General features: G+C 26.5%; 6 protein-coding genes across 7 annotated transcripts; 4 read left to right on the top strand and 2 right to left on the bottom strand.

Moving 5' to 3' along the window:
* Positions 1-27011: 27011 nt before the first annotated feature.
* Positions 27012-47924, top strand: LOC113372476 (monocarboxylate transporter 12). Its single transcript, XM_026612809.1, has 5 exons — positions 27012-27206; positions 40060-40183; positions 43160-44320; positions 46993-47196; positions 47464-47924. Exons 2-5 carry the CDS (start codon positions 40060-40062, stop codon positions 47622-47624), a joined length of 1650 nt encoding a protein of 549 aa, XP_026468594.1. The 5' UTR covers positions 27012-27206; the 3' UTR covers positions 47625-47924.
* An 860-nt stretch (positions 47925-48784) lies between these two features.
* On the bottom strand, positions 48785-54745 carry LOC113373451 (ketimine reductase mu-crystallin). The gene is made up of 7 exons (XM_026613747.1): positions 54600-54745; positions 52679-52797; positions 52330-52571; positions 51487-51660; positions 51198-51393; positions 48944-49150; positions 48785-48885 (listed from the first exon to the last, which is right to left on the bottom strand). Exons 1-7 carry the CDS (start codon positions 54743-54745, stop codon positions 48785-48787), a joined length of 1185 nt encoding a protein of 394 aa, XP_026469532.1.
* Positions 54746-55331: 586 nt separating this feature from the next.
* On the top strand, positions 55332-57694 carry LOC113372654 (SH3 domain-binding protein 5 homolog). The gene is made up of 7 exons (XM_026613008.1): positions 55332-55557; positions 55619-55681; positions 55739-55962; positions 56047-56257; positions 56392-56466; positions 56538-56870; positions 57432-57694. Exons 1-7 carry the CDS (start codon positions 55495-55497, stop codon positions 57549-57551), a joined length of 1089 nt encoding a protein of 362 aa, XP_026468793.1. The 5' UTR covers positions 55332-55494; the 3' UTR covers positions 57552-57694.
* Positions 57695-58026: 332 nt separating this feature from the next.
* LOC113372508 (enhancer of mRNA-decapping protein 4-like) lies at positions 58027-63224 on the bottom strand. Of its 2 annotated transcripts, XM_026612846.1 has the most exons (16): positions 63108-63224; positions 62991-63032; positions 62639-62844; positions 62380-62560; positions 62137-62285; positions 61762-62071; positions 61301-61617; positions 60971-61231; positions 60466-60894; positions 60156-60383; positions 59922-60095; positions 59649-59859; positions 59177-59586; positions 58947-59115; positions 58504-58872; positions 58027-58431 (listed from the first exon to the last, which is right to left on the bottom strand). In XM_026612846.1, exons 2-16 carry the CDS (start codon positions 63008-63010, stop codon positions 58203-58205), a joined length of 3663 nt encoding a protein of 1220 aa, XP_026468631.1. In that variant the 5' UTR covers positions 63011-63032; positions 63108-63224; the 3' UTR covers positions 58027-58202. The 2 variants fall into 2 exon arrangements, with proteins under 2 accessions (XP_026468631.1, XP_026468630.1); XM_026612845.1 differs by having other exon boundaries at positions 62380-62844.
* A 633-nt stretch (positions 63225-63857) lies between these two features.
* On the top strand, positions 63858-64834 carry LOC113372507 (3-oxoacyl-[acyl-carrier-protein] reductase FabG-like). Its single transcript, XM_026612844.1, has 3 exons — positions 63858-64251; positions 64310-64470; positions 64545-64834. Exons 1-3 carry the CDS (start codon positions 63858-63860, stop codon positions 64752-64754), a joined length of 765 nt encoding a protein of 254 aa, XP_026468629.1. The 3' UTR covers positions 64755-64834.
* A 1152-nt stretch (positions 64835-65986) lies between these two features.
* On the top strand, positions 65987-68500 carry LOC113372635 (group XV phospholipase A2-like). The gene is made up of 7 exons (XM_026612993.1): positions 65987-66211; positions 66844-67071; positions 67141-67287; positions 67359-67586; positions 67659-67830; positions 67904-68026; positions 68085-68500. Exons 1-7 carry the CDS (start codon positions 66124-66126, stop codon positions 68317-68319), a joined length of 1221 nt encoding a protein of 406 aa, XP_026468778.1. The 5' UTR covers positions 65987-66123; the 3' UTR covers positions 68320-68500.
* The last annotated feature ends 3589 nt before the right edge of the window (positions 68501-72089 follow it).

Raw genomic sequence — 72089 nt, 5'->3', positions numbered from 1 at the left:
AAATATACTAAATATACAAAAATTTTAATTTAGTAAAAACTATAATTTTAAACATAAACTTTAAAAAGTTGCTATTATTAACAAGTTTCTATATAAAGATTTTAGCATATCGTAAGTTTTATACATTTTAAATTAATTAGATTATTACAAAGGTTCAAGCAAATAATAAAATGTAACTATCTATGTAGTGTAATTTTTCCCCGTAATCATATAATATTTATATTACAATTATCTGTGTACCAAAATTAAATAACTAATTAATTTATCCAAGCGTATTCTTTATTATGCAGGTACATTTATATTCATTTCTGACAGAATGTTTTATGAAGGACTGTGTTTGTATTATTATATGATATTTCTGCTGTTTTGTATCATGTGGAATATTCGCTTTGTGTTCATTAATAATACGAGCTGGCTAATTAATAATGTGAGATCAACATTGTCAACTATTATATACGAAATGTTATGTGGATATACATCACGAAAATTGCAAACAAGCTTTCATTGTTTTAGGAGGAAAAATATGACAATGATAAAAAAAAATATAACTTGTAAATATAAAAAATTTATAACTTATGTCAAAAATTTACAACTACATCTGAAAATTAGAGCTATGTCTAAAATTTAAGTCTATGTCTAGAATTTATTAGATTTCTGTCTAAAATGTAGAACTATGTCTAACTTTTACAGCTGTCTGTGATGTCTAAATTTTAGAGCTTTGTCTAAAATTTATAACTTTGTCCAAAATTTTGAGCAATGTCTAAAGTTGAGATCTTTGTCTACAATTTAGATCTAGGTCTAAAATTCAGTACTATGTCTAAAATTCAGATCTATGGCTAAAATTCACAAATGTGTCTAAAATTGAGATCTATTTCTAAAATTCACAACTATGTCTAAAATTTACAATTGTCTATAATTGAGATCTATGTCTAAAATTTAGAACTTCGTCCAAAATTCAGATTTGGGTCTAAAATTTAGAAAAATGTCTAAAAATTAGAACAAGTCTAAAATTTAGAGCTAAAGTTTAGAACTATGTCTAGAATTTAGAGCTATGTCTAAAATTTAGTTCTATGTTACAAATTTAGAAATATGTCTGAAATTTAGAGCTATATCTAAAATTTAGAGCTATGTCTAAAATTTAAAGCTTTGTCTAAAATCTAGTACCATGTCTAAAATTTAAGGCTATGTCTAAAATTTAGAACTCTATCTTAAGTTTAAAACAAAGAATTTATTCTTACAATAAGGAATAAAATCTATCATTTAGAATATCTTTAATTTATACTAAAAGCTCTACAATTTAAAAATCAAACTTATGTATAATATCTATACGAAGCTTTTAGTATATCGTGGTTTTTATTGATATTCATTTTTTTGTTGAATTATTGCAAAATAACAAAATATAAATGCAAAAAGAAATTATGGTAGCTGCACCTAATATAAATAAGGATTCCTATGTTATTTATTTAAATAACGGAATGAGATTATTACATCTGAAATAATAATTTTTTGAGGTATATGAAAATTAACTGCAATTTACAAAGAAACAGCTCGAACAATCTTGAAAAAAACAAAACATTTTTAAAAATGATTTTAATTACTGAATTAATAAATTTAAAACACAACCGATAACGTTTGATTTTTTTTTTAAATTAAATCTTATAAATGAAAATATAATTCTCTTGTTACAACTAACTAAACTATAAATTAATTAAGTTTATATTGTTTATTGTTAGATAAAACTCTTTTCTAGCAACTCTCTGTTCGTTTTTGTAATTCGCTATGTAAATTCTGTATTTTTTAGAAACATGCTAATAAAAAAATCTTGTTAAGTATCATTCTTACAATGTTATTTAATCAGTTATTAGTATTCTTTAATATATTTATCAAAATTTTAAAATTATCTTAAAGCGTTAATAGTCACCAAAAATGTTTTACATGGACCGTGGTAACTTATTAGATAATTTAGTTAAAAATGTATCAAGGAAAGTTGAAATCATATCAAAAATCAAAATGAATCAAATATGAATATCAAAGAAAAAAGTCTTTTGCCAAAATGTTTGGAATAACTCTATAATTTATGCCAGACATACATGGTCTTATATTAAAACTTTTTTCTCTTCCTACCAAAATGCGTTTGTCAGACTTACATATCGGATGTTACTCATGTAGAACTTCTTAGGCACATATGACTGACATGATAACAATTATCATGAGAAATTTGAGAACTATATCTAAAATTTATAGCTATATTTGAAATTTATAGTTATATATAAAATTTAGAACTATGTCTAAATTTTAAAGCTATGCCTAAACTTCATAGCTCTGTCTAAACTAGTCATTTCTGACTTACTAAATCGGACCCGGCCACTGGTATATTTAATTCTCTTGTTACAACTTGCTGAACTAATTTAATTAACTTCGTATCTTTTCATAGTGAGATAAAATCTTTCCTCGCTACGTCTCTGTTAATTTTCGCGTTATTTCTCGTCCTGTGTAAATTTCTCTGCAGCTTCGGCGCAGTCGCAAAACGCAACGCACGCGGAACCCCCGAATACGGACTTACGGAGTACACGATCTCTACCAACACATTTGTATATATATATATATATATATATACATACACGATACACCAATGGTGGAGTAGAAAACATTATTTATTGCAATTGTAATTGAAAAATGTTTTTGATGAAATTTTAAATTGATCTCGAGAAACCTACAAAAAAACTCAATATTCGTATGCAATACATATAAAATTAAATTTTTTGTGCTCTTTATATATCCTTTATGTATAAGTTTTTTTGACATGCCAAATTTTAGAAGATCTATACATTTGTTTTTTGTTACAATTTATTTTTGTTAATCAATACTTTAATAATATCTTAATTACAAAGTTATTAGGTACAAATAAATGATCCAAAAAATACAATAAATTGAATATAAATTGTAACAGAGTTATAAAAATAATGCAGTGCATAAAAAAATTCTTGTTATCCATAATCTAAAATAATTATTAACTGGGTATTTTGTCCTGAGGCATGTAACAAATTCTTCTCTATATATGTAAATATACTTGACTTAGATAATGAAAATTGAAACTTTTTACTCCTAAAATGATCAATATAATATTATTAAATTTAGTGAAATGCACTAGCAAAAATCACCTTATTGTTGTTTACTATTTTTTTAATATGAAAATATCAAGTATTTTGCAATTTTACAATCCTGATTAAATGCGCCAACTTTTGATGGAACGTGCCAACACAATCCAGTGCATTTTTTTAAAGAATGGTCTTCCAAAGTCGATCATTTTTCAAAATTTTTAATTCAGTTCAATTTAGAAAACTTGGAATAATTATCAGTAATTTTGACAGTGGTTCTAGAAATGTTATTTACGATTACGGATTCGAAGTTTGATTGAACAAAATTGATAAAAATTTGCACAATAACCAAAAAATGATCACTGTACTACTAACTCTCAAAGTACATGGAACAAATTGCTGCTATTAATATTATCACTCGGTTTTTACTTGACGTTGAGTTCTGGGATACCTTTTGTACATTTTTACCAAACATAATTACCAAATGAGATTTGGGAAGTTGAAATTACATGAGAAATATTGTATCTACATTTATTCACATATAAAATTTCTAAATATATAAATAAATATAATAGAACTCGATTTATGTTTCAGTCATAAAAATTAAGCATTATTTTAACAAATACTGAATATACAATACTGAAAAATTAAATATATCATTTTTCAACAAATTCTTATACCGTATAAAAAAGTATGTATGTATATTTTCTTTGCATAAAAAGCACAAAAATATACTGTTTTTTATATTAAATTAATAAACATGAATTATGCACGTCAATCAAACGCCTCTCACAAATATTTAGAAATATGATACAGCTAAACTACAGTGAAAAACCAATTGTGATCACAATTCAAACTATATTTATTTATTCACATATGTATTGCAATAATATAATAATTTATTTAGATGTTATCTAAGAAAAGTATTGATTGCTAATAAAATTACTCGTGACATCTGTTAAGGCTGAAGTGGTTCTGGTCAAAATATGTCTAAACTGAAGCTGGTCAAAATATATTAAATTTTTTTAAAAACAATGAAGAAACATAAAATATCGCTTTTTTCATTAGTTTTTCCAGCATCTGTTTTGTAAAACTTTATATTTTTTTCATAAGATATTAAAAAGATTTCAATAATAGAAAAGTCATTACTATGGAATATTTACAGAAGAGAAAGTCATCATTGGAACCAGTATAAAAGTAGTATTTCATTGAAAAAATACTTATAAGATAGTGGATCGTACAACCAAAGTAGTTTCAGCAAATCCGAGTTCCTTATAATTTGAAATATATTTGAATCAGTGTTGGTTTGTCAAAAAATCCTAAAAGAATCTTTAATGAACCTAAAAATATAATTTTTACCCAAAGATGTAACTATCTACAAAATTTCCTCATCCACTTTTCCCTTCATCTCGATCACCGTTCGCCGCGCCTGTTTCGCTTTTCCCAGCTTATTGAGACCCCTCGCTACCGACTCTACGGGGCTACGAGCGGTGCCAGTCACTCACCGACCGACCGACTCGCTTTCTCGTTCGCTCGCTCACTCTCCCTGCCTGTCGTTCGGCACACGTTGTTTTGCTTTCCATTTTCCATTTTCCATTTCAGCCCCAAATACACCCCTTGACGTTTACACACGATTGCGGGGAATATTATCAGTCTTCGCTCAACTCGACTCCGAACAACCGACCAACCACCTGATACTCGAAAATCGGAGAAAACATTACGACACGCGACTACTTTTGCTTTCGTTTCTTTATAAAAAAATTGTGATAGAATAAATATGATGTTGACGGTGTGTTTTTTAATGACGAGAAATTGTTGGTAAATTTTATTTTGTTCTAAATTATTGTATAGTTTGCTCCTGGGTTTAGTGAGTGCTTATGTCAAAATATTGTAAGGCAACTGATTTTTTGAAAATTTATTGTTGTCGACAATATGGCAACCTTAAAAACGGATTTCAAAAGATGCAGGCGGAAATTGTACTGCTGGTGTTTTGAGGTAGGCCTAAGAATTTTTTTCAATACAAATATAATCTTTGTATTTGCTTATATATATATGTATATATATATATATATATACATATACTAGAATGCCCGGACACGCTTTGCTGTGGCTTTCATTAAAATCCATCGGATTGAAATTTGAATTCGAATGTCATTCAAGAGTTCAATACTAGTGATAAAAATTTTCTTATAACTTTGTATTAATCAAATGTTAAATTAATGTTTTGAACAAAAAAGCACAAACAAAAATTTATTATATATATGTATATTATATTATTATTGTTATAAATGATCATGTGACCATTTTGCATATATTATATTATTTTTATTATAAATGACCACGTGGCCATTTTACTTATAAATGTCATACTTTTTTTGGCAATACTTATGTACAAATTCTTTAAGTGGGTTAACATGGTTTTGTGGAATTATTATTTTTTATAACATTTTAATATGTTTTATGATGAGGTATTTATGAAAGATTTTATTAGTCACATGGACATTTGTTATAGCATTTAGTATTCCCTTTGCAAATTGTTCGAAATATTTGATTGTAAATTTCACTGTATTTTGTTTTTTCAAATTTGTGAATTACAAATAAATTACTTTGGATCACAAATATAATTTTTATATTATTTATACAATCCTTGGGATCAGAATGAATAAGATTCTGTAGTATCTTAGTTCATCTATGTCAAATCTCTAATTTTTATATTTATTTGTAAATCGTTCTGAAGCATTGACTGATACTTATTTCAAATATTATATATATAAATATATATATATATATATATATATATATCTTGATTGTTTCTTGTAAATTTAAAACATATTTGAAATAATTGGCAGCCCATTCGTTGAATTAAAAAAGGTAAATAAAATAACAAATTCATTTAATTATACGTTTCGACCCTTAATTTGTGTCATCATTCAGCAAATCTAAGATACATTTTATTAACTAATAATTAATAATTAATTTCTCTCTATCTTGATTTAGCATTTATATATCTACTCTTTGAATTTCTTAATTAATGTTTGAATTTTCGTATTTATTATAATGATAAATTTTAAATTTGCTGAATGATGACACACATCAGGTGTCGAAACGTAATTTCAAGTAAAAACTTCTATGCTCTTTTCTTTTTTAATTCGACTAATCAATTTAGTTCTATCTTGGTTTAGCATTTATACACCTTAAGTTTCATTCAAAGTAATTTATGAATCTTTGTATTTATTATAATAATAAATTTTACTTTTGCTAAATTTCATATAAAAAGTTGCTATGCTTTTATCTTTTCCAATTCGACTAATTAATTTTATTCTGTCTTGGTTTGGCATTTATACATCTACTCATTAAATTTCTTAATTGATGTTTGAATATTTGTATTTATTACAATAATGAATTTTAGATTTGCATCTGGTGTCAAAACGAATAATTAAATAAAAAAATGCTATTTTTCGAAATTTTTAAATTCTACTAATGGAATTCAAATTATTTCAAATTTATACTCAATAATGATTAACCAGCTGTTTTAATATTGTTATAAATATATTAGTATTATAAAAAAAGTAGCTTCTACTGAATACACAATATTTTTAAGTAAAAATTTCCAACAGCCAGCCAATTATTATTTCTTATTCCATATCTAATTTTTATCCACATCGATATCTATTCCGGTATGCCTTCGTATAATAAATTTTGCAACCTACAGTCTATAACAACCGAATAAAATATTTATTCAATATTTCCCAATAGCTCAAAAATGTTCTCTATGCAAATTCTGCCATCAGCACGCTATTCCTCTTAAAATATTTCAAAGCACTTGCATTCATGTATCAATAATTTAAAATCAAATAGGTATTTGAAACCGAACAAACATCATTAATAATGGACGAATAGGCAAATAGCACGAACCAGGTAGTTATATAAATATTTGCATGGTGACAGCTATTTTAAAACATAATATAAGAAGCACTTAAATTATTACTGAATGTCTCTCGAACCGGCAACAATAGAGAGGAATGAGATTATTGCATAATATGGAAGGATTAGAATTTGCATTTGTGGGATGAAAAATTGCTGGGATATTGGATAAGTTGAGATTGGAACTTTGAGCTTTTACGGAACCAATATATTTATACCATAGTAAAAAATTTGTTAGCTTAATAGTAATTATGGTTATTGGTGCTCGGTTCAATAAATTGTTTGTACTTTTTTCAGTGTCATCTTTGCAATTTAATATAAATCTGATATTTATACTATATTATCAAAACCTCTGAGTTTCATGCTTTCATATTATGTACTTTGATTTCTAATTCTTTATTTTTAATTTTTTTATCAAGTTTTGGATAAAGTTGTGGGTCATGTTTTATTCCTTAATTATACCGTCCATGGTGAGCTTTAAAAATATGGATTTGATTAAATTTTCTTTTTATTTCCTAATGACAATATATGTATTTCATGTTTAAATATGCGTTGTACATATGTACATGTTTTTATCAAAAAATCCAACTTGTTGATTCAATTTTCTCTCGACTTTTCAAATAATTCTGAATCGTTTGAGAGCAAAATTGGAAAAATTATGTGCTAGTTTGTATGTGGCTTGATTTTTGTCCTCTCTAAAAACCTGCCAAAAGACAAAATACCATTTGATTTATTTTTGTGTAACAGGTTATATAATGATTAATTTTTATATCTCCTGTTGTTTTGAAATTTTAACATACTAAATATTCAACAGTATGCAAATGCTAAAAATTCTTGAGAAATAACAACATCATTGTTGTGTTTAAATTTTGAGCTTGATTATTTCATAATAATAATATTTTAAAAAAATAATGGGTTTACAAACAATTTATTTATCTAGTCAAATTTAAAAACATCAGTAAAAAATTAATATAAATAAAATAATTAAACTTAAAGTAAGCTTTTATTATGCCAAGATTTTTTTAATGATTTTTTAAAACTCTATCATTAAAATTTTTTGCTTGTCGACTAAATTTCAATATTGCATCTACGAGTAAATTAAAATATTTTGCAATCGCAAAGACTTTGTTCTATAAAAGTTTCTTTGAAAAAATTTGCAAAGTCATTAAAAGTTTTTTGCCTGTAATTATTACATAATTTAGTTGGCGTAGTGGACTCTTATAAATATATTATAATGGAAACATGATTGTTAAAAAACACTTATTTTTCTTCAGCAAATTTTAATAAAATTTCAAATTTTGAATATCCAATTATTTTTGAATGATTTTTTGGTGCCATAAATATAATTTTTTGTTTCAAATTATATAAATCAAAAATAAAAACTATATACTACTGTTATCAAATTTAAAAAAAATTATAAGTTTGAGTATGCGTGTAATTTAGAATTTTTGAAATATTCTAAATATAAATTTTTTGATCATTGAAATAATAAAATATAGTCTAAATCTCTTTAATTTTGTTTAAAGAACAGCTCATTAAATATAATAATTATTAATATTATATGACTAATTAATTCTACTACAATAATATTGATTTAGGGATATTAAACGATTTGATTGATTTATCATAAAATTTATATATTTAACGACTTGATTGAAAAATGTATATTACTATAATTTTTTATGAGCATGATCTATTTAATTATTAATAATAAAAATTTTATTTCAAAATTAAATGCCATAAAATAAATTTATGAATATTTTTTCAATAAATGATTGCTATTTTATGAACAATAAATTCTATTATATTCTAGCATAAATTTGAATAAAATAAAAAGTTTTTATTATCTTCATAACGTTTATATTGATACATATAAAAAAAATTACCTTTTCACAATTAATTATGAATAATAAATTATTTATATAAATTTTATATCAAAATTGAATTTCGTAAAATGATTCAATAAATAATATTAATTAAAGAGGTCTTTACTATGCTTATAATATGTGCTATTAAATAATATATATTTATACATATTATAAATAAATTTTCAATCTTTTCACAATTGGGATAAACTTTTAAACTAAGAAATATTCGTTATTAATTATTATTTTTACCAAGTACTTATGTTCTTGTAAATTTTTTTCGTAATTCCAGATATGGATTGTGTATATGTATATGTTTTTATCAAGAAATCCAACTTGTTAATTTAGTTTTTTTCTAGACATTTAATCATTCTGAATCGTTTGAGACCAAAATTGGAAAAAATATGTATTAATTTGTATGTGGCTTGATTTTTGTCCTCTCTATAAGGAACTGCTTAAAGACAAAATGCTATTTAATTTAGTCTTATGTAACAGATATTCAGGTTCTTTTAATAACAAAATTTAATAACAAAAACATTATTTTACGGGTAGTTCTTAAGCTTTATCACTATTGAGATAAACGCATATTTATAGAATTTTAACATTTCTAAGGTAAAAGTTTAGGATGTTTTCACCAAAAAATACGATTTTATAATTTTATGTTTTCTCGACGTTTCACATCATTCTGAATCGTTTAAGACCAAAATTTAAAAAATATCTTTACTTTGTGAGGTGATGTACAGCGTGATCTTAGTAAATATATTTTGCATTGGTTGAAAAATGTAACTATTATATTGTATCATTCCTGTAAAATCAATAATAAATTATTGGAACTATTTGGAGTCTGGCTGTACCTTTCTACCCTGTCTAAGAGGTAAAAAAGGTCATCTAACAAATTAAAGAACATAGTAAAAAAACATTTTCATGATTAGGTATTAGCTGGGAAGTTTGCTAAACATAGATGATTTTAGACCTTACTCAAAAATTTGCCTTGAGGTATGGTGCCACTTACGCCTAGTTTTTTAAGTTTCAAGGTTTTTCATGAATGCCTGCAAAAATAACAAAAGAATTATTATGGATTCATATATACACATATAATTTTTCACGTAGTTTCTATTCTAAGAGTTGAATGCACTTTCACTCACCGACTACCCCTTACCCACGTGGCTTGTGAAATATTCGATTTCGGCAAACATTTTCCTTCTTTTTCTCTGCTTTTATTTCCCAATGTCAGCCGTAAAGGAGCTTTTCCGATCTTCCGAGTCAGTGATTCCTCATCTAATTCATTCAGTCACCTTTGCCGAAATTTCACACGAACCTTTGGTCTACTCGTAAGGTTTTATTACTCTGAGGAAAGGTACGTAAAGAATTGCCAGAGGAGTTGGCCAGAGAAATGATGTAATAAATATTTGACATGAATGCCAAGAACGTGCTAGCTTGTTTTATTACCGGTGGCAAATTTTACTGAAGACGTGGTCCATTAGAATAAATGTTTTGTGGGTTTATTAGACGAGAGTTGTGCTCTTTGTAACAGATAATAAACTAGTACTTAATTAAAAAAAAATTTGATCTATTTATAAATCAGATATAATAAAATTGATAGTTTATTAATGCTTAGCTAATTATAATATCTATTCAGTGCTTAGAAGAAAAATAATTTTTACAAATTTAAATAGAATTTGTTATATTCAATCAGTTATAGTCATCAGTTTTTTATATTTTTTTGACGCGACTAAAAAGATATAGTCTAAAATTATAGAATTAGTTATATTAGTAAGTATATTGCAAAATTTAGGTGATAATTCATTGAATATTATATAGGCTTAAATGACACACTAAAAATTCAAAGAAATATTTATGGAAAATCGTGTTTATTTTAAACAAATTTCATTAGAAGTAATATGGCTTTGAATATAATTAAATCTTGAATTAAATATTTTTTGCTATATTTACATACACTTTCACATACAAACACACACACACACACACACATATATATATATATACTAGCTTACCCGGCCACGCGTTGCTGCGACTTTTTTTCAAATACCTCCTGCAAAAAATTGAATTCGTACACACACATACACACATATATATATATATATATATATACTGTTCAAGTTTTTCTGAATATTTTGATTGATCTGGATATTTGTGATTTAACTTTTTTTTAACTTAATTTAATTATTTTATTTTTCTTTAAATTATTAATTTGATATGTGATGACATTTTCTTCTGAAGCTTTTCTACTATATTTTTTATTTCAAAGGTTCACTAAAATTTAAATTTTAAACAATCAATAAATTTTTAATTGAAAATTCCTCGAGCTTTAGAAGTTTACTATGTATTATAAATGAGAAATATTAAAAATCCTATTAAAAATTAATTGATTCTATTATTAAACTCAATATTATTACAGCATATAATATACAACATATTTACTAATTTTTAGTAAAAATTATTTTAAATCAATTGCATATACACATATATAATAAAGTGGCTTTTTCAAAAATATGTTACTAATTTAGTATTTCATTTATCTACTAAAACAAATTATTTAAATTATAATTACATCCTCGAAATATTTCAAAAATTCACTATTATATTATTTGGAAAAGAAATTGATATTTTTAAATAGCAAATTATAATAAAAATTTGAATTATTACATTAATTAGCTAAGAAAATTTAATTGAATATACATATATAATTTTTTGGATTTTTTATTATGAAACATGTATTTCAAATTTATTATTTCGCTATGTATTAATGTTAATTTTTTACTAAGTACACTCGGTTTTAATTAATATATACACATACAATTTTTCCATTTTTCCAATAACACATATAGTTTGATATGTTTAATTTTTCTTTTTTCATTAACATTTATAGTTATTAGATTTTTCCATTTATTTTATTTTTCAATTATAATATATATATATATATATATATATATATACATAAAAATTATAATCATACTTAAAATTAATTAGTTCGAGGGATAATATAATAAAAATATATATTTATAATCTTCCTGGAGTATGTTGTTTTTCAATTATCTAAGCTTACTTTTCATCTTAAAATTAAGTGAAATAAGAACACACACACACACACACATATATATATATATATATACAGATTTTTTTACTGACACAGATTTCTATATAGTTACTTGAAAATGACTTAAATCTATCTTTAGCCAATCAACAAATTTTTTATATAAAGTGACTTCACAAACTTGGAATGAAAATAATTATTAGTATATTTGTGCAATTCATATATAAAATTTTATAATGTAAATAAATATAAAAAAGCTCTAGTCTATCAAAGTTATGACATGAATTATTCAATTTATCACTTTCATTATTTCAAGTCTGTATTATATTTACTAATTATTTAAAATGCATTCAAATAATAGTGTATTCGCATAGTTTGTTGAAAATTTTTAATAGAAATATAGTTAAAAAATTGTTGATAAAAAAAAATAAAACAAAGCAACACTTTTGCAATATATTTAAAGTTTTATATATAAATTATCACAAAGTTTTCGAATATCTGTATACGAATTTTCCCCTACGAAAACCGCGTTTCAGACGACGCTCGAAGTACATTCAACTCTTGCAATAAGTGCACGAGCTACACTTTTCCTTTACATGTAAGTTACAAATTAGCATATAGCACCATTGCCATAACTTTAGCTATAAAATTAATGCTGGTGAAGATAGAGAAAATTCTACCTACAATGTAATGTATAGAGATAGACACATGTGTATAAGTTTGAACAAACCGTATTGACTTACTTGGCGCAAGTTTTGTTGTAACATTGTTGAAAATTGAGTTATTATTTGCATTAATGGGAAACATGTTTATTTTGGAGTTGCGAAGTGAAATAGAATCAAGACTTTCTAATATTTCAATAATCTACTACAACATTTTCTATATTTCAACATATATCTATAATGCGTTTGAGCTTTTTGCAACGACTAAGTTTGCACATGTATGACCTTGATTTATTGCAAATAGAGCTTTTGACTAGATTACTAGCAGCAGAGTAAATATATTTACTATAGTAGTATGTATTATTCAAAATTTAATACAAATGCTATGTGTAGTATAAATTATTTGCATAACACATATTTGGGTTATAGTACGAGTAATGTACTCAAAGGTAAATGTATGTATTATTCAAAATTTATAATAGAGTTTAATCTAACTAGAAACTCATGAAGTTACGTCTATACTCTGTGTTTTATTAATGTTAATTAAATAGACACAAATTTATTATAAATTTTGAACCAAAGAAAGTATTTGCATCGGCATATACAAAAAATAGCAAAATATTTTGTACTCATAAGACATTAACATCTCTAAGCATTAAGAATTATATTTGTTCATATATTTTTGGAATAATTTATATCAAGAATTATTTTTATGAGAATAATATTAGTTGAATATCATTTCAAGTTAATAAGAAAACCACACAGAACGAGAAACTGTTAAAAAACAATTTGTGAGTCAAAAATTACCTAATTTTTATTACAATATTAATATTCAAATTTTTAACATGAATCGATATTATTCAATTTTGTTATAGACTCTAATTTTATTAATATGCCTGAAATAAATAAAGTAATGAATTAATTAGATTACTAGCAGCATGAGTAAATATTATTATATATTATTCAAAATTTATAATGACATACTATTCTATTTTATACTGACATTTACATTCATGTTACAAATATAAAGTATAATAGGGCAAATGCTTTATTGAGAGCAAATTATTCGAGAAAGAATAATGCACTTAATATTTCAAAAAATCGCAGTTTTTCAAAATGTGTATTAAGGCTTAATAAATTTAAAATTTAAAGAAGCAGGTTTGGTTATATAGAGTTTTACTACATCTGCTTTATTTAGGACAGTATTTTCTCAAACACTTTTTATATGGCGGTTGTCGGGTTTCTTCTGTTCCAGATATTAAGTTACAGGTTGCCTTCTTTATTAAATTTTCAATTGGCGATAAATGTCATCATGGTGGAAGAGACAGAAAATTTAATATAAAAATATATTTTTTCACACATAAATGAACTAGGTAATATCTATTCTTATATTTCTAATAGCACATGGTAGAATAATATTGAAAATTGTAGGCTTATTTACAGTCATTCATTAAAATAGATTTTATTTTTGAAAATAATTTTAATTTGCGAGATAATATTTCAGAAGAAAATATATAAATGTTTTTGTTAATTTTTCTAATTAATCACGCTAATAAAAGTGAATGAGCATTTTCTGGTGAAAACATAAACTTTCTCTTCAGGAACTTAAAAAAATTGCAATATTTTTATTTTCCCAGTTGAAATAAATTCGAATTTTGAAAATAATTTTAATATTTGAGATATAATATTAAAAAAAATTTAGAAATGTTTTTGTTAATTTTTCTAATTAATCACGCTAATAAAAATGAATAAGCATTTTCTGGTGAAAACATGAACTTTCTCTTCAGGAACTTAAAAAAATTGCAATATTTTTATTTTCCCAATTAAAATAAATTCGATTTTTGAAAATAATTTTAATTTTTGAGATATAATATTAGAAAAAATATGAAAATGTTTTTGTTAATTTTTCTAATTAATCACGCTAATAAAAGTGAATGAGCATTTTCTGGTGAAAACATAAACTTTTATTTCAGAAACTTAAAAAAATAGTAATATTTTTGTTATTTTCTGAATTAACTACATTGAAAAATTAAACACTCTGCAGTTTTGTTAATTTCAGTTGAGTTTATAATATCACTATATCGCATCTCTATTTTCTAGATCTAGTTAATATTTCGCTCGTCCATTATGCAAATATATTCGGTTTATTTCCATAGAAATCTACCCAGTTATTAATTATATATAATAATGTTCCCAAATTCTCCTTGCGGCTATACTGTAACATTATTATATCGAGTTTCTGCTAAGGATAATAGCTATTCGGAGTCCCGGAGATTATGATCCTTTAGGGAAAAGGAATTAACCTTGAAACCTTTTTTTGTTCATCGATCGGACTTGTCTCTTACAAAGCACTTCCCACTTATCAAAAGATTTACTTGGTTTCGTTTTTCTTCTACAAGTAGTAAAACCACAGAGAAAAGAAATGTTTCGAAGATTAGAGAAACCGAGAAAGTTTGGTAAACTGAATTTATACGTTTATTCATTATTAAAATAATAAATTATATATATTAATGTACATATATATATATATATATATATATATATATAATTCCAATCCCCCGAACCATTTCTACTGAGGTATATATATACACGGTTCTAAAAAGCATCTAATTATCATACATCAGACATTAATCAAAGCCCTAGGGGTTGTACGTGACATGTTGTACTTGATGTTTTCCAAAGATATATTCTGTAATTTACATGGAAAACCATATAATATACAGATTCATCTCGACTTTCTATGAGCAGATCGCATTTCAATGGCAACGCAAGTGAAATGAGTTCGGGGCGGTTGAAGTTCGCATTTGACATTGGTGGAAATACGAGAGAATTAGACCGAGAAATTACGACATATGTAAGTTAAATTTAATAAGACTTGATTTTTTGAAATTAATAATTTAAAGACAACGTAAGATAACGCTTCTAATTAAAAAGATTAACCATTCTACAAACAAGTCTAGATTTTACATGGATTGATTGTCAAGAGAATCCAACAATTTTTTGTGATTTTATACGCTCAATTCATAAATTTTTATTATATAATTGTCGTAATAAAGTAAGGTTGAATGACTTATCAACATATTCAACGACCTTTTTACAGAAAATTGGAACAATTTTATTACTTATGGAGTTTTATATAATAAAGTCATTCATATCAAAAGTAATTCGTTTTATATATTATATTTACTTACTTACTTATATTTTTATATAAGTAATAAGTTGTTCAGATAATTCACTATAGCAAATTTTTACGAAATTTGCAATGTTGTATTGTTGACTCGATTTGTTTTATACATTTAGTAAATCTTGTTGATTTATAATACTCTATGTATTATATATTCTAAATATTTAAAAAAAATTCAAACAAGGTTAAAATTACAACATATATGAGCAAGACTTGAAAACAATATTAATACTTATAGTTTTTAATGGATTTTTTTAATTATATTTACTTATAGAATTTTCTCTCAATTTTTTGCTATTGTTGCATATCTTTTACTTAAATTATACAAATGTATGTGATTTGAAAGTTACCTAAAATTAACATGATAAATAATTTACAACTTGTTAAAGTACAGTTTAAATGAAATACGAGTGAATTTTTAAACAGTATTTTACATTTATACAAATCAGGGTCGAAAATTAATATTAAAATTAAATTAATTTTAATTTTTAATTAAATTCTGTTCAAATTTCTACAATTATTACTTATATTCCATATAATAAAACGCTTGAGATTCATGACGTAATTATAGTTATATTTTATTTTTAATTATGAACTAATTAGTATACCACATTTTTACAAAAATTGCAATAATGTGAACTCAATTTGTTTTATGCGTTTAATAAATCTAGTTATATAAAAAATTGAAATATATTAATAACATGATTAATAAGGTTAAAATTGCAATATACGAGTATATGAGCAGAATTAAAAAAAAATATTGATACTTGAAATTTTTTAGATAAAATTTTTGAATACTTCTAGAAATTTAACTTATTTTTTTACTATTATTTTAGGCTTAAATAAAACATACGAATGTTTGAGATTTAGAAATAACTCTGTAGTCAACTCAAAATTATATGCATATAAGCATTTTATATGGATATATAACTAGACGGTCAAAAATATTATTGTTTTTATTTGCAAATATGGGGCCAAAAATTAAAACACTTCCTTGAGCAAAATTTTACTCATATTTCTACAAATATTACTTATCTTCTGTATAAAAAATAAAAATGTTTGAGATTCTTGATGTAACTGTGCTTAAATATAATTCTACTACTTCCCGTAGGGTAAGTTATAATAATCGCAAAAATATCAAAAATGAATAATTTATATATCTTTACGTTTCAAAGGTTTCTGAACATTTTGGCATACCTCAGAATAAATGGAAGTATGTATGTGTGTGTGCTAATTATATTATGAAACGGCATTATAAATTTCAGAGGTGTAAAACTTGTTGGTATATTAGGATCCTTAATATTTATTTTTTTCACATTTATTCAAACTCTGTCATGATCTCTCGGATCATTTACAATTTAATGTAAATTCTGGTCCATTTGGTGTGAATTCGAAATGGATATTTGTTCTTGTTATTTAGCCAATGTAACAGATGCTCCTAGCACTGTTTATGAACAATTGGTACACAGTTTGCTAACTGAAACATTATAAATTCTAGAAATGCATTTTGGTACCGAAGTTTAATTAACACGTCTGTCAAACTTGGAAAATATTTCGATGGAATATGAAATGAATATTGGGGGATATATGTGAAAATTACTATGCACTGCGCATAGTTCTCAGAATTTTGAAATAAATACATTAGTCTGGCAGTGGTGATATCGGAATTATTTTTTGGAATGAGTGCATAGGGTTTTAATAATAATTGCTTCAATCTATAAGATTGTTTTCGCCAATGGAATATTTTTCTGAGAAATGACACGAGCTGTGTCTATATAATTCAATAGACGGAAACATGAAATGCACGCAAACTTACAGGCGGACAAAAACTTTCATATAACTGACAGGCGCACGCAAACTGCGATTTTCATTGTCTCGTTTCTGTTTAAAACAGAATATGCTGACATTATTAAAGTCTAAATGAATTTAATGGAATTTACTATTTATGACTGGGGTAGTCGAAATATTATGCGGTTTATTATGTCCCTTTATTCTCACTCAAAGCAAAATTGAGAGATACAGTCCTTACTACAAAGTTCAAAAGAAATAATCATATTAAGATCTTTGAAAATATTTATATTTATATTTTTTATACCAGAGTATTTTTCCAAGTATTTATTTACAAAGTGATTTTAATGCAATGCTGTCAATCTATTAGTTTCTGTCTTAAAACAAATACTGCAACCCCCTTAATTTTTTTAACAATCCATTTTTATTAATTTTCATCTGATATTATAATTTATTTAACGAACTAGAAATTGTTAAATAATATGTAAAAATATACATAAAAAATAATGGTTTTGTACCTATTCGATTTTTTTTTGCTTCAAATTCGAAAATTTGTACCTTGAAAAGATTCTTTTGTAAAAGACCCACAAGTTGGGAATTACTGTTTTAATAAGTATCGTACATATTTTATATTACAAAAATTATTTTAAAAGTATAATTTTTTACCTAAACCGCTAGTAAATTGTTTTAAACGTATATTCATCAATCAAATAAAAAAGCGTATGTGAAGTTTTTTGTCCGTTCTTAAGGGGCACAACTAGTGTGAAATTTCGAAAAAATTAATTTTTGTTTTTTCATATTTCGGTAGATTACACCCTTAAAAAATAACATCAAATCGATATCTCAAATAGTTTTTGAGTTACATCCATTTAAAAGAGTATATATATTGTATATAGTACGATTATTTTATCTTCAAACGCGTTTTTCTTGAAACAGCATTTTTCGAATTTGCTGCAGCGAATACTCAAAAACAAATGATCCGATCACTATCATTTTTTTTACATGTTCTATATATAGTTTTTCGTAAAATGAACTATCGATTTTTTGATCGGATCAAAAATCGAATTTTGGCAGTCCAAAAACGACCAAAATTTTGGGTAAAATTCGACTTTTTTTTATAAAACGCCGCCATTTTGTCAATTTTTGATTTGTTTTTCATCGTAGTTTCTTTTACAGACAATATTATCTAGTTTAACTAGAATTTTTTTAAATTTTATTCACGTAGAAGGCCGGAATCACTGCAGCAGTTAAGGGCCTTTTTTTGTCGCGCCGTTGGAGATCGACGATAATTTAAAAAATATTCAATTTTTTTCTTCAAAAATTTTACTATGTATTTTCAAAACATGTATAATATAAATATATTCCTAAAATTTTGAAATGATTGATAAAGTAGTTTTTTTTAATATAAATTCCCAAAAGTCATCTTTATTTTGGCGTTGTTGTGCCCCTTAAATGTTTTAATAAAAAAGTAGGAAAAAAGGAAAACCCTTGTGCGTATATGTGCATATATTCGATTTCCTATTTAACCCGGAGATACAATATCTTGCAACATTATAAATGTCATCTAGGGAAGTAATAATAGCTATTATACCTCTGGGAATTGTTCATTTAATATTCCAACTGCAAAGTTCACATATGCATTTGTAATTTAGTTCTGCAAGTCTTTGCATATTGCACACGTTTTACCTGGAGCTAATAAAGTAAGTCTGGCAATTGCAATTTAAAACGATATAGAGCGAAAAAATAATGAAAATCGAGTTTTCCGAGGGTAGAAAAATTGTACATTTGCCTTGTAATAACCTTGTAAAGTCAAATTACTGGTTTTGCGCGCGTTCAGGCATATTAAAAATTATTTCATTAAAGTTTCATGATAAGTGAGTATGAATTATAAGGTAGAATCGTATTCTATAGAAATCAAGGCATGAATTTTCCATTTCACTCGGTTGGTGACCAGAATTAAATATATAGCTCCACTTTCTTCAGTATACAAAGTATACAAAGTTTGTATTACAAACGCATATAAATATAATATCTATATTTACTTGGGTCACTGTTATAAAGATATAGATAATGTTTCTGGGAATGAATCATGAAGCTGATAATTGCATAGTGACGCTTTCTTGAAACTTTGATCCATATTAGATTTCAATAAACAAATATCTCACAAACATTTTAGGCTCTCAGATGCACTGACTTTATTTTGAAATAAGATTTATATTGAAAAACCATTTGAGAAATTTAAAAGTTTTTTACATAAATTTCAAATTACACTCTGTTTATGTATAACTAAATTTTATTCCGTGACAAATTATACCTGAAATGAAATCTCGTCCCAATAAAAATATTTCTTCCAACATTTACGTTCTTTTATATAATTTCATCCAATCCTACAGGATTAGTTCTGTACCACATCTTCCGTATTTCGTATTTGGCGTTTAATCTGTAGCAATCTTGTGTAATACCATTTTGTATGCACAGGAGAATATCCTGGAAATACCTGGAAGGACTATTGATTCAGTGTCCCTTCGAATTTACATATAGATTATTAAAAGATTACATGGATTCGTACCAAATTCAAAGGAGATATAATTGAAAATTTAGTACTTGATAGGGAAAGAAAAATTTGCTAACTATTTGTTAATTAATAAAAAAATATAGAGCTCAAGTAAATACTGAAATCAACAGGATATGTTGTAAAAGACACATTTAGATACATTATAAAATACCTCAGCCTATCAACATTCATTTAGTAAGTTTTTTTAGGTACATACTTTAAAAGATTATGTTATTTTTTTAATTTTATAGTGAATGAGATATTTCATTTATTATGAAAAAATATTTACCTTGTATAAATATCATTAGAATAGAATAAATATAAAGAAACTAATAATCATATGTTTACAATATATTTTTTCAATGCAATTGTGAACTTCAACTCCAATAAAATTCACCAAAAAAAGATATGCTCATGTAAATATAATTTAAATCATTTCAATTAACAATTTATGTATTTACTTTATACATAAATCATCTGTAACTTATGCATTTGATTTACAACTTAGACTATAAGAGTTGTATTAAGTTGGATCTGGAATAACTTTTTGTAAAGAAAAAGTTTTAATCTTGTCAATTATTTCTTAATATAAATTTATTAATAAATACATTTTTTTGAAATTAATTATTCGAATTATGTGTTATATACACAATCAATTCGACACAATAAATCAATAAACATTATTCTCTAATAAACACTGTATAAATAATTTCTTTGAAATTTTTTGTATAAACATTTTTAAAATAGATTTCATGACTATTCTCAATTAATGCTTTATAGTTTTACGAGAGTAATAAACTTTTTCTGGACTCATCGAACTTATTTTTAATCTATAAATCTTCATTAACGCTTTGAAATAATTTATCTTGAAAATGTTCTATTTACAATACTTCAGTAATTTACTTTAACGTGCTTCTATCTTTTTAGACACTGTAGATTATAAATATATTTTTGATTATTCAATTTTTTTATTCATATTTTTCAATCTTATTTATATCAAGTTTATTAATATTATTTTTGTATGTAAACTTTAACATTTTTACAAATGTTAAAATAGTTTATAAAGTTTATCATTTATTATTGATATGCTTTTATCACAATTAGCGAGCAAGTGTGTATAAATTTTGTTGTAGAGTCACTAATTACTATAAATTAATTAAAACTCACTAATTAAATTAAATCAATGAAAATAAATTTTGTAGATAGAGCAAAGTCTAACTATGCAAATGAAAAGTGACTGCATCTTAATAATCAAATTTTTTTTTAATAATAATGTATACTAAAAAAATTGAAATAGAAGATATGTGGATATATATATGGAGATATATATATATATATATATATGTATATATATATATATCGATCATATATCAACCTTTTGTTGACATATTCAATCAATCATTGTCAAATGACTGCGCGCAAAAATATTTGCAAATCAGAGATAAACGACCTGGACAAGAATTTTCTAAAGTAACTTTTTTTTAATTTGCTGAACGAAAAAAGCTTCATGAAGTTATATATATATATATATATATATATATAATCAGGAAAATACTCAGAAAAAAATTTAGCATAAATCTAGTATCTCAAATCTTATATTAAAATGATTGCTATTTGATTCACAATTATTTAAAAAAAATTTTTATTAAAATTCTTAATATTCGGTTCACAATTATTCTTTTTTTTTCAATAATATGACCAATTGTATTGAATTGTTTACACTAAAATTATGTTCTAGAGATCTATCAGAAATCTCTATATATCGCAGGAAAGATATTTTTGAATATCTAATTCAAATCAAATAAAAATAAAAATAAATATTCATACTTTTTAAAATTTTATTTAACCATGATTTTGTGAATGCTCGATTTGAAAATTCGTACATCATGCAGTTTTATTCATGCCTTTTATATAAGACAAAAATATCTGAGGTTTTATTTTTATTTTTTTTATTACTTAAATTGTTGTGGATTTGGTGCAGAAGTATACTTGATTCATATCATAAAAATATTTTTGGAAAATTATTTTTTTCTAATTACCGATTCGATGCAAGATACAAGTGCAAGAAGTAAGCCTGAAGAAGGTTGAAAGGTTTATATTTATTCCAAAGAATATAGAATTCAAATGCAAAATAATTTTGCTTTTAAAATCTTGCAACGCAGTGCATTGAGAGTCTAATTTTATACTTTTGCAAATGACAGAAAATGCAATATACAAGTGAAGGACACTGGTTATAATCTGAAAATAACAAATGAATGTAAAGTATCTATATATATATATATATATATATAAATATATACTATAAAATATCCAACATTTTTAGTGGCTATAAATTAAGTTTAAGACTACGCCTAACCATGTTCATTCATATCAGGGAAAAATATTATTCTCGCAAAGTATTCATGTACATATGTACAATTACTTCTGCATTTTCGTTGACCTTTTAAGAAAACAATCGTCATTGGAAATCCTTTTATTTCTCAAAGTGTTATTGTTTTTTCTACTCTGTACAATGCCGAATCTATTTTAAATGTAGTCCGCTTGGCGTCTACATTGTCAAAGTCTATTTTTACACAAAAACATTGAACTTGAATTTATATATGCACATGGACCAACATACACACAGAATATATATAGATACACATTACTTAAAATTCACTAAATAAATAACAATTGAAGTTATAAAAATTGAAAGGCAACACATTTTTTTAGAAACAATAATACAAACCCCTGGTACTAAGCAAGAACATAAATACCCTAAATAAATAGAGTAAATCCTCGTATCATTTTTATTTAAATAATATTATACCTTCACAAAATTGGACGTGAAATAAATTTACTACATTGGCCAACTGTAATACCTATGGGACTTTTCTTCTTGAGCTCCAAATGCATTTTACATAAGTGCATTTGACTGCATACTTTTGTTTCACAGAGTTTTCTGCTGAATTATTCATATGGAAAGTGAAGTAGACATTATGCCAGTTCTGGTTCTGGCGTTCATAGTTTTAACTTTAAAAATTATACTGATAAATATTCTATTACTCATTCATAATAGAGAGAGGTAAAAGTTCGAGATAATTTTATCGAAATTGTGATAAATGACCCAGTTATTCCTTAAAGTGAGTTAGTAAAATCTCTCAGAAATTCGAAAGGCGAAATTATCTACAATTTTACATTTCAAGACATTTTGATCATTTCAGTGTACCTAAACAATATTGGGTATAAATTGATAATTTTAAAACATGTAATAAACATGCAGCAAATTTACAAAATGAGTTTTTTTATGATTTAAAAAGTAGTAGAAATCGTATTGCAGACGTTTATATATTTAAATGAAATCGTTAAATTCTTACATTGTTTATCTTAACAGTCTTTTTGTTGTATTTCAGGATTTTTCGAATACGCGATTAAATTTGTATATATATTTTTAGTTTATCGTGTCATATCCGCCCAAATAATTTTGTTTCTGAACAAAGACATACAAATTAGTACTATCAAGATATATATATATATATATATATATATATATATATGCGATGATAGCTTTTGACACAAGATTACTTGTGATATAAAATTAGTGTTCAAATTATAGATTTGATTGTAAGAATATTGAATCGTGCCAAAAATATCAAATGTGTATTAGTTGGCATTTCAATTATAATTTGTACTATAATTGTATAATTTGTACAAATTCTAAAATATTTAAACTTAATTTTAAATTCATTTAATAAAAATTTGTATCACTTTATTATAGATTTATGTAGATTTTTATTATGGATTTAATTTTGTTTTGTTCTGGAAAAATACTTGAAATGTAAATATAAATTGAGGTTGATGTTTTATTACTATTTTTTCTCAAACGAACCTTGAAATTTATTTTTGGAAATCGTTTGTTTAACTTTGTACCAGATGTATGATGTTCAAATGTGGTTGTATAAATTTATATAAGATATACAAATATAAAGCACCATTAGTTTGTACATAGACTCTACATGATTTTGTAGAAAAATTCCAAAACTATTCTAAATTATGGCAAAATCTGTTTTTATATAAGACTATAGATACCAGATGCCAGAAAATAAACAACTTATGGCAAACATAAAAATCTGAAATTACATTAAAATTTTTTGATAAGCATCCAAATCGCCTGAATCTGTTGACAAATAAATCTACTTAGATATTAAATATAATTGTTGCATAATCATAAGAGGAAAATATTACTGGCAACCGTGATTTGGGATGTTGACAAAATCCCAGAAATCAAAAAAAAATCTCTACGTTTTGTAGTGTTAAATTAGAAGAAAATGTTACTGGCAAAGGTTATCTGGGATGTTGAAAAAATCCCAAAAATTAAAAAAAAAATTCTCTATGTTTTGTAGTGTTAAATTTTTGGAGTATTTTCTCTATGTTTAAATAAATCGTGCCAAAAATATCAGTGATAAATTAATTGCTCTTTGATTAATTCCGGGTAGAAATATTTTAGCTCAATTTGTTGATTGTAACGAATTGTAGTGTTAAATTTTCGGAGTAATTTTCTCTACTTTTAAATACATTGTGCCAAAATTATTGGTGTTCGTCAAAGTGTCTCTTATTCAATTTTGTTTAGGATTACTTCAACTCAATTTATGAATTCTTACACATCATACAACATTTTGTAGAGTTAAATTTTTGGAGCAATTTTCTTCATATTTGTATAAACTGTACCAAAAGTGTTGGTGTAAATAAAAGTGTGCCTCTTGTTTATTTCTGCCTGGGAATGTTTCTACTCATTTTCATTGAAATTTTTCCTCTACTAATTATTTTCTACATATGCATCATAACAAAAACCAAATGTTCATGCACTGACACTTGCTGAACAGCTGAATCAGTGTTTGAGCAAGAATAATGACACATGGCCATGTGCCATCGAGGCAGGATTATACTAAAACACATGGATTTGTGATAAATAAATACAAAATATTTATATATTGTCTGATCAATGACACATTTTGTTTAAATACAGTATTTATTTTTTACAAATCTATCTGTACAAAAATTACATTTATTAGGTTTTAATGTGGTACGAGCAAAAAATTCAAAAACTACCAATTTTTTTGGAAATAATTATTTTTGAAATTAATTATAACAAAAAAAATAAAAATATGAGTTATATCGATCTGAAAAAATACATAAAAATATTAAAATTGAACAGTTTGATTGAAGGGTCTATCAACAATTAATTATTTACACATGAATATAGATTTTAACAGAACATTTTAAGACATTATAGTTTTTTCGTCTCTATTTAAATAAATTGGTTTTTTGAAAACAACTTGTTAAAAGAGGATTTTGACTAATCAACAATTTCAACACAACTACACTTTTTACACCTTAAACGTCTTGAAAATCTGGTTTATCAAATAAATTGTGAGGCTGTGATTGAGTTTATGTTGGTAAAACAGCCAAAATTTAATAAAACGATTTCAACAAGGTAAACGCAATTTTAAAAATCCCAAATCAAAACTGTGCTTACAGAACACATTAGCACATAATATAGACTTTTTTAAACCGACTGTACTACATTTAAAAAAAATACACAAAAGACGTATTATTCATAAACATTTAAAACGTACTCTGTGCAATACAAATATATGTTATCAAAACTGGGTTTCTTTTTTTCTAATTTATTACTAATTACATGTAAGATTTTATATTATCATACACTTACATTTTTATAGAAGTTGTTATGTTAATAAAATTGTAAAAAAAAAACAAATTTTAAGTACTTATAATTTTTTAACTTCTCGTAGGGTAAGCTATTATAATCGCGAAAGAAATCGAAAATAATAATTTTTATATATCTTTACGTTTCAAACGTTTCTGAACATTTTGGCATGTGTGTGTGAGTGTATGCGTTTGTGTGTGTGCGGATACAAATTTTTTTCGACGATTTCGAAAACACGGATCAACCGATTTGAATAATTCAGGAAATATTCGATTAGTATTGACGAGTAGACGTGCTGATTAGTTTTTGGGGAAAGCAGGTCCAGCCGTTTCAAAGTAAAAAATTGAAAAGTGACATTTTTATGAAAAACGGAGCATCCAATTTGAATAATTTAAAAAACATTCAAATCATTTTTAGACGGAAGCAAAGGCAGTTTTAGATATTTTGGAGTAAAAAGTGCAAAAATGTCATATGTTTTAAAGAACGGAGTGTCCGATTTGAATGATTCTAAAAACATTCAGGTCATATTGAGAAGAAGACGTGCTTATTAGTTTTTGGAAGAGGCAGTTCTGGTCGTTTCTGAACAAAAAATGTCATTTTTATTTTAAATGGTGCATCTGAGTACAGCGATTCAAAAAACATTTGATTTGTATTAACCTAAAGACGTTTGGTTTATTTATCAATTTTATTTCATTTTCTTATCAAAAATATATTTTTGGCAGATGTCCTGCTAATAGAGTGTACTTAGTTCTGAAATAATAAATTATAAATTATAAAACTCTTGGGTATTTTATAAATATTTTGGATTCTTTGTTCAAAGCTCAACACAACGCATACCTATCCAAACCTCATGGACCAACATATCATATATAGTATATATTTTACAAAGTTTGTCATGACTATAGAATTGATGTATAGAATTTCCAATTTACAACTTAAACAAAACTCAAATTTGTATAATTTTCGATTTAAACGTGTGTGCATATAATCCGAGCCAGTTATCACTAGTCGTCAAGTTCAACAAAATTCAGATAGTCAGTCAGTTAGGTCGCCTGGCATCAGCCGCTCAGTGTTTCAACCGACTCGGTTGAGAAAACATCGGTTCAAAAAAAAAAAAAATTAAAAAAAATTAACATCAGCCAAAAAATTACCATGGCGGGACATTGCACCACGTGGAAATTATTTTATAGTATATTTACACAAGTGTTATAACCTAGAAATTAATTTTTATTTTTATCAATTAGTTCAATTAATGTATAGTATTTTTTCTTTGAGTGCTATATTAGTGCATTTATTTTATACTTAAACGTGATTAGTGATATACAAAGTGCCTAGTTTTATATAGGAATATTACTTCTGATAAGTGAAGGTACGTACGTATCCATAATGAGCAACCTTGTTTTAAATAAATTCATTATCTCAGGGACATTTTGTGATTTTCACAAGTACACAATCTCTAATTAGGTTTCGGCCGAAGAAAAAATCTGTCAAGGGGACGAAAATAAACAGCATCTGGGTACTTTGTATAGAGTAAACATATTTTTTCCAAGTGAAATCTTATTATCCTAAATGTACAGTTATTTTTAAATTTTGTTTATGATTTTATTTGGTAAATACTTGTATGTGCATAAATGTATTTTGAATTCGTCTGAACACCACGTGTATTGCCAACGCGCCAAGTGTAGTTGTCAGAGAAAATAATAATAGAGTCACTCTCTGTTTTAAAAATTATATTTTACTAGTACCTACTATTATATCACCATATGTATTTTAAAATAAATAATTATTCAAAGTCCTTTGAAAAAATCCTAATAATTCTCAAAGTTAAATAAAATATACAACTCAGCTTGTGTTAACAGATAGATTTTAAATTATTTTTTCTCGTATAATTACTTTACAAATTAAAAAATCACTGTATGTGATTAATTTTAATTAAAAAATGAAATCGTGTTCAAATTTTAAATTTAGGTAAAATATCATAATAAAGTATATAAACACAATTTCAGTATATATACTGAAATATGATTATTGTACTAGTTTATGATATCAAATGAATAAAATTCAAAAAAAACTTAAAACAGGGAACTTTGTAATGAAAAGAATCTATTTAAAAATGAAAATAATCTAGTTAAAATTACATTACACACTTGAAAATCACAGTATGTTATAAATTTTAATTCCAAAATGAAACCCAACTAGAATCTTCAATTTAGGTTTGGACAATACTATATAAAAGTGAGTTAACTTGAAACAGAATTTCATTATATATACTAAAATATTGCAAATGTACTTGTTTACAAAGCCGAATTAATGAAATATAAAAAAAACTTAAAAGTGATTAATTTTCAATTAAAAAAATCTCTTGATATTACATTACATTTTTACATTTATCAGTGTAAAAAGAAAGTACTTCATGTGAATCAAAAATTTCGCTAAATAAGTAGTCTAAGTTAATAGTTCATTTGAAATAGAATTTTTTTTGTAGATTTTACATTATATGTTTGAATATCACAGTGATGATTAAGTTCATCATTCGATGAGTTTTAATTCAAGTATAGAATCCAAACAAAGTTTTAAATATAATTCTAACAATAATCCTAGAAAAATGTCTGTTATGGCTGGTATGTCAATACATTATTTTACAATAAAAAAATTGGTTCAAACTACTTTATATATTAATAAGAAAGTACTTTTATGTGACGCTGAGCTTTAAACCAAAAATAGAATTCAATTATTTCTAATTTGGCTTAAGAATTATTAGAAAAAATTGACTGAAATCAGGTAATTTTTGAATGACAAAATTGTTAAAAATACGTTACAAATAATTTTAACTCTTAGTTATTAAAATACGTTATAAATATTTTATTTTTTTATTTTTATTATTTATAATGTATATTTTAAACATCCAGAGTCAGACAGGAATTTCTGGTATGAGAAATCATATAAAAAATCTAAACATAGTATTTATTTACTTATGTGCCTTTATATTATATGACCATTTTAATACTAGTTTATCATTATTTTGAGAATCCCTACAAAATTTTCAAAAATATAATATATAAAAGATAGAGACAATTTTTCAAGGCTTTTAGTACGTTTTTGGTACAAAATATGCAATCACTAGAACAAACAAATTGGAAAATCTACATATAATGAACTAATGTACTAGAACGTTAATTTTTACAGAAGTCTATTACAAAATAAAATCCACACTCAAAATTTTTAAATATTTCCAACATAAAAATTCCTGAAACATGTAAAATTCGGGAGAAAGTATTCTGTATTTTTTATAACAAATTTTATGTAAAAAATACAATTTTAATAAATTATATTCAATTATTATAATTTTCTAGTTCAGTTCTCATTTCATATCCAGTTTTATATTACGTATTGCACCTGGTATTTCGTAATCATTATTCCATTTCGTAATCAACACGTGCATTTCTTCTAGATAAAAGTACTTGTAATCGAGGGCTTTTATGATTAATATTATCTTTAGTAATAGGAATGGAATTTCTAGTTCAATGGTACCTGTAAAATAAAACACATTAATAGAAAAAAATTAACAAAAATTGTCATGAAATCTTAATAATTTTCATTTAAAAAATAATTAGTGTTAAATTCAATAAATTAGTGTTTTCATTAAATTGAAAACATAATAATTATTTTAAATAATATGTTAGTAACTAAAAAAAATTCTTTCAAGAAAATATATTAAAAAATGTACATATAAATATTATATAAATTACTGTTATTTAAATAGATGGTTAGTCAATATCACAACTTTATCTTTTCACTATTACAACATATAAAATTATTTATGTTAATCAAATTATTCATTACAAATTGATTTCGACTCCAAAATCTCAAGGATAATTATCACAAAGTATCAGTTTGCAAATTTGCTCTTTAGACTTTTGATAAGATAAACTATGTCACCAGTTTCAGAAATTTATATTGAAGTGTATCAGGGCAGTAATATGTATAGATAAATGCTCTTCTTAAATTTCATGGAAATAGTGATTATATTTGATAACATTTATATATATATATATAAATATATATATATATATATATATATATATATATATATATACATATATTTGAATAAATTTGGTTCAAGCTTTGTAGAAAATATTTGCTGATTTATGTTTTTCTGTTTGATGATAATTTGCTTATCACATTACAAACTGATAAAATTGTCAAATTAAAGTAGGTCGAAATATTTGGACTTGGGTAAATCTAGGAAGACGATAAGACATTATGATAAGGAATTTTATATATTGATCTAAAATAATAAATTAAAATTAAAATCATATGATAAAATCTCCAAACATTGTCTTGTGTGGTAGAATACTCTATAATAATTTAATACAATGTTTGGGAATTTTATAAAATTTAAATTATCTGTTAATATTTAACTGATGATGATACAAATCATAACTTCGAAAAGTTTGAAAAATAATATACTTTCCACTCACATAAATTTATTAATTATTATTTAATAAAATGAACTAAATAAAGAAACATGAATAAATTTATTTGAATTATTTACTCATAAATACTTAATACGAATAAATTTATAAATAATTTATGAATAGTAATACAAATAAATTTAATTAAAAAATTTACCTATAAATATTTTTTTATTTTTTCTCTTTCTTATATCTAATAATTAATTTTTTATTATAATTTTATAAGCAATTATGTACCATTTCTTATCAACTATTATTTTTTTCATTTTGTTGATTTATGTTTTTTTAATTACTATTATGCAATCGGTTATAATAATTATTAATTACATATATATTTTGCATAAAATTATTTTACATATCATAACAAGTAAACAATTTTACGAAAGCTTATTCAAATAAATTTATTATTTATACAGCAATTATAATAATATAATAATATTATTTATTATTATATAAATGACTTAACACTTCTCACTTATATTTATGTGAATAATTTGAACTAAATAAAGTAATACGAATAAATTTAATCCAATTATTCATCTAAAAATATTTCTTTATTTGTTCTCTTTCTCACATCTAATAATTAATATTTTATTGTAATATTCCTTAAGTAATTATGTGCTGATTTAGCACCATTTCTTGAAACTATTTTTTTATTTTGTTGATCTATGTTTTTTAATTACTATTATGCAACCGGTTGTAATAATTATTAATTACATATATATTACATAAAATTATTTTGTATATCATAACAAGTAAAAAATTATCAGAAAGCTTATTTCAATATGTTTATTGTTTATACACAAATTATAATAATATAATGAAAATATTTATTATCATATAAATGACTTAATACTACTCACATATATTTATATGAATAATTTGAAATAAATAAAGTAATACTAATAAAATTATAATTAAATTATTTATCTAAGAATAATTCTTTATTTGTTCTCTTTCTCACATCTAATAATTAATATTTTATTGTAATATTCCTTAGGTAATTATGTGTTAATTCAGCACTATTTCTTGAAACTATTTTCTTATTTTATTGATTTGTGTGTTTTTAATTACTATTATGCAATCGGTTGAACTAATTAGTAATTGCATATATATTTTACATAAATTATTTTGCATATCATAACAAGTAAACAATTATCAGAAATTTTCTTTAAATATGTTTATTGTTTATACAGAAATTATAATAATGTAATAAAAATATTTATTATTATATAAATTACTCGACTGAGATTTAAAACAATTATTCAATATTCTATGTATGATATTTGAAATTTTAAAAATAATAACTTTAGGCGTTTTTTGTGTGATTTGATTTTGTGTGAAATTGATTGTAAAATAAACTTTTTTATTATTTATATTAAAAATTACTACTATGAATATTCTCTATAATTCTATTATTGGTTTCAGTTATAAAATGTGGGATGTTCCCAATTTTAAAGTAAAAATATATCAGGATCTCTCTTGATAATTATTATTTATTTTACCAAAAATTTAAAATTATTTAAAGACATTTTAGCATTTTTTTGTAATCTGAATATCGTATCACTGAACAATGAAAATGATAATTAATATTCTAATTTACTTCCATGTATAAATATTATTTCTAACAGTAAGTATGATGAGTTGTAATGAAAATTAGCAAGGCAAATATTTGTACAACTGTTTCTGAAGGCTAGACATGTAGTCATATATGTGATTTTTTTACTTCTACAAAATAATTTAAATGACCAATTTTATTATATAAATTAAATACACATTTTTTTCATGCGTGTAATTGACATTCAATTTTAGAGTCAAATACCTGAATAAATTAGAAAAATTGAGTGCTAAATTGTTGCTGACGCAAATATGAATCTTTAAATAAACATATATAGATACATATATGAATATTTATATATATATATATATATATATATTGATTGTTTCTTTTCCGAACAGTAAATCCAATAATAAAAAACAATTTGTTTTTTATTATTGGATTTACTGTTCGGAAAAGAAACAATCAATATATATATATATATATATATATAAAGTATATTTGAAACAGAACAACGACGAGGTTTATTGCTTATGGCGAGCCCATGTCATTGGCCTATAAAAAGTGACAGTAAAATTGCACATTAATTTGCGTTTTTTGTACACTCTGCACATACCTTTAAACTTTCTATGAAATATTATAAATAATTAAATTCTAATTAGGATTGATAATTTCAAGAAATTTATTAAATTGCTGCATATGTTTAGCCAAAGAGATTGCTATACTTGATCTCAATTATTTATCAATCCACATTGACGTTAATTTATTATCTTTAGTGTATTTATATTTAAAAAATAAATATATATATATATATATATTATTATTTTGTGATAATAATATATTTTATACATTATAAAATTTCTGTTCTGCACACTTCTGTTTACTACGACCGGTATGACATGTACAATCAAAACAAAAAATATTTTATTATCGTTCAAAATATGAAAAACTCCTGTTACCACTTACCCTTATTACAATAAACTCTTAGCTTTTCTACATCATTTATAATAATTTTTTATTCCCATACAAAATCTAAAGATATATTTTTTCAATAATATTCTCTACATTTTAAATTACATTGTTTAACTAAAACTTTAAAAAATATAATTAACGCGAAAGAATTAATTTAAAAATTATTAAAATTAAAAATGTATATATATATATATATATATCATCCATGTCGGTTAATAGTATAAAGTTTATTTTGTTCATAAAAGTACATAAAAATATTACAGCATAAAAATGTAATTAATTTATTATTTATATTGATTTATAGTATCATCTCTAGCTTATATTGATAAAGAAAAATATAAAGTTGTTTTCTAGCTTTTATTAATTTTGGCTAAAATTGTAGCTTTTATTACTTGATTGTTGAACAAGATTTTTACATTAGATATAAATTTACTCATATTTATCAAAACTTTTATCGGGGAGAATTTATTCTTGCATTCTTCATACAATTCTGAAATATTATAAATAAAATATAGAAGGAAAGTTAGAAGGCTAAAATGAATAATGAACAAATTCATCATATATTTCAAACCACGCTTCATATCATTTAATTTGACCAGAATCTATAAAAAAACAATAAAGATATTCTCTATATATTAAACGTTCGCGTTTTGATTTTTTGCAGACTCGCTCCAAACTCGTTTTGTAACAATAAGAAAAAAATGTATAGAGTCGAAATTCATTTGAAATAGAACAGAAAATATTTTTTGTATCAATAACAAAAAGTATAGAGCCGAAATGAATTTAAAATAGAACAAAAAATATTTTGCTTTATTATATATATATACATACATATATATATATATATATATATATATATATATATATATATGTTATTCCAAACTCAACCTTGCTGTTTTGTTCTGCTCTTGGTCTTACCAGAATTAATTCACGAGGAATTAATTTGTTTATTTTTGATTTCAATATATTCAAACTAGTGATCGCATATTCATAACATTTAAATTATGAAGTCAATGTAAATTTTGCATATTATAAAATACAGCATTTGTTTTGTTTTTGTTTGTAGCAAAAATAATTAATGAGGGAGCTAGCTTTATGCCGGTTTTATTAATTTAGTATAAAAAAGTTGATGGAGATTGTTAGATGAAATGTTTTTATTATTATATCAACATTCGTAGTAATACAATAATATGATGCAGCAGATTTGTGAATTTCTTGAAACTTGGCACACATTGTTATTATACTTGACCCAAATTGTGATAAAAATTTTGAGTCGGTACATGCAATAGTTTTTGAGATATGCGAGATTACTTAAAAATTGAACTTGGCCAGCATTGGCGATTACGGACCAATGCACTCTGACCTGAAACTAGCGGAGTTTTAGGTTGAGAGCACTTTTAGCCTACCGAAAATTTAAACAATTGCATCATTGTATTTTCTCGAAAGCGGAATTTGCGATTTTGTTGAAATTTGGTACAAATTATGACTATACTTTACTAAAAATGTGACCAAAATTTAAAGTTGGATCGTTCAATAGTTTCTGAGATATGCGGGGTCGATGGGTGGCTTTCTCCAAGCTCAATACTAACATTTAAACAGATGGTACGTTCTCAAAAACACTATTTGCGATTTTGATGAAACTTGTCACATATTGTCACTATACTTTACCAAAAATGTGACCAAAATTTAAAGTTGGGTCGTTAAATAGTTTCTGAGATATGCGGGGTCGATGGGTGGCTTGCTCCGAGCTCAATACTAACATTTAAACGGATGATATGTTCTCAAAAATACTATTTGCGATTTTGATGAAACTTGACACACATTGTCACTATACTTTACCAAAAATGTGACCAAAATTTAAAGTTGGGTCGTTCAATAGTTTCTGAGATATGCGAGGTCGATGGGTGGCTTGCTCCGAGCTCAATACTAACATTTAAACAGATGGTATGTTCTCAAAAATACTATTTGCGATTTTGATGAAACTTGACACACATTGTGACTATACTTTACCAAAAATGTGACCAAAATTTAAAGTTGGGTCGTTCAATAGTTTCTGAGATATTCGAGGTCGATGGGTGGCTTGCTCCGAGCTCAATACTAACATTTAAACAGATGGTATGTTCTCAAAAATACTATTTGCGATTGTGATGAAACTTGACACACATTGTGACTATACTTTACCAAAAATGTGACCAAAATTTAAAGTTGGGTCGTTCAATAGTTTCTGAGATATGCGAGGTCGATGGGTGGCTTGCTCCGAGCTCAATACTAACATTTAAACGGATGGTATGTTCTCAAAAATACTATTTGCGATTTTGATGAAACTTGACACACATTGCTACTATACTTTACCAAAAATGTGACCAAAATTCAAAGTTGGATCACTCATTAGTTTTTGAAATATGCGAGATTGCTTAATAATTGAACTTGGCCGACATTGGCGATTACGGACCAACGCACTCTGACCTGAAACTAGCCGAGTTTTAGGTTGAGAGCATTTTTAGCCTACGGAATATTTAAACAGGCATCATGGTAATTTCTCAAAAGCGGACTTTGCGATTTTGTTGAAACTTGGCACATATTATAATTATACTTTATCCAAACTGTGACAAAAATTTTGAGAAGGTGCATGCAACAGTTTTCGAGATATGCGAGATTAATGGGTGGCTGGCTCCGCGCTCAATACTAATATTAAAACAGATGGACAGCGGAGTTTGCGAATTTGTTGAAACTTGGCATATATATTGACTTTTTGTCTCTATATATGGCAATTGTAATTTATGGCTAACATTATAGTTCATAATTTCATTATATGTATTTTTTTCTATATATTTTTTCTTGTATATAGAGGGTATGCCATCTAACATTTTTCATTTTCATTTTTTTTTTCAACGGTCAGCCGAGTTTTTTTTTCATTTTTGAATGAAATTAATATAATCATTATTACCTGAATTTCATCATTAACTGAAAGGATTGTACTTTCAAATAAAAAAAGAAATTTGAGAAAATATACATTAGTTTTCCAAAAAAAAAAATATTTGGCGGACCCTATATTATATTAGTTTCTTTGATATATAAATTTTCTGTGTATGGGAGGTGTACTTATAAATCTCGTTCATATTTCTTATATCATCTCTTTGTTAGTTGTATATGATGTAGTTTGTATATAAAGTTACAAAGAGTTGTTTTCTAGTTTTTATTAATTTTTATTGTTCATCAGAATTTTTGTCTTGCATATTTAGTCAAATTTAACAAGGTATACCCATTGTCTTTTTCGTGCGTTTCAAAAAAATATTAATACATTTGATTTGAAAAACATAGAGAAAATAATAAAAATATAATAAAGACAATATTTTATGGTGCATGACAAGTTCGTAAGCCTAATCCTGTCACAAAAATGTTTTGTATCAACATATATCAAATTAATATTTGCTTTGAGAGAAGCCTTGGTCGAGAGTTAATTATCTCATTAGTGCAGAATGCAATGAATAATCATAATTTGCATAATACGCTTTATGCAAGATGCGATCTTACCGACTCTACTCGCTAGTACAATCATTGTCGTTTATTTATTTATTATCTCTATAATATTAAACGTAGTGTATTTATCGTTTTTACAATAATATGAGAAGTGCATCGAAATGAAAATGCTTTTGTTGCTCCTTTGACATTTGCTCTGGCCAAGTACCCGTGGCACGTAATATATACTCCGACTTAGCGTCGAGGACGACATAGAAAATAGTGCAATAGTCTCCAAGGAAAAAGTACGTTGGGTTGCATTTACTAAAGAAAAGAATAAAATGATATTAAGAAATGCTTCCTGTCTTTTTTTGTTAGAGCGATACTTAAGAATGGAACTATGTACACTATACATATACTTCACATATATATACATTGTTAGGGAGATTTTTGTCACAGGTTGTAGAGATTTATGTATGTGTGTTAAGTACAATTTTATGCCAACAGTTACATAATACTGTTCAAAAAAAATATTTTGAATAAAATGAATTTGAATTCGATTTTTCACTTCCATCTCTTTTTTAGTTAGCACAGCAGAAACTAGATAAAATTTAGAACAATTTCATGCTAGCAGTTGCAAACTGCCCGATGAAAATATTTTGAATAAAACGACTTTGTATTAGATTTTTTATTCTTTAGCAATAAATAATAGATTTGGGACATTTTTTTAGTTTTTGTCAAAAAACTCAAAAACTTTGTATAGGGGTAATTTTTTTAGTTAGCACAGCAGAAGCTAAATAAAATTTACTAAAATACCCTGTCAACAATTGCGTACTGTCCGATAGAAATATTTTGAATAAAACGACTTTGAATTCGATCTTTCATTATTCTTTAGCAAGAAAGAGAAAATTTGGGACACTTTTTTGGTTTTTGTCAAATAACTCATAAATATCATATGAAAGCATCCTTTTTCAGTTAGATAGAAAGAAACTGGATAAAATTTACTACAAGTCCATGTGTTTTAAACTGTCCGATAGAAATGTTTTGAATAAAACGTTTTCGAATTCGTTTTTTTTATGACTCCTTGCGTTTAACTAGTCCGAAATGGTCCGATTTATCTTTACCAAAAACAATTTTTTGCCTTAAAAAGTTATGCAAGAAAAAAATTCTTGTCGTTCCCATTAATATTTATTTTCCTATGTAAATATTAAAAGCTGCGTGCGAGCGGTTATCTACATTCATAAATACGCAGTTTTGCACGATGTTTTTCATAGATAAAATATATTATATTTTCACATTATATTAGTTTATGAAATAGATTAGATAGTGCAAATTGATAAAAGTTATAAAAACCCAGTGTGTGCGCATAATCATTGTTTTGTATTCGAATTCTGATATCCTAATCTTTTTTATACAACATGCTAGATTTCACACGATAATTTGATTACTGTTTTTGAAGATATGAATTTTTGATTAAATTTTTTAGGTGAAAACGTGTATAATATTTACATTACACATGTCAGAAAAAAATTAGATGTGATAAAATCACGGGTTTGCTGCAAAAGATGATAATACTTATAGCTTTTATTTTCTCATCTGAACAAAATCTTGGAAAAAATGTATCGTACTTTTTCTAAGACGTGACTTTTACATTTATCCGATGCTGTCGCATCGGCTTTGACTCGATTTCTCTTTAATCCAATCTTTTCCACAAAACCGATACGATTTCGCGATTTTGTGATTTTCAGATATGTCGCATGAAATGGTCAAGCTGTATATTTGATTCAGAAGAAATTGTGAATTATGGTACAGCTTTTCGAAAAAAGTATTTATGTAAGTCATAGCCGTGGAAATAGAGAAATTTATAGGAAAAAAATCATACTTTAAAGTAGAACTTTTCAAGAAAAATATAGGAGGTCATTTAAAGATAAAGGGCCATTTAGAGAGCACAAGCATTTGTTTCTAAAAATGATAAAAATATGTAAAAGACTAAAATTATTTATTTTTATTTCGAGTATGATTCATTTAAGTTCCATATTGCAGCTAAATTTAAACAAATAAATTTCTATTTTTTTCATATATTTTCTAAAGCTAAAGCTCCACTTTAATGGGGCATTCTACATATTAAATAAAAGAAAAATGTTAAAGTTAAAAGCAAATTATTTTTACTGAAAAGAATGATACATGTTACCAATAACATTATTTTATGCTACATACAGAGTTTTGCAAAATATTTTTTTTATATTTTTTCACGATACAATGGTTCCTGAATAAATATTTTTTGGTATTCATTGTTTTTTTGTTCGACGTATTGGCTTCCAAATATTTTCCGAGCAAAATAAACAAATTCTAAAAATGTAACATAACGTAAAATATATACATTTTTAGCAAGATTTATGTGAAGTAAAAGTTGATATACATTTTTGTTCAGTATGTTAAATAATATATATTTAGATTATAATTTTTAATAATTTTATAATTAAAAATAAAAAGGTTAAACTTTCTGCCCCTGGAGGAAAAATTTTGATGTCAAGACAAATAAACAAATTCCAAAAGTGTAACATAACATGAAAAACATACATAATTTTTTTCAATGTTCCTAAATATTTTTGTAAATCAAAATGATCGTAAAAAATAAACAGAATCACTACTAACTACTTAAGCAAGAATTATACAGTAGTAAGAGTTAATATAGAGTTTTCTTCATTATATTAAATAATATATGTTCAGGTTTGATTTTTTTATAATTTCGTAAAACGTTTTTGAAATTAAAAATAAATAGATGGACATTTTGCCCTTGGCTTTTTCTATTTACCCTGCCTTATGAGGTAAAAGGACTTGAGAACAAATTTTGACGTCAATACAAATAAACAAATCAACATAATATATACAATACAGGAAATATATACAATACAGGAAATATATACAATTTTTTTTCTCAATATTCCTAAATATTTTTGTAAAACAAATGATCGTTGATAAATTAAACAAAAATCTCTATCAATACAAGATCTATGTAGAAGTAAGAGTAAATAATATATATTTAGATTATAATTTTTAATAATTTCAAAATTATAAATGAAAAGGTTGAATTTTTTGCCCCTTGGCTGCACTGGAGGACAAATTTTGACGTCAAGATACATAAACAAATCCCAAAAATGTAACATAATATGAAAAATAATGCCTCATAATATTTTTAATATTTCTAAATATTTTTGTAAATAAAATGATCGCAAAAAAATAAACAAAAATCTACCAAAGCAAGATCTATGTTGAAGTAAAACTTAAAATAGGTTTTTGTTCATTATTTTAAATAATATATATTTAGTTTTGATTTTTTTATAATTTCGTAAATTTTTTTTTAAATTTAAAATAAAAAGATGGGCGTTTTTGCACCCTTTTTATTTTTTGACTTTGTATACAAGTACTTTAGTCATAGTCTTGCTGTTCATTTTTACCCTGCCTACGGGGTTAAAAGTGCACACATTTTTGAAAAATATTGGTAATACAGTTAGCTAGAAATTTTACTGAACATAGTCAGATAGTTGTTTGTTTGATATGTGTTATGGGTCATTCTTTTACAAATCGTACGGATTTTTGTAAAAAAAATGTTTTGCAATGTGGTTAGTTAGGTTTTACAACATAATGGCTGGAAGTCAAATTGCCTACCTATGTGTTACCGTTATAATTTTTATCCAAATTAGTATTTTATCTATGCAATCTAAACTTTAATTTACTAAATATTATTTTATTTTCAGATGGCTCATGGTCGTTCAAAAAGAACGAATGGTGACTCTTCGTCCGAAGATGAACTGCCGCCGCCCCCAGACGGAGGTTGGGGCTGGGTTGTCGTTTTTGCATCGTTTATGATACATATAGTCGGTCAGTAACACTTATTTTGTGATAGTAAAAAATAATACTGCCTGTCTAAAATGACGCACCTGCACACTTCTGTATATTGATAGAGAAATAAGTAATTTAAGATTCTATTACTATTTACCCCTGTTGCAAAAACAGTTTACCAGTACGAACTGATTGACTAGAGACAATTGATCTGCAATTATTAGTAAACTAACGCCAATTTATTTCAATGGAATGCATTTACCATTTACATCCAGATAGACCTTAAATAGGTTCCGAACGCAATCCAATTACTCTCTAAATACAACTGGAACAAATGAACGGAAGCTTTTGTTGAGCGTACGCGAGTTTTCCGCGTTATAAAGCAAATTTTTCTCTTTGTGAAAAAGCTGTAGAGCACGCAATAAATCCACGCAAATAGAGAGGTATAGTGGAAATGTTAGGACCTCGATTAACACAACAACGTCGGAACTTTGCTATTTTATGGGAACAATTGTCTACTGGGTTCTCTTCTTTTTCACTTAAGAGTTCGAAGTGCTTACGGACAACTATATCGTTGTATCATAAAATGCCCCTCAGTAATTTTATTTACAGCTTTGAACATCTGAGCAATAAAAATAAAGAGATGTGGGTAATGAATTTAATGGTTTAATTGTTTGTGCTGGTATTGTGAATTTTATGGTGGATACTTAATTATTTTCTAAGCTAATTTAATTTTATTAATTACTTTCCTTATGCATATATTAATAATTAAATGAAATTGGAAATAAAGCTTACCATCGGTTTCAATAATAAATCAAGGACTAGTTTTTTGTTTCAAATCATTTATATATATATATATATATATATATATATATATATATACTAGCTATCCCGCTAGTTCAAATTTTAAATAGCTTAAAAGCTCAAATTTAAGCTTTTTTATAAGTTCAAAAAAATCTTAATTGAAATTCAGTCAAAAATATTTATTGAAAGAAGGATGAATAATTACTGGATTTCTATAATGACTAGCTAATGAATAACGTTTTGTGGTAGGAGGGTAAAAATTTAGGGCTGTATATAGCTTAAGGGTGACTTTATCTTAACCACGACTTTCACGACTTCTAATTATATAAAATTATGTTCAAAGTGTTTGTTGTTTCATATACTAATATATAATAACTTGAAATTTGAAATAGATTTTATACAAAAGATATAAAATGAAATACTAAAATAACTTCTATAGTTTACTACAAAGTTGTAGTAATCTCATATTTTATAGACTTATTACATATTATATTAAATATAATATAAATTGGACAAATTATAGTGGATGATTGGATACACTCTTTTATATGAATTGTTTTACAAATTAGTCATTTACATATTTTACAAAAATTGATATTCTAATTTTACAGTTATCAAAAAAGTAGTATATATTTCTGTAATAATCTGTTTAGGAATCGAAAGTATCTATTTGATTTAAATAAATCTGCTGGTAAATTTAAGTATGTGTGCTTTTTAATACTTGTTTGGCCAATATTCGTGATCACAAATTTTTTGACCATTAATTGTATTGTGTATCGAATATTTTTTCAAATTATTTAGAATATTTTATTACATAGATTTCAGTTTTGCTGCGTTTAAAATGATTTTATTATGTTTTCATAAGTTTCTTAAGAAACGTTACCTTATGAAAAGTTTTAAATTTTTAAGAATTTCTTTTTCATAAAATATTACATCTAAGTTAAATTTATGATCTTTAGAAATTTTCCAGCTGTTATAAGCCTATATGAACTTTTAAAGCTTTATATAAATCCACATCAAAGTTCGGAAAATTGGTTTAGTATGTCTGAGAAAGATTACGAATATTATTTTATGTATTTTTAACCGTTGATGCTTTCGGACTTTTTTAAAACTAGATAAGATAATTTAATCAGTAAAATATTAAAAAACATCTACGCCATTTTTATTTACATGCCATTAGATACAATGATGAATAAATATTATTGGATTATTATGTACTAATAAATCAAATGAGTGACAGTTATTTATTTGTTGTTATTTGCTATCAATAGCATTCGACCAATATGTATTGACGATAAGTAAATATAGATCATAATATATAATAGCTATTAAAACATCAATAAACTTTGATACCGCACAAATTATATACCATTAAATTATATATCAGCAGATGATTTAATTTTAATCACATGCACCAGTTTATACAATTTATTTGATTTTATGGTACTCATGAAGCTTTATCTTTGTAATAAAAGCATAAAATTTTATTGTATAAATATTTAACTTATAAATGCATAATTTGAAATATAATGTATGGTAGAATTTAGTTATATACATTATCTAAATTTACGCAAATCATTATAAGAACTTTCATATAGTCTATTTTGTTTGCTGCAAAAATTTTTTTCTGGCTTTTTTGAGTTGGCAATAATTATATTACATAAAACTGCGATTTTATTTTAACAAATTAAATGCATTATTGGTCCATTTTATATGTTAAATAGGTATATATATTTTTTAATTAAGATCAAGTTGGAAGATTATCTCACAATAATTAATAAAATATTGTTGAAGTTCTATGTACTTCTTAATGATCTTGCTTTTACTATTGCATTTTCATGTCCATCACATGTGTCAGTAAATATATATGAAATTTAACTACAAATTTGCACATAAACTTAAATCAAAACTTAAACCATTGTTAAATTACCTTAAGTTATTTATTTAATTAATTATAATTTTATGATAGGGGTCTGAAATATGTTCGTAAGTTCGCATATAGTTTTACATGAGAAAGCAAACTTTTAACTGCACCAAACTTTCACGGTCTCGTTAAACAATTTATATGCTTCAGTTGTTCAAAATTGATGTTGAAGTACTTGTGCAAGTTAAATATAGAAAAATATAAAAAAACTCAAACAGAAAAATGAAAATATTTCACTTAGATTAGTTCCGAATATTTTTTAAATAATTTTGTTTTTCTCTTTTCAGCGGACGGAATCACATATTCTTTCGGTATTTTCTACGACAAATTTCTGGAAGTATTCAAAGAAGGCAATGCAAAAACAGCATGGATAGCTTCAATATTAGTAGGAGTAACTTTAGGTTCCGGACCAATTTCAAGTGCTTTTGTCAACCGTTACGGTTGCAGAAATGTTACCATGGCTGGTGCTCTACTCGGAGGATTCTGCCTAGTTATTAGTGTTTTTGCCCAAAATGTGATGACATTATTGATAACCATCGGTCTGGGCACAGGAATGGGGTTTGGATTGATATATCTTCCAGCCATTGTCAGTGTTACAATGTACTTTGAAAAATATCGGTCTTTGGCGACAGGTATTGCAGTATGTGGGTCCGGTTTTGGTACCGTGGTATTCGCACCTTTAACCGAAATTTTTATACAAGAATACGGTTGGCGAGGAGCCATGCTTTTAATGGGTGGTATAGTTTTTCATTGTATATTTTTTGGTGCATTGTTTAGGCCTTTGGAGTATCCCAAACAACCACGGTCTGTAGAAGCACCTCCTTTGAAAAAGAAATTTGAGATTCCGCGATCTAATAGTGTAGGACACTCTATGGAAAAAAGTAAGACGGAAACAATGCGACTAGCGCAAAGTCAGCCTTCGTTAGGATCCTTGCATAGTAAAAAATCTTCCACATCAGCGTTTCAACGAAAGGATGTTTTTTACCAAGGAAGTTTGATAAAACTAGGTGAGCGTCAAAGCAAGCAAGGTATCCCTGAAGCAATGAAGCTCTTGGATAAACGAGGATCTTTAGTTCGTGAAAATTTACGAAAACCATCAATCATCAGTAGACAAATGATGCGGCCTGAAGTCGAACGTCGGAAGTGTTGTCCAGACGTCGACCTGGACACGTTCAAAGAAATGATGGACTATACTCTCTTCACAGATCCCGTGTTCATAATATTTCTTATATCCAATTTTGCGACCAGTATAGGTTTCAACGTGCCCTATGTCTACATCGTGTCTCAGGCTAAAATCGTCGGCTTGACTGGAGATCAGGGCAGCTATCTGCTGAGCGTGATCGGAATTGCTAACACTGTCGGCAGAATTGTTCTGGGTTATCTCTCAGATAAAACGTGGGTCAACAGATTACTCGTTTACAATATCTGCTTGACCATTAGCGGAATTGGTGAGTGAATATAATGTTATCAGTCATTGTACATTCAGTTGAATATTTTATAAAAAATAATTATGAGAATTTGCTGGGTAATTGATATTTCATTTGCGTTGTGCTCGTTTTGATGGCCTTGATCATTTTAGAGCATGCTTTGGTAAAATCTATAGATAGGGAAAAATTTAGTCAGAATCATGTACTTAATTTATTAACTTTTTCTTGATAATATCTTAAGGGGGCATCCATTAATCACGTGAGATTTTTGCGGGGACAAAAAATCACGAAATATCACGTGGTGGAGGGGTATAGTAAGATATCACGGGTATTTATTTTCCATCTAAATTTTTTTTAAAAAAATCCAAACATTTTCAAAAAAAATCAAAAATCTTACAATTTTTCTCGTAACTAAAAATACACGCGATTTTTAGTGGCAATATCACCACATATCACTAAGGGGGAGGAGGGGTCCAAAAATCCTTAAAAAATCGATCACGTGATTAATGGAGCATATGAAATACTAAATTATGACACAAATATCTTACAATGGCAATTACTGAATATTGACAGTAATGGTCGTATGACCTCGCCTTGGAGAACCTTAAATTTATTTCCAATTTTACATTACTGTAATTATTTTAGGCGTTAAGATTTTGAATTTATTGCTGTCCGATTTTGGGCAGTCGATTAACAATAAATTATTCGCATATTGAAATATACAGATGTCATTCAGATTCATAATTGGTATTAAAAATGTTGGTCGCACTAATAACTAGCTAATTGGCGGTAATTCCAATTTATTGCTTTGTAAAATTTTCATAAAAAAGCTGATTCATGTACATCTAATTTCATTTAAGCTTGCTAAGGCAAGATTTTCAAAATATAGAGAATTTCTAAAGATTCTCTATATTGGAGCTAACAAATTTGGCTGAAAATGGAGACTACTGATCACGTGAGACTTAAAAGAAGGGGGGGGGAAGGAGTTTGACAGAAAATCACAAAATATTACCAGAAAAAAAGGCTGGTAGGATACTAAGTGTAATTATTTCTTACCTGAATTTTAAAAAAATGCAAATTTTTCAAAAAAAAAAACAATTTAACATTGTTTCTAGGTACTCATAACACATTGCTACGTAAGGGTGGAGGGTAATTTTAATTATCACCATATATTACCAAAGGGCCTTAAAAATCCTTAAAAGTCGATCACGTGATCAATGGACGCCACCTTATATCGTATCATAATCTTTTTATTGAAAATTACATACAGATCGTATGTAATAATACGATACAAAATTATAGTAGCGCACTTTTTTTATATTATTTTATCAACATATTAATTTAATGATAAATTTTATATTCGACGTATTTTTTTTCAATTCATTATTGTAACAAAAATGGTTTACTTTAACATGTTATGGAATTTAGAACTCTTGTAGAATATTTAGAAATATAAATATAGAATAATATATAGAAATTTAAGTAACGCCGTTTTGTAGATAATTTCATTTAGATGTTATCCCTTTTTAGCCAAAACTTTAATTGTACCTAAGTTACCACTCAAAAAACACTATTTTTTATGTCGCACATATATGACTGACATGGATCTATATTAATACTTTTTAATACTCATGAGTGGCATCGTGTTAATATTACCGCATTCAATATTATATCGAAACCGTAAAATCTCAATAAACAAAATTATCTGTTAAGTTTGTTAATGTATTCATATGTTTTTTCCTATAATTTTTTCATATAATATATTACGCACATTTTGCCCTTGGATTTAACTTTGTAAGGTGAGGCCATGATTTTGCGTCACATTGACCCCTGAATTTTAATACGCTATATATGTATATAAATATATATATATATATATATATAATATATATATATATATATATATATATATATATGACTGACTATATATATATATATATATATATATATATATGTGTAGGAAACAGTTTAGCGGTTATTTGACCTCAAAACGTATAAAAAATGTTTTTATCGCGTTTTTTATTAATACTCATACAAGGTTTTTTTACAGAATTAATACATACATTATTCTTGGAAAATATTTAAAAAAACAGATTTCAATATATAAATTTGGACAAGTGGTACTTACACTTGACAAGAAATACTACATACAATACTTTTTTTGCCTAAATTCATATATTATATAGATCATAACAGATACTGGTACCTATTTTAAAGAGTCTTACTTAATAATTAATGTTAATAGCTAAATTCTCTTAATTAATATTTGACTTTTGACAAAGTTAAGAGGATAAGATCATGTTTACTAATCATCTCATGCTCTTAATAAATGCACGCAATACTCCCACATTATAAATAAGCTATATTAATAAACTCATTAATAGAAACGACTATTTAGTGATACAAATTGGGCATAAAAATAATACTAAAAATAAATATATAGGGGTTGTGATCTTTTTACGAATATTTTGTTTTATTATTAACTCCTCTAAGAATAAGCTTATGTTTTTTCACCAGAAAACCCAATTTGCTAATTTTGTTTTTGCAATGTTTCAAATGACTCTGAATCGTTTGAGACCTAATACTAATAAGTGAATTGAATACTAATTCACATTTCAGTACTTCATTAAAAAGTGTTTTTTTTATAATCTGTAGAAAATATAATTATTTCCTAAATTTTATTTATATTTCAGGAACTGCTCTAGTAACAGAATTATGTTTCGATTTTGTAACAATGGCAATTTATGCCTCAGTTTTTGGATTTACGATAGGAGCCTATGTTGGCCTAACTTCTGTGATTCTTGTTGATCTTCTTGGTTTGGATAAATTGACGAACGCCTTTGGATTATTGTTGCTCTTCCAAGGGGTTGCTAGTTTAATTGGACCCCCTATAATTGGTAACTTATTAATATTCTCATTTTATTCGACTTATTATTGAATCCATACTAACATCTATTATTTACAATTAATTTTTAATTACTTGAACTAATTTTAATTCATATTTTCATTATTTGCAATTAAGAAATACATGCAACCCTAAGTTTTCACCTCCCAACCGATTAACACCTGAGTCAATTTATTCAGATTTTTATTGTAATTTTAATTAATTTTTTTCTGTCTATTTCTATTGAATTTTTTATCTAATTATATATTACAAATTTTAGGTTTTATCTACGACTTAACGGAATCCTACAAATACGGTTTTCTCCTAGCCGGCATGTGTATTGCAGCCAGTGGCGCCGTTCTATTCCTAATACCCCCCCTGCAAAAAATGAAAGAACGAAAAGAAAAAAAGCTCCATGCTTTAGAAATTGCTGGGCTTTAATAAATTTGTGATTATCTTCAAAGAGTACAGGGAGATTTTTACAAACTAGAAAAGCATAGTGTTATGTGATGAAATATTTAATTCCAGATAGACAATCAAGTGATGAAAAAAATTTATATTTATATATATTTTTAGAGAGTTTAATATTCGTCCAAATGAGGCAAGACAGTTGAATATTTTAGGCTAAGGATATTTTTAATAATATTTGTTTTTTATATTATATTTGTTATAATGCTCAAGTTTATTTAAAGGCGTATTTACATAGCATTTTTTAATGTAACTTATTTTGATGACTTATGTATGGGGATTAAATATATATATATATATATATATATATATATATATATAAAAGATGATAAAATGTACAAAAATACTACTTTATTTAAATTTTGTTTTTATTTTTGATAATACATGATATATCAAGCATATATCAAGATAGAGACTAAGAAAAGGCTAAAATTCATAAAGTTTAAAATATTAATTTATTAAGAAAAATTTAATTATTAAATTAAGATTTCTTACTGAATTAAGAAAAATGAGCAAAATTACTACGACCATAAACAAAAAAATATTTTCAAATTAATGGAAACTTAAATTATAAAAATACAACCAACGTTATTTGATGAGAATAAATATACATAAGAATTATAAATATCATGACTTAATTTTATAGTATTTATGTAATTTGAATAATTCGTAAATACTAATTTAAAGTAGTTATTTGAATTGTTTTGCCATTTTTATTAATTTCGAAAAATCGCAATAAATATTATATTTTGAGGTAGGTAAGTTTCATATAAACCAAGTTTTCTATTACATTTCTATTATATTACATATTTATTGTAAATATTCAATATTCGTCAAAATTTCAATATGACCATTAAATATTGACTGTTGTATTATATATTTTCATATCACATCTATTTTAATATCTTAAAATGTGTTTGGTAAATGTGTTTCATGCATGTGATTACACGTAAGTTATATGTATGTATAATAATGACCAAAAATTATAACTTAGTCAATTAGTTCTATACAAAAACTATATTCTTGATACAATATATTATAAATATTATTATTATGTTAAAAAACATAAGTGCATTTTATAAAACACCCTAAAAATCGACTGATCAGTAATAAATCATGTGAATATATATTAACTAAGCTTTTTCTTCCTTGCACGATTGCACTCTTAGTCCTAAACGTTTTTTATAATTGTGCAAAGCCACTTGTGCAGATACAACGTCCAATGAAGCCATACCTGGAAATAAAAATAATTACATAAATAGTAATGATGATAATAAATATTTTATCATTACCCATGTTGTGGTAAACGGTGATTCCTTCAGTAGGTAAAGGTTTTTTTTCCAACATCAATTCGCCGATTTCACCCTTAACTTCACAACCAATATCTGCAAGACCAGCCAGTTCGACTTTGGCTCCTTCAGAGGAATCACAATATACTTGGGCGATTTTGTAAATTGATTCTGAAAGTTCAGAATGGGCATTTTCACCAGCTCCTATGGCTGAAATAAAAAAACTTGGATAAATAATTCATACTGGCAAATTTTGATCGATCTTATAGCTCAGACAATTAATTGGTTAAAGAGTTTTATACTAGAAAAATGGAATAAAAAATTTATACTTTTACAATATACTTGGGTAATTTTATAAATTGATTCTGAAAGTTCAGAGTGAGCATTTTCACCAGCTCCTATGGCTGAAATAAAATTACTTGGGTAAATAATTTATACTGGCAAATTTTGATGGATCTTATAAATAGATTCTGAATGCTCAGACTAGCTCAGACAATTAATTGGTTGGGTAAAAAATTTTATACTAGAAAATTTAGATTTCTCATAAATAAATTCTGAAACCTCAGGATGTGCATTTTACATGGCTAATGGTTGAAATAAAATTGTTTAAAAAAATTATACTAGCAATTCTGAAAGTTTAGAATGAGCGTTTTCACTAGCTCATATGGCTGGAATTAATAGAATTGGTTTAAGAATTAATTCAGATTATTTTGTAAACAAATTCTTAAAGCTTAGAAAATTATTTGATTGAAAAATTTTATACTAGACAAACCTAATTATTATAATAATTATTATGAGCTAATGACCAGCTCCTGTAGCTTACATAAAATCAATGGTTATTCCAACAATTTCAGATTTTTCTTATAAATTGAGAATGAATTTTCACGAGCAAATTCAAATGTTACTTATAAAAGCTCAGATTTTATATTTTCATTAGCTTTTTATTAATAGATTCCGAAAGATCAGAATGTGCATTTTTATCAGCTCCAATAGCTGAAATAATATTAATTGTTGAAACAATTTATACTAGCAATTTCAGTTGCTGAAATAAAATTGTTATACCAGAAAATTCAGATTTTTCTTATAAATCGATTCCAAAAGTTCAGAATGTAAATTTTCATAAGTTCCTATCGCTGAAATGAAATTAATTAGTTAAAGAATTTACACTATGAAATTCAGATCTTTTTTATAAATAGATTATGAAAGATCAGAATGAGCATTTTCATTAAAATTAATCAGTTAAAAAATTTACACTAAAAAATTCAGATCTTTCTTATAACTAGATTCGTTAAGCTTAAAAACTTGATAGGTTAAAGAATTTTATACTAAGAAAATTAGATTTTTGTTATAAACAGGTTCCCAAAACTCAAAAAATAAAGTGATTAAGGAATTTTATACTAGCAAAATCGATTCTTTGCTATAAATAGATTTTTAGAAGCCAGAATGAGAATTTTCACCAGATCATGTGTCTGAAATAAAATTAATTTTTATACCAGTAAATTTAAATCTTATAAATAAACTGTGAAAGCTCAGAATGCATTTTTCCATCAGCTCCTAATAAAATTTAATGGTTAAATAATTTATACTAAAAAATTCAGAACTTTTTTATAAATTGATTATGAAGGATCAGAATGAGCTTTTTGAAATAAAATTAATTGTTATACCAGGAAATTCAGATCTTTCTTATAAATAGACTGTGAAAGCTCAGAATGAGCATTTTCGCCTCCTATTGATAAAATAAAATTGAATGGCTAAATAATTAATACTAGCAAATTCAGTTTTTTAGCATTTTGACCAAAACTTCTCCTGTACCTGAATTTAACTTAATTGTTATACCAAGAAATTCAGATCATTCTGATAAATAGATTTTGAAAGCTCAGAATATGCATTTTCTCCAGTTCCTATGGCTGAAATAAAATTAATTGTGAATTTATACTAGCAATTTCAAATCTTGCTCATAAAATATTCTGAAACTTTAGGTTGAAGATTTTGAACGAAAATGTTAAAATCGATAATAAAAGATCTGACTTCATTTTTGTAAATTAAATTAAAAACGTTATGAACCAGCAAAAGCAACGTTGTTAAATTTTTATCAAAATTTTGGATATTATGATATTAAAAAGGTATGAATCACTATACATATAAATTTGCCTTATACGTTTTCGAACCAAAATATTTTAAAAATTTGCCACTTTAACAGCTTCATAAAACTTCTAATCATAATTTGTTTTTTATATTATATTCTAATAAAATTTACCATTAATATGCACATTAGGTTTAACCCATTCAAGTTCCACAATGGGTGTCTTGGCATAAGTAGATGTTACTATAACATCAGCGTCTCTAACAGCTTTTTCGTTGTCTCTGAAGAAAGTTATATTGGCATCTGGTAGTTCTTTAGCAAGATACTTGCAAACAGGAGCTGCTCTGTGAGACCTGTTCCACAACCTTATCTAAAATAAACAAATTTGTTAGGAAATTTTTAGCCGAATGACCAGAAAATTATAATAGTATAATAGATATCTGTTACGTTTTTATACGCTCACTTCTTTGAAGTTGAAAGCTTTTTGCAGAGCTACAGCGTGTGCTTGGCCCTGAACACCAGGTCCTAAAACAGCCAAAATATTGAATTCTACATTCTTTTTTTTGCATAAATTTTTTGTGGCCACTGTAGATGCACATGCTGTACGTCTAGCCGTTAGTAGATTGCCACCCATCATCTGCAGAAAATCCAGTATATAATACATACTTAAGGGGCACAACTAGTGTAACCGCCTAAAAAAAGGTGATTTTTGGGAATTTATATTAAAAAAACTACTTCACCAACCATTTCAAAATTTTAGGAATATATTTATATATGTTTTAAGAATATGTAGTAAAATTGCAGAAGGAAAAAATGAAATATTTTTTAAGTTATCGTAGATCTCCAACGGCGCGACAAAAAACAGGCCCTTAACGTCGAATTTTACCCAAAATTTTGGTCGTTTTTCGACTGCCAAAATTCGATTTTTGATCCGATCAAAAAATCGATTGTTCATTTTACGGAGAACTATATAAAGAACATGTAAAAAAAATTGATAGTGATCAGATCATCCGTTTTTGAGTAATCACTGCAGCAAATTCGAAAAATGCTGTTTCGAGAAAAACGCGTTTAAAGATAAAATGATCGTTGAACTATATACTATACATATATTTTTCAAATGGCTGTAAATCAAAAACTATTTGAGATATCGATTTGAAATTTTAATATGTTCCTTTTAAAGGTGTAATCTACCGAAGAAACAAAAATCGATTTTTTCAAAATTTCACGCTAGTTGTGCCCCTTAATTTGAAATAGATTTTTACTACTTTAGTTTACTAAACATGATTCCATTATCTTTTCTACTTACACATTCCAATATCCCAGTTTCCTCGTTGAAAACAAAAACATTCCCAATAATGTTTGGTAAAGGTGGATCACGGGTTGCATTTGTAGAAAACGATGTTACAAGTTTGCATGCCATTGTATTGTATTTTTGGCCTTCAAATTCCATATTTTTTACAAATCCTGGCATCGCAAACAACAGACCGAATTGTGGAGCTTTTTGGGCGATTGCTCTCGGAGGCTGATGGGTCATTGGTTTGGATTCATCTAATAGATAATAATAATTAATAAAATAAATTTTTGGGTAGATCAATGTCTGAATCAATTTTAAGTATTTTTGTAATATTGAGATTTTAAACACGTGGGTTAGTAACCTTCTTTATTAGAAGTTGCAATCATGGCTTGCTCAACAGCGCATATAACATCATTCCATGGAAGCAGACTTTCCATGTCTTTTTCAGGAATAACGACCATACCATCTGTGGATACCATCCTAAAAAATAATAGTATTATCATAATATAATATGCATAAACCAGAAGCTTAGTTTTTAGTATTTAACAACCTCTTGGCGGAAGTGCTTTAAAGAATTTATTTGGGAGCCTCTAAAATAGAAGTAAATATTTCTCATAAGTTTTAAAAAATCATAAAATTAAATGAAATATTTAGTTATCATATTTATCTATCTGTCAATTTTTTTTCAAAAATTTTACAAGCAGTTCAAATCAATTATAGACATTTTTGCTTCTTTTTTAACGCAATTGTTAAATGATTTATATCTGATAATTTATATTTTGCTTTTATTTTTGGATTTTTGTTTGCGCCTCTTGGAAGTTCTCGCGGTTCGGGAAACCCCTACAATTGATATGACAAATACGATGGAGAAAACGCCCCTGATTTAAATATGATTTAAGTAAATTTAGTTTAAATCAGTGATATAATAATCAAATTCATTAAACATGCTATTGCATATTTGAATTAATTAAATTAACAGCTTATTTAATATATTAACGGCTTAACAGCTTAAGCTAGTAAAGGATTATTTAATAAAACTCAATGCCTAACCAATTATTTAAGAAATGAACCTACTTTAGAGGCTTAAAAAATCGATTTTTTTATTACAAAAATGTCTTCCAAAACTAATCAACAATATATCTAAAAAATTTCAGAAACAAAATTCATTGTATTCAGGATTAAATTGTATTCCAGTTGAACCTAAAAAAACTCAAAAAAAGTTATAATTAATCCACTTTTCAATCAACCTAAAGTGAAATGTATATAAAAAAACATGTTTTTTTTTTCAAGTTGCGAAAAATTGGTGAGTTTCTAATTTTTTTTTGGATTTTTTAGGTTCAATACTAATGAAAATATATATTTGTTTTGATTTTTTTGTTTCGGATGAAAATTGTGGCCTGCATCTTTCTCGCCAAATGACAACTGCACGCTCGTGGCGCATCGGCAAAATGCTTATACCCGGCATATTATGTCATATATTTTAATAAAAAAAATTGAGGAGAATGTTGAAATATATAACAATAAAACCTGAAGGTTTTGTTTCAATTAAATATTTATTTATTTCCCTAAAAAATTCTCAAAAAAAGCGATTTTTGAAGCCACTAAAGCAGGCTTTCCCCTTAATAAGACTCAACGGCCTAACGGCTTATCTAATAAAACTTAACGGCTAACGGATTATTTATTAAGACTCAACGGCATAACGGCTTAAGCTAGTAACGGCTTATTTAATAAAACTCCACGCTTAACGGATTATTTAATAAGACTCAACGGCATAATGGCTTAAGCTAGTAACGGCTTATTTAATAAAACTCAACGTCTAACAGATTATTTAATAAAACTCAAAGCTAGAAACGGCTTATTTAATAAAACTCAACGCCTAACAAATTATTTTATAAAACTCAAAGTTAGTAACGGCTTAAGTTAGTAACGGCTTAAGCCAGAAACGGCTTAATTGATTAAACTCAACGCCTAACAGATTACTTAATATGACTTAATGGCATAACGGCTTAAGCTAGTAACGGCTCATTTAATAAAACAAAATTTAAAAAGATTTAACGGCAACTCGAAGTATATTCAAATATGGATTCATTTATAACAACAAATATGAAAAATTTTAATTAAATATTTTGAAAATTATGTATGTGTACAGTATGTTTCCAAAGTTTATTTTTGAATTATTTTTGGTAAAAATCAATATAAATATCAAATTTATTGCAATTTCAGCTGTGTTTACTTTTTTTATTTATCCATTACACACATAAAATTCGATTATATTTACTCACTTGCTGTGGCTTCTTTCACCGAATTCTCTCTTCGTCGAAAGTAAATATCTCAGAGTCTGCTGATGTATCGGCACAGATTTTAACAACTGTTTACATTGTACAAAAATGTCATTCTTACAAATACTAATATAATTCAATACTTTCATATTTCATAAAGTCGAGTACGATATTCAGTTGAAAGCCAGTCTAGTGAAAGTTATTAATGTCAATCGTCATTTTTTTGCATAAACCATTTGCGGTATTTTTTTTACCGCATTTGTTTTTGTAAATGAATTATAAATGTTGAATAATATATGCACGGTTGCGTATAGTCAGCTGGTTTTCAAGTTCATGAAGTAAAATTTGAATTATGTTGTTGTTATTGAAAAGGTGACCTTTTGTTTCCGTAATTATAACCTTAATAAATTTGAAAATAAACAATTAAGTTTTCTTCAAATTAGTACAGGTATTAGCACGATTGTAGTCTTATGTAATTTGTAGTTAGTTTAAGAAAGTAAATGTATTGATCTTACTCGAAAATTTTGTGAGTATTATGGCGAAAACTTCCGAAAATTCTTTTGTTGTGGAATATATACAGAAAAATTTTAAAATAGATAAAAATAGGACTTTGAACAAATAAACTTCCACGTGTTTAAATATTTTTTACTTCGTTGGCGATATATTTTTCATAAAGTTGGTAATCGGGTTCTTTTCAATGTTATTCGCCGAACTTCACTTCTATTAGCTTTTAACATGGATGACATTTGCAGTCATATTTAAGTAATTATGAGACAATTTTATAGTTTGAAATATTCATATTAAATGTCGTTGATTTAGCGTTTATAGATAACATATTGTGCCTAGTGTGATTTATGTCGCAAGGCATTTCACAATTTAAGGAATCTCTTAGATTAATATGAGTGAAAAATCATTCAATCAAGATGAGTTGGACGAATCTGAATTAGACCCTAGAATTCAGGTAGGAAAATTAAATATTGAATGAAAAAACATTATTCTAACATTGTATCATTATTTTTCAGATCGAGCTTGAAAAATTAAACACCGCAACTGATGAAATTAATAAATTAGAAATAGAACTTGATGTAAGTATATTTTTTATTAATTTATTTTTATTATTTAATAATTCTCATTTATTGTAGGAATCTAATACGACTTTTCGTATGTTGCTAAATGAATCAACAAGAAGATTGCAAGCCTTATCACGAAAGCTTGGAAGTTGTGTTGACCGCTCAAGACCTTATTGGGACGCAGTAGAAAAGGCTAAAGTTGCTCGAGTAGAATGTCAGAGAGCAGCAGTGGCTTATCAAAGGGCAAATGAGATTCATGCCGCAGCTAAAGAAACTGTGGCTCTGGCTGAACAGAGGTAATAATAGTCAATAATATTTGTAAGTTGAACTCACACGAGCTCAGTGCTTGCTGTTACGAACTCATTTATTTAAATTTGTAGATTCTTAAGCCAAGATTGGAAGTTTGATAGCGCTTGGCAAGAAATGTTGAATCATGCAACTCTTAAAGTAACAGAAGCTGAACTTAAAAAAGCAGAGAGCGGTCATGAACATCGATTGCGTGCTGCTAAATTTAGAGATGCAGAAAGCATTGTGCAGCACTATGAAGAAGTACAAAGACGAAATATTATAAAAAGCAGACCCTACTTTGAAGCAAGTATTCTAAATAATTAGTAGATTTAAGAAATATTTTAGTTGAATTTGTATCAATCAGATGCTATTCTGCTTATAGTAAAATTAATATTTGTTGCTGAATAATCATGTAAATTATATTTGTAAATATTTAGGAAAAGCAGCTGTGCCAAGAACAACTGAATACACAAAAAGCACGAATTGAAGAACTACAAAACATGGTTTCGAAGGTAAATATCCTTTTTCATCTTACTTACAAGCACCATATCACATACAATTATCTCTTTATTATTCTATCCAGGTGAAACAGGAGTATTCCCAATCCCTAAGCGAGTTAGAGAAGATCTCAGAAGAAATCCATAGAAGACGTGAAATGCGCAGAGGCCCAAGAGAACCAGGAGTAGGTGCTGAAAAATCATCACCAGTGGAAGAAAAGGCTAAAGAGAGCTTTTTGCAACAAATCAGCAGGGGCACAATTCAGCGCTATGATAACTATGAAACAACCTTCTCGCTTCCAGATGTTAATGCTGAATTGGACTGCTGTGATAAACGCAGTTTGAGCAGCTTATCTGTTGGCACCAGTAGCGAGAGAGATGAGGATGAGATGAGTGAAACATCAAATAAAATGATTCAGGTAATAAATAAATAGATAAATATTTGCATGAGAAGTTATATGTACACCTAAGTCTGTTTTTACATGGTCTTTTTGTACACGGTTTTGATATAACACGGTTTGAAAATTGAATATTTTTAATTTTTTTACACGATTTTATTTCATTTAACACGATTTGAAATTTTATGTACTTAAACTTTTTTTGTCAAATTTAATTTTTGCGAAGTATGTTCATATCACAAAAAAGTATTTATGAAAGACAAAAGTCTGAAACCATCGATAGTATCGATAGTTTGCAAACACTAGCTTAAAGATTTAAGTGAATTCCCCTTTAGCGCGTACAAACAATTTTTATTGGTCAAAGCAAATGTGAATAGCACTAATTTAGGGGAATACCCTAAAAATTCTTGTTTTCCACTAATTTTAATAGGTTTTAGAGATTAGGAACAAATCACCCATTTTTGTAAAAGATCAATGTCTTTTTTTACACGTTTTTTTTTACACGGCTTCTTCTGGAACCAAAACAGATTTAGGTGTATTGTAATATTTTTAAAAGAAATGATTACTAAATTTTATATGCAGTCAAGGGATGTAGAAGGCAGCAGCAGCTCAAACGATTGGAATGAATTAAATGTCACCATTCAAAAACTGAATGACATGACAACAACCATTAATACTTCAACTGAAATCAATAATTCTTAATCAAGTAAGTTCTTTTTGATTATATTAACAGTGGGTTTATAGATCTGTTGGAACAATATGCCATGCTAGGTATTAATATGCTAATAAGTATTATAGATTAATTTTAGTTAAGATTCATATTAAAAACTCATCCAAGTGATACAAAAATATCTTTATAAATTAATTTTTATTTGAAAAAGAATTTTTTGTTCGTTATAACACAAAACATATTTCCTTCTTACAAATTGTGATATTTCTTATGTTAAAAATATAAAGTCTGGTTTTATAGTACATATATAAATATGCCTGTTAATTAGGTCCATGTACAACATTATCTCATAAATTATTATTGTTGAAAATGCTTTTTTTTATTTATAATTTTAGTATATGAAAAATATTTAAAGATTTATATTTCCAGTTTAGATGTGCATAAAGCAAAATTTAAATGAAGTGAAACCAAATTTTTATTAGTAAACAAACTTATATTTTATGCCAATGAACTTAAATAATTATTCTATTTTAACATCACAGTTAATATACGCTGTATCTCACCATCAAAAATAACATTTCATAGAATTTTAATATAAAAGTATTTTTAAACAAATTTACAAACTAATTAGTCAAGGTGAGAACTGAAGATTATAATATATTAACAAAATAACTGCATCTTTTTTAAAGCCCAAGCTGCGTTTTGTTTGAAGCCCCTGCATTGAGTGAAACAGTTGTTAAAAGGGAATCTGTGACCATGGACAGCATACGAATTCTCTTAGTTGAGATATTATTGGGATTTTGTGAAACAAAATTTAATAATTGTTTCTTAAGAGCTTTTAAGACAATTGGTAAATGCTCTCTAATGCATGGATTATTTGTGTCCAGGTTCATCAAGGCTTCTTCTAAATACCTAAAGAACACAAAACAAAACGTGTTAGATTGAAGGTATAAAATATACAAAGTATATATTTTACTTGCATACCTATGTTTTAAATCTGAATGGTTCAGTAAATCTGCACTTAATTGCTGAATTAAGGATAGTAATACGTTCTGAGGTAAAGGGCATGGTGTTTGTTTAAATAACATTGTGGGATCTACTTTCTCACAAACATACACAACAAGAGATAAATCTGATGCCATTAAAGCATGCTGAAATGCACTGCTTATATCCTTCTGTCTAAGATATTCATTTATTTGTGTACGATATGAAGACATGTCCACATTTGGAAGTGCTGGAGTTACAGCATTCGATCTAACTGCAGATCTGAGATGATTTTCTAGTTCCTCAGATTGCTTGGAGAAGGCCATATTTATATGATCACTTATGTTCTTTATTAAATTGTCCTGCATGCTGTAATAAAACATCAATTAATTGTTTAGCAAATTGAAAACATTAACTGTAAATTTCTCATATTCTACACTTACATCTTCATTGTTTTGGAGACAGATTCATGAACATACTTATTTATGGTGTTTGTAGTCTCAGCATGGGCTTTAAGGCTTTCTGATAATTGGTCCATACGATAGATGACATCCTTTGATTTATCCAGTTGACGCCTATTTTTTTCCAAAGCCAGCTCAAAGTTATTGAGATCTACATAAGTTAAAGAATTACAGAAGCATTCTTAAGAAAATTGGAAAGTGAAATGACTTACATTCTTTTGTCCCTTGTGAAAATGTCTCATGTATTTGTTTAAACATTTGATTAGTTGCCCTTTCAAACGATGGTATCAGAAATGTATCCATTTGAGCTCTCAACGTATTATTTAAAACGCTTTGCGATGCCATAAGTAATGAGTTTGTGAGCAATTCAACAGTTTCCTTATTTTGTACTAATTTCATGATATTCTCATGCAGCAAGTGATCAGTTGCTGTAAGTTTCTTAGACATATCATGCTGCATCGCTTGTTTCAATTTATCTAAAGATGTAACAACAGTTGGTACAACGCTTCGCTGAATTTCTATTGTGCAGTTTGTAGAAAATTTATCTATCATTTGCTGGTTCAAAATTTGCATGAGAGTTTCAGAGACTGTACGATGAAGATCTGAAATCATTGATGATGTCCTGCAAGAGAAAGGAAATAACATATAAATAAAGTAACAAGTGAAAGTGATAAATAAACTTACATTTTTGTAATCAGAGAATCTAGAGAAGAAGCCTGCTGCATATGGGCTTTCATCATTGCTTGCTCCACAACTTTTTCTAAATTAATTTCCATGTTTCTACCAATATTACTATTCTCTGTACAAGTGTTATGTAAAACAGACTCTTTATCTCGTATCTTTTGTATCTCCAATTGCAAATTTTGTATTTGTTTTGTTTGTTGTGATAGAATCGCTGGAATAAATATCAATGTTTAATCTTATGTAATAATATTAAAAAATCCAGCATTAACTTACATAATACTTTGTCCAGGGAACTGGAAATGCTTTGATTATCATCCAATGTTTGATTTTTTGTACTTGTATATGTTGCAAATACATTTGAACTGCCGATGGAATTACTAGCACCACTGCAAGTAGATTCTGAAACCTGCATTGGCTCAACCACTGGTGGACACGGCCATCCTTTATCTGAATAAAATTCAGTAATATATTTTCGCAAATGAAATTTTTACTTTTGAATTATATTACCTTCTTTGCTAATATCTGTGTTACTTGTTGGCACAGGAACTGGAACTACAGTTTTCAACGTTTGTATTATAGCTTCATTAGAAGTTTCTTGGATATCTCCATTATCAATCAGATCAAAATCTAATAAATCAGATCTGGAATCTTTCAAGGATAAAATTTCTTGCACTTCTCGGCTAGGACTAGATCCACCACTGGCTAAATTGTCTCTAGTAGCTTTTTTTTCAAAAGCTGCAAAAGAAATTAAATAAATATAAAACTAATATAGTTGCATTACATAGAAAAGTATTAATTAATATAAATATATATATACATTCAGACGTTGCCAAAGGTGCTTCAACTTCTTCAAGCCTCTTTGCACCAAGGTACATTAGATCATCAAACAGCTTTTGATTCATTTTTGGACTGGAACTAACTCTCGCTTCCAGAACAGACCCATCAAATGCTTTTAATGAATTTTCATTGTTGATTTTATTTTCATCTGCAGAATCAACATTGATATTTTGTGCTGGTACTTCTTTTTTTAAATTATTAAAAGCATCAGGAGTCATCAAGTTTATATGAGAAGGAACGGTTTGTGATTGAACATTTTGCAAAGGTGTTGATTGTTGGACAGACAAATCATTAAAATCATTAGTAATATTTACTAAATCTTTCAATAATGTCTTACTGATGTCATCATTCGTTTTATTATTTTGGTCATCATGATTATTTACAGAAATCGATGATATATCTGCAAGATCTGGAAATGTACAAAAGAATTAATTGGCAAATTTGCAATTAAGCAGACAATATTGATATATTATTAAATGACTGACTATCAGTGAATGCATAATTATCTGTATTCATCATGTTTATAGTTGTACTGTAATTTATCTGCGGATGATAAATTATTCTGCATTCCTGTAAACTCTTGGGCTGTACGACATACAGTCTCACAAACACTCCTTTGTATGACTGAAATTGACCCAACGTGGAATTATTTACTGGCGATGCAGAGATTAAATCATCATCCATTCCTTCATCATCTAATTCATACATATCATCAGTGTTATTCATATACTTGTACTTTAACAACCCTGTAATTTAAATTTCAGTTTTATTAAAAATGACCCAAAAAACGTATGATAGATTGAAATATATTTTACCTGTTTCAACTACATCGAAGCTAAGAACACTACACGGTAACAAAAATTCAGACACACTTTTTATAAATGCTTGTGATTCATCTTCAGTTTTAATTATTTGCATAATGTACATTATACGGTTATAAATATCAGATAAAATCAAGTATTGTGCAGATTTGTCAAGACAAGCTTTTAATGTTAAATTTCCATTCAAGTGCTTCATGTTAGGATTCGGTTTAATTATAATGGTTTGCAAGCAAGACCATGATTGGCATGACCATAATTTCAATTCTGAGTTATTATTGCATCCCGTTATAGCAAACTTCCAATATTCAACCCTAAAAAAAGGTCAAATAAATATAAAACTTCTGAAATATAAGTAATATATGGTTTTTATCTAAAATCGAAAATTGTGATGCTTTTAAATAATCAACGGTAATTTTAATTTGGCTTTAAAAGTGCAGAATATGAAATGTGCTTACGTAGGATTATGATTCTGATGATTATCTAAGAAGAAAATGGATGAAACAGGTTTTCCGTCATGTGGTTTCCACTGGTGAAGACAACGTGTATTGGTGGTTTTTTCCACATGCATATATACTTGAAAAAACTTGACTTCACCAGAACCAGATGTTGTGGCTATTAGAGTTCCATCCGGTGCAAACATTGCATCCGTTATTGGTTTAGTATGCTCATCGAGCAACTCTAAAATTCCTTCTATAATGTCATGGCCCTTTGCTAATGGATCGGGGCCATAAGTCTCAATCACAGTATTTACTGATATCACAACAGCTGAAATGGTTTCAATAGTGAAAAAAGACTGCATACATTAAAACAAAATAATGAAATTTACAGACCATCACATCCATGTGTTACTACAAGTAATTTAGCAGTATCCTCATCTACTTCACCGGCAGAATCAGGTTCTGGGATATATGGGCACCAGATAACTCTATGTGTCATAGGCGAAGGTGATTTATATGGAATATGCAGCTTAAGCACACAACTGAAGTAAAAGAAAATGATAGTAGTATTTTGATTTGACAAAAATAAACAAAATTATTGAAGTGTTGAAATATTGAACTCTGGAAACAATGTACCTAACATCAGGAGTTTCAATACTATGAACAAACAAATTTCCTTCCTCATCAACACTAGCTAAAATAATTTCTTCTTCTATGTGAGCAAAAGCTAAATCTTGAGGTTGCCCTGCATATCCTTTTATTATACCTCTTATGGGGCAATTATCTCTTATAACACGAACCATTCCACCAGATTTCGCTGTATAGTAATAAAGATTGAAATTGATACAATAAGTTTTCCATAAAGCATCAAGTATGTGTGTGATTATTACAAAACCTTTAATTCCATAAGCAATATGCTTTCCGAGCATATGAACAGCTACTACATGGCCCAAATACAATTTATGCTCCCAGTTAAAGTCTACAGTATTTTTCAAAGTAACTTTAGAACAGCCAAGTTCATGTTTTCCTGAACTACTTATTATTTCTACATCATCTGATGTAATTTCATAGAAGTGGTTCTCTTCAGTTCCATCAAAATTTCTGTGAAAGTAGTAATGTATTTGTAAAATCTACTTCACTATATAACAATTAGGTTAGAAAATATTTCCATAGTTTTATGGATCATAAATTGATTAAAAGCAGAAATTTTATTAGATCAGCAGAAAATTTAATGAAATATCACTTACATAGTTTGTGTCTCAGCCATATCTGGTAAATAATGAGAATGTCTAAAGAGAAAAAAAATTTTCAGTTTTAAAGTATATCACTTATTATCGTTATATGCCACAATTATGCGCACGTACCTCTAATGTTTTTTTGTTTACGTTTATTAAATAAACTCTAACTTGATGAATACACGTCAAACATTTAAAACGACAAGAAAAATACAAAACAATGCAAAATTGCAACTGTAACTCCCCGTCTTTCTTCCTAACCAAGAAATATCTTTTTGGTTACTGACACTGATATGCAAACTAAAAAGGCGGCAATTTTAAATAAGCAAAAGAAATATAAATAATAATTAATTTAAGCAGTGAAGAATAATAAATAGAACAGAAGTAATAATAAGAATGAGAGTAATAATAAAAAGGACGATAGATAATAAGTACAGATTATAGAAATGCTACCCGCAGGCTTTTATAAAGAAAAATTTGATTTTCCAATGCAATGATACAATTTTGATTTATTACATTAATTGCTTTATTTACCTGCATTTTGCTATTTGAACAAATATTAGAATATAATATATTTATGGAAGTAAGAAAATACAAAATAAAACTAAATATTTGTTATAGAATAGATAAGTTATTATTATTCATTCAAATTTTTGAGTACTCCTCAAAATATTAAAGGAGGAAGTCTTTATTTACTTTGCTCATATGTGGCTCATAGTTATGTTTGTATTTTCTTTGATTTGTTAATCATCGTTAATCATTATCAATATTGAAGGTTACAAGTGTCACTTTGGTTGTGATCAGTAGTTGATATTGACAATTGACTAGACCCCCAAGCTTCAGAATTACATAACTTATCCTTTTAATTAAATAAAAATTATGAACTTTGTTGGTAAAGTAGTCCTGGTTACCGGAGCAAGTTCCGGAATTGGAGCAGCAACTGCTGTCCAACTAGCAAAATTAGGAGCAAGTTTAGCTTTAACTGGACGAAATGTTGAAAATTTACAAAAAACAGCAAATGAATGTAACAAATCACCCAATGTATTCACTGTACCTGGTAATTTAACATCTGAAAATGATATCAAGAAAATTTATACAGAGGTTATGAACAAATTTGGAAAACTGGATGTACTCATCAACAATGCGGGGATTTTGGAAAATGGAACTATTGAAACCACAAACTTAGAACAATATGATAGGCTCATGAATACCAATGTTCGGTCCATATATTATCTAACAATGTTATCAGTACAAGAATTAATTAAAACGAAAGGTACCAATTCCATTTTCACACTTGTAAATAACAAATACTTTATCCGCAATGCTTTTAGGTAATATTGTAAATGTATCCAGTGTAAATGGAATAAGAGCCTTTCCCAATGTTCTGGCTTATAACATGTCTAAAGCAGCAGTAGATCATTTCACACGATGTGCTGCTTTAGAATTGGCTGCCAAAGGAGTTAGAGTAAATGCCGTAAACCCAGGAGTAACAGTAAGATATAAATAATACCTATATAAACATCCTATACATATATCATAAATCAAAGTTATCATTTACTACTATAGATTACTAATTTACATCGTTCTGGTGGAATGGATGAAACAACTTATCAAAAATTTCTGGAACACAGTCGTACAACCCATGCAATGGGTAAACCAGGAGAAGCAATCGATGTTGCTGAAGCCATAATATATTTAGCTAGCGATGCTGCTAAACATGTAACGGGAGTTACATTACCTGTAGATGGTGGAAGACATGCCATGTGCCCTCGTTAATTAAATTTTGATAATTTTCATAGATCTGATTTGATAATTTTCATAATTCAACATTGATCTGATTTTGAATAATTTTATACTGTGCCTTACTGTGCGAAGATTGTTATGTAAATTTGTAAATTTGTAAATATTATAAAATATGTAAATATGAACTATTAATTTGTACATTTGTCTTTGTCAATACAGAATATATTTGTATAACTAATATTTTTGTGAGTTTGTGTTTAATTTTATCTTTAAGCTGCCTATAACTTTTTTTTCATTATGCAATTATTATAATTCTATATTTTTCCCTTTGTGTAATTCTTCATAATTATTTTAAGACTGCTGAATGAGGGCACACATTAAGTGCCAAAACGTAAATGAAGAAATTATATAAATAATAACATTTTTGTTAGTTTGCATTTAATTTTATCCTTGAACCTATAATTTTTTGTTGCCTTGTGGAATGATGTATTATAATTCTATATTTTTTCCTATTGTATAATTCTTCATAATTATTTTAAGACTGCTGAATGATGACACACATTAAGTGCCAAAACGTAATTAAAGATCTGGTTGTTTGTTTACTGGGTGAACAATATTAACAATTCTTTATTTACGTTTTGGCACTTGATATGTGTCATCATTCAGCAGTTTTAAAATAATTATAAAGAATTATGCAATAAATAGGAAGAAATATTGAAATATCATAATTATTACATTAATGCAAGACAAAACTATAGGCTTAATGATAAAATTAAACGCAAACTAACCAAAATAATTCGAATTATAGAAATAATAATATTTTGGTTAGTTTGCATTTAATTTTATCATTAGACAGCCTATAATTTTGTCTTCCCTTAATGTAATTATTATAATATTTCAATATTTCTTCCTATTTATTGCATAATTCTTTGTAATTATTTAAAAACTGCTGAATGATGACACATATCAAGTGCCAAAACGTAAATAAAGAATTGTTAATATTTTTCACTCGATGATTTGGTTACAATAAATAATATATGTTTTAGCGTCAAGAAAACTATCAAGATATAATTATATTTATTTAAATTCATATATTTAAATAGTAATTATTCTACTGGACAAAAGTTCCTGGTACGCTCGTATCCTTACAAATCCAGAGCTGTCAAATTGAATTATTCCCATATGCAACAGATAATAACCTCAAATATGTTGTTTATGTTTATCACTTTTGAAATTCTATGCAATGACAACGAATTAAGATTAAATCAAATCGTAATTTAAATGATACTGATTGTAAATGCGTCACAGTGGCGTGAGTCAATGCTGGAGGTCATTTATTGTGTTTACTTCAGAGATTAATGTACCATAAAATAGGTGGTAAAAAATATAATATATTCAAATAATGAAGAACAAACTATTTTATATATTTTCAATACTCGTAATTGTGCACGTTAGTAATATCTCTGGCTACCAGTCTCCTGTTATATTTGGTAAGTTTCTGAGGTTTTGTACCAAAAGTGCACAATTTGATATTTTTGTCTTACAAAAGGTTTTATGCATTACAGAGGTTTAAACAGATTTTTATATATCCACATAGATGTGGTTAGACTATGAGTTTATGTATCATATCCTATTCTAACATTCTTATTAATAAAGCATTTATTTTAATTCATTTTTTACATATATATATATATATATATATATATATATATATATATATATCGGTATGTTTAGCCTTGAATAGTACACACAACACTTTCTGATGTTAACTTAAATATAGGAGGGCAATATTTGCTCCTCCTATAACTCGTTTGTTAATAATAGTTTTTTATTATTTTACACAAAGTTAGTGTTTATATCAATTTTCACATCATAATTAATGTTTTTTTGTTTTTCCTGGTTTGATTACTGAATGATGACACACATCAAGTGTCGAAACGTATAATGGAATAAATAATTTTGTTATTTAATCTTTTTTAATTCGACTGTTGGGCTGCTGAAAAATTTACAAATATATATATATATATATATATATATATATATATATATATTGTATGGGTATATGGATGATTCACAATATTTTTTGCAACATCAATAACATGTAATTAAATTATTTTTTTAGTTCCTGGAGATGGAGGCTCCCAAATAGATGCTAAACTCAACAAACAAAGCGCAGTTCATGTGTTTTGCCAGAAAACTACATCTGATTTCTTCAATATTTGGCTAAATCTTGAATTACTCGTACCTCTTGTAATCGATTGCTGGATTGATAATGTAAAATTATATTATAATAACGAAACACGTAAAACCGAAAATACTCCTGGTGTTGAAACAAGGATTCCAGGATGGGGTGAGAAATGGATAATAAATCTTACTAATCTACTTAATAGTAATTTAATTAAAATGTTAATTTTATCAGGATCTCCAGAGCCTGTAGAATGGTTAGATCCGTCCAAAGCATCATCTGGTGCTTATTTTAAGGATATTGGTAATGCGTTAGTTGCAGACGGTTACCAGAGAAATGTTAGTTTGAGAGGCGCACCTTATGATTTTAGAAAGGCTCCTAGTGAGTATTAAAAGTTTATCATATTACTCATAATACCTCGAAAAATTAATTATTACTATTTTATTATTTAGATGAGAATGAACAATGGTTTGTGGATTTTAAAGAACTCATAGAAGAGACATATTCTATGAACAATGGCACTCCTGTTACAATCGTGGCACACAGTATGGGTGGTCCCATGACCTTAGTATTTTTGCAAAGACAGATATCAGAATGGAAAAATCAACATATAAAACGCTTTATTACCTTAGCTGGGGCTTGGGCTGGATCTGTAAAGGCTGTTAAAGTTTTTGCTATGGGTACATTGAACTAATATTTATACCTTCATATTTTTAAGTACCAGTTGGTTATATTCACAATATTTATTTCAGGTGATGATCTAGGTTCTTACGTTTTGCGCAACAGTATTTTACGTGAAGAACAAATATCTTGCCCATCACTATCTTGGCTTTTACCTTCACCGTTGTTCTGGAAACCGAATGAAGTGATGGCTACTACTAAATCTCGCAACTATACATTGGCACAATTATCTGAATTTTTCGAGTAAGATGAATTATAAAACATATTTCCATTAATAACATATTTTATTTGTCTTTATTTTCATTCTTCTTTTCAGTGATTTAGAATATCCACAAGGTTGGGAAATGCGAAAAGATAACATCCAATACTCCTTGAACTTCTCTCCTCCTGATGTAGAGACTCACTGCATTTATGGCTCTGGAATCCCTACAGTGGAAAGGTAACATTCAATTAAACTATTGATTCTTTATTGATCTCAACGATCGATATTTCTCTAGACTGATGTACAAAAAAGAAATACTTGATGGACTTCCGACATTGATAAACGGTGATGGTGACGGTACTGTTAATATAAGATCTCTATCTGCTTGTTCTGTTTGGAAAACTATGCAAGACAAACCTGTTGTCCCAATCGAAATAGCGGGCGTTGATCATATGACTGTTCTTAAGCATCCTGATATTTTAAACTATATTCACAAAATACTAAAAGCTGATGAAAATGAAATTCTTTAATTTAGATATATAATAGATAATTGATATGTTTTAGTTTTAACTTAATTAAATGCGAGAACTTTGCATGACTGAACAAAGCCATAAATATATGTATTGAACAAAATCTGTAAGTCAGATGAATACAAAATACTCTTAGAGGAAATTATAGATTTAATAGGTTTTAGTTAAGAACAGTTAAGATAAATATTTGTTAAATCCTACAAAAATTTTATGGAATTTAATGGAAAAAGGGTTGTTGAGGAGACTAACAATAACAGAACATTTACTAGATTAAATAATATTACTTCTTATGATATTATTTATTAACAAGGAAATTTTAGTTTGAAGATTTTGTTTGAATAAAAGTTATTTCATATGCAGGTTTTAAGTATCAATTTAATTTATTTAATATTTTAGAGCACAAGTTCCTATAAATGATATTTTGAAAATGTTTGTGAGATTTGTGGGTATATTGTATAAGATTTGTGATAATCTTCTTGATATTAAATTAAAGGTCACACAAATGTATGTGGCTATCTATATGTATTTACTTTATTTATGTAAATAAATATTTCTTTCCATACTTTTTCGTTTCTTTGTGGGCGAATGTGATTGTTTCTATTTTTTTGAAAGATTTTACATTTATCAACTTTACTAATGCTAAGATTTCTTAATTCTTTGGGATATTTTTGACTCTATAAATTCCTATTCTTCTCTAACTTGGGTTCTCTAACTTCAAATATGCTGAAATTATTTTTTATATTCTTAAAACCATTTCAATATTTTTGACAAATATTTATTTTTAACATATTGAATATACAGCCAACTGTATTCATAATTTTGGTACACATATAATTATGCATTAATACTTACATTATTATTATTATTTTTTATATATGCATTGATATAAATATAATTTTATATATATATGTCTATATTTTAACATATAAATTATAATAATAAGTACAAAAATTATCTTAAAACTAATCACAGCCTATTCATGTAATTAACAGAAAATGAATTTAGTAATTATTGAACTATTTTGAAAACAGACTTTTAAATAATGATTTTGCTTTACATATTTCTTAATTTAACATGATAATTGATATTGTTTATTTAAGTTTGAATATTTGGTACAGATTTTAAATTAAATATATATATATATATATATATATATATAGGTATATATATATATATATATATATATATATAAACTTTCTGTAATGCATAACTCGTTCCTAACCAGATTTATCTATATTGATATTAAAAATCTAAAGTTGCTCATGTTTCATATTATATTCAAATACAGAAAATCGTTCGACAAAATTTCTTAAATAGATATTTCTGGGATAAGATTATTTAATTTTTTATTTTTTTATAAATGTATTTTGCAATTATGCATAAAATTGATTCATTAGATCAATGCATATGATGAGGATTAAATTATAATTTTCGTCTTCGGTATTTTTTGTGACTATTTTTTTTTTAAATGAACAGAATTATTTTCTTTATATAATCGAGCCATACAAGTGTCACAGTATCTGGTTTTCAAAAGATAGATTGCTTCGAGCTGTTGTACTATTTTTGTCATTGATCTTAAAATACATGTAAAACAAGTCACATCGTTAGTTTTTCTGCGGTATAATAAATTTAACCGATTGATAAATTTTTAGTATATGTAAAACATAGAGAAATATAAAGTATTTAAATTCATATTAAAATTAAAAACATATATTGAAAAATCTCATAACAATTACAAATTGGAATCTTATTGGAGACCAATATCTACGCGATTTTTATTCAGGATTCTCATTGGATTTCAGTTTCTGGTTTATTTAGTTTTTTTTTTTGATTTTTTTTTAAATATATAAAATGTGTAGCATTTGCTTTGTTCACGACTTGTTAATTCATTTTATGTTCTGAGCCAAAATATCTACCAGGAATAAAATTATACACCAGACGAACCATTTGCGTCATTTAGCGAGAGAAATACAGTTTGGGAAGTTTCTCCATGTGAAATATTTGCACAATTTAATATTATTAACAAAAATGTATAATATTTTTGTACGATGGTGGGCAATTCTTGATTAAAATAAATTGTTTTTTGAAGTAAAACTAAGGCCTGCCATATGCTCAAATAAAAATCTGAATTGAAATTCTGTGAAAAACATCCATTGACCGAAAATGATAGGAGGGTGAAAATTTAGTGTTGTATGTATATTTAAATTTTGCATTAAAAAAATAAAAGAAAAAAAAATTAGTCCCGAAATTTAAAAAAAATTTTAGGGATGGAGAACCCTTAATTAAAAATGAGTTGATTGAAGCTAGATTTAAACTTTTCCACAAGTTAAAAATTATTTTAATAAAAGTCGGAAATATAGGGGTTTGTGATAAAAGTTAGATAATTTAAAGTCGTGTGTATATTTAAATTTTGTATTAAATAAATAAAACGAAGAAAATTTATCTCAAAATTAAAAAAAATGTGTTAGGGATGGACAACCCTTAATTAAAATAAGTTTTGAAGTTTAATTTAAGCTTTTTCGTAAGTTTAAAAAAATCTTAATCGAAATTTAGTGAAAAATATTCACCGGGGCAAAAGATGACTCCACTACGAAATAAGAGTTTGTGGTAGAAGGGTTCAAATTTAGGGTTGAATGTGTTATTCGATTTCGAATTGTGAAAAAATGAAATTAAAAAAAATGGTTCAAAAATTTAATCAACCGCTGAAAGTTTTTCCAGAGACATTGGTCTATGGTCCAATTATTTTCTATAACGATTTTCTGTTTAAGACCAATTTTAGCCGATTTATTTTTAAAGTACGTTTTATAAATAATATTTAATATTAATCCGTTAATATTAAAAATATTTATAAATAATACATCTCAATCAAAATTATTTCATGGAGCAATTGAGATTTATAATAGGCTTTCTTTGTTAGGAACGATACATTTTCAGCAAGTAATAATTTCAATTCCTACATAATTATTTAGACTATTTTCCACTTATAAAATTATGATCACTTAAAAATATATAATTATTTAATCTTATTTAATAAATTATACTTTATTTACTTAATATAAGTAAATAAGTATTTCTTAGCATTGCATGTCTAAATGTTTACGTTGAAATTGATCACATAATTTATAAAAAATATATATCAACATCATTCGACTAATTATTTTTTATTAAATATTTTTGACTAGTTGGTTAGTTTAATTTGTGCTATAAATCACTATATATTTGTTTCATTCTTTGTCATTTTTTTGGCAGGAAAAGTTTCACCGATGCGTAGTAAAATGTACCATGTCAATGAATGAATAATGAAAGTTATACTCATATAACATTTCAAAATTCAGGTCACGTCGGCGAATAATTCTTCCTGCCAATGTTTTGGTAAATCTTTTAAATACGCGAGTAGAAATTGATAGCCACTCGATATATATAAATATCGCAGCCAAGGATTTTTGTCTGTTCGATTTTTGTTTTGGAATCAAGAACGCCAAATTTTATCGAAAGATCAATTTCAATATTCGAACACTTGAAACATGGAACAATGCTTGTACATATATTGACTTAATTATTCTCACGCATTTATACGGCTTTAAAAGCCATATAGGACTCTTCGACGATTATATTGTGAGATTTGAAACTAGCTGTATAACATTCTGCAAGGCAACATGTCCATATGAAAATACTTTTATTTTTTTATAAATTCCTAATTGTTTTACAGAACTAGGTTCAAATAACCCACAATATCAAACTTAACATTACTTATTAACGTTCATGTAAGA

This window comes from Ctenocephalides felis, unplaced genomic scaffold (assembly GCF_003426905.1).
Source record: "Ctenocephalides felis isolate EL2017-DRISC unplaced genomic scaffold, ASM342690v1 CF-g0.4_SCAFFOLD_01604, whole genome shotgun sequence".
Lineage (NCBI taxonomy): Eukaryota > Metazoa > Arthropoda > Insecta > Siphonaptera > Pulicidae > Ctenocephalides > Ctenocephalides felis.
The sequence above is the reverse complement of the archived record's forward strand: the minus strand, read 5'-3'. Positions and strand labels throughout refer to the sequence as shown.

Excerpts from the sequence above, each read along its gene's own strand:
- LOC113372476 (XM_026612809.1), top strand. The coding sequence starts at position 40,060 with ATGGCTCATGGTCGTTCAAAAAGAACGAATGGTGACTCTTCGTCCGAA. Across the intron at positions 40,184-43,159 it reads GTTTATGATACATATAGTCG|CGGACGGAATCACATATTCT; the intron begins GTCAGTAACACT and ends TTCTCTTTTCAG. Across the intron at positions 44,321-46,992 it reads CTTGACCATTAGCGGAATTG|GAACTGCTCTAGTAACAGAA; the intron begins GTGAGTGAATAT and ends TTTATATTTCAG.
- LOC113373451 (XM_026613747.1), bottom strand. The coding sequence starts at position 54,745 with ATGAAAGTATTGAATTATATTAGTATTTGTAAGAATGACATTTTTGTA. Across the intron at positions 51,394-51,486 it reads AAGCTTTCAACTTCAAAGAA|ATAAGGTTGTGGAACAGGTC; the intron begins GTGAGCGTATAA and ends TGTTTATTTTAG. Across the intron at positions 48,886-48,943 it reads CACCGTTTACCACAACATGG|GTATGGCTTCATTGGACGTT; the intron begins GTAATGATAAAA and ends TTTTATTTCCAG.
- LOC113372654 (XM_026613008.1), top strand. The coding sequence starts at position 55,495 with ATGAGTGAAAAATCATTCAATCAAGATGAGTTGGACGAATCTGAATTA. Across the intron at positions 56,258-56,391 it reads AAAGCAGACCCTACTTTGAA|GAAAAGCAGCTGTGCCAAGA; the intron begins GCAAGTATTCTA and ends GTAAATATTTAG. Across the intron at positions 56,467-56,537 it reads TACAAAACATGGTTTCGAAG|GTGAAACAGGAGTATTCCCA; the intron begins GTAAATATCCTT and ends TATTCTATCCAG.
- LOC113372508 (XM_026612845.1), bottom strand. The coding sequence starts at position 63,010 with ATGGCTGAGACACAAACTAT. Across the intron at positions 61,618-61,761 it reads CATCAGAATCATAATCCTAC|GGTTGAATATTGGAAGTTTG; the intron begins GTAAGCACATTT and ends ACCTTTTTTTAG. Across the intron at positions 59,587-59,648 it reads GATTCTCTGATTACAAAAAT|GACATCATCAATGATTTCAG; the intron begins GTAAGTTTATTT and ends TTTCTCTTGCAG.
- LOC113372507 (XM_026612844.1), top strand. The coding sequence starts at position 63,858 with ATGAACTTTGTTGGTAAAGTAGTCCTGGTTACCGGAGCAAGTTCCGGA. Across the intron at positions 64,252-64,309 it reads AGAATTAATTAAAACGAAAG|GTAATATTGTAAATGTATCC; the intron begins GTACCAATTCCA and ends CAATGCTTTTAG. Across the intron at positions 64,471-64,544 it reads CCGTAAACCCAGGAGTAACA|ATTACTAATTTACATCGTTC; the intron begins GTAAGATATAAA and ends TTACTACTATAG.
- LOC113372635 (XM_026612993.1), top strand. The coding sequence starts at position 66,124 with ATGAAGAACAAACTATTTTATATATTTTCAATACTCGTAATTGTGCAC. Across the intron at positions 66,212-66,843 it reads CCAGTCTCCTGTTATATTTG|TTCCTGGAGATGGAGGCTCC; the intron begins GTAAGTTTCTGA and ends TTATTTTTTTAG. Across the intron at positions 67,288-67,358 it reads TGATTTTAGAAAGGCTCCTA|ATGAGAATGAACAATGGTTT; the intron begins GTGAGTATTAAA and ends TTTATTATTTAG.